Source organism: Perca fluviatilis, chromosome 21, assembly GCF_010015445.1.
Source record: "Perca fluviatilis chromosome 21, GENO_Pfluv_1.0, whole genome shotgun sequence".
Classification (NCBI taxonomy): Eukaryota; Metazoa; Chordata; class Actinopteri; order Perciformes; family Percidae; genus Perca; species Perca fluviatilis.
Window position 1 is genome coordinate 10,167,630 of NC_053132.1, and position 71,717 is coordinate 10,239,346.

At 40.1% G+C, this 71,717-nt stretch overlaps 3 protein-coding genes, 2 long non-coding RNA genes and 2 other non-coding genes across 9 annotated transcripts; 4 read left to right on the plus strand and 3 right to left on the minus strand.

The window, feature by feature from the left end:
- Window positions 1-2,084: 2,084 nt before the first annotated feature.
- On the minus strand, window positions 2,085-4,374 carry LOC120551227. Of its 2 annotated transcripts, none has more exons than XR_005637844.1 (2): window positions 3,347-3,556; window positions 2,085-3,244 (listed from the first exon to the last, which is right to left on the minus strand). XR_005637844.1 is itself a non-coding variant. In XM_039788487.1 (2 exons), exons 1-2 carry the CDS (start codon window positions 4,226-4,228, stop codon window positions 2,496-2,498), a joined length of 798 nt encoding a protein of 265 aa, XP_039644421.1. In that variant the 5' UTR covers window positions 4,229-4,374; the 3' UTR covers window positions 2,085-2,495. The 2 variants fall into 2 exon arrangements, 1 of the variants encoding a protein (XP_039644421.1); XM_039788487.1 differs by lacking the exon at window positions 3,347-3,556 and adding an exon at window positions 4,180-4,374.
- Window positions 4,375-9,340: 4,966 nt separating this feature from the next.
- LOC120551219 (alpha-N-acetylgalactosaminide alpha-2,6-sialyltransferase 1-like) lies at window positions 9,341-42,622 on the minus strand. 2 transcript variants are annotated; one of them, XM_039788470.1, is made up of 9 exons: window positions 42,446-42,622; window positions 41,998-42,217; window positions 41,706-41,868; window positions 40,420-40,582; window positions 11,032-11,170; window positions 10,840-10,943; window positions 10,248-10,331; window positions 10,025-10,124; window positions 9,341-9,721 (listed from the first exon to the last, which is right to left on the minus strand). In XM_039788470.1, the coding sequence occupies exons 1-9, from the start codon at window positions 42,544-42,546 to the stop codon at window positions 9,512-9,514; spliced, it is 1,284 nt and encodes a 427-aa protein (XP_039644404.1). In that variant the 5' UTR covers window positions 42,547-42,622; the 3' UTR covers window positions 9,341-9,511. The 2 variants fall into 2 exon arrangements, with proteins under 2 accessions (XP_039644404.1, XP_039644405.1); XM_039788471.1 differs by lacking the exons at window positions 10,840-10,943; window positions 11,032-11,170 and having other exon boundaries at window positions 42,446-42,619.
- LOC120551242 lies at window positions 19,288-21,344 on the plus strand. The gene is made up of 3 exons (XR_005637849.1): window positions 19,288-19,320; window positions 20,516-20,563; window positions 21,211-21,344. It is a non-coding gene; the product is annotated as an uncharacterized LOC120551242 (long non-coding RNA).
- A 280-nt stretch (window positions 42,623-42,902) lies between the features above and the next one.
- LOC120551240 lies at window positions 42,903-50,075 on the minus strand. Its single transcript, XR_005637848.1, has 2 exons — window positions 49,965-50,075; window positions 42,903-43,251 (listed from the first exon to the last, which is right to left on the minus strand). It is a non-coding gene; the product is annotated as an uncharacterized LOC120551240 (long non-coding RNA).
- On the plus strand, window positions 48,736-48,850 carry LOC120551818. Its single transcript, XR_005637923.1, has one exon. It is a non-coding gene; the product is annotated as a U5 spliceosomal RNA (small nuclear RNA).
- Window positions 49,479-49,592, plus strand: LOC120551816. The gene has a single exon (XR_005637921.1). It is a non-coding gene; the product is annotated as a U5 spliceosomal RNA (small nuclear RNA).
- A 4,618-nt stretch (window positions 50,076-54,693) lies between the features above and the next one.
- Window positions 54,694-65,642, plus strand: trim8b (tripartite motif containing 8b). Its single transcript, XM_039788460.1, has 5 exons — window positions 54,694-57,253; window positions 62,617-62,712; window positions 62,835-63,100; window positions 63,226-63,341; window positions 63,455-65,642. The coding sequence occupies exons 1-5, from the start codon at window positions 56,648-56,650 to the stop codon at window positions 64,153-64,155; spliced, it is 1,785 nt and encodes a 594-aa protein (XP_039644394.1). The 5' UTR covers window positions 54,694-56,647; the 3' UTR covers window positions 64,156-65,642.
- Window positions 65,643-71,717: the final 6,075 nt, after the last annotated feature.

Consider the following 71,717-nt stretch of genomic DNA (forward strand, 5'->3'; position numbering starts at 1 on the left):
ATTTTGGCAACTCCCCGCGACTGATTCATAGATAGATACCCTTTAGGTAAATATTTAGTTTGTTTCACAGGCTGAAATGTAGTTAACAACTACTTTCCTTCGTATGAGAACGGGATGAGCTGATTCTGGTTGCTTAATTCTATTTCGTGATGTCCGTAATAGTTGTGAAAAACGATTGTAGTGGGTGTCGTCAGATATGAGTCATTTTAGAGATATTTATACGCGGAGTAGTGGCACATGATCAATCCCCAATGTCGCTGTAGATAAATATATTGTAGCGCCCCATGAATGTCGGCAGGGTGCGGAGCTATACATTTTAAATGGGGTCTAATGCGTATATCGAACGCGCGTGTCTGGGGCAAATCCAAGAATTTCGGCTAGACGACCTTTAAACACCACTTGCCACCCATCTCCTCCAGTAAATAATATTTTATTAGTGACCTGATTGTAGTTCATAGTTATGTGTGCCGTGGTCGGGTAGATGCACATTTCATATTATATTCTTTAACAACACTGGCTATCATATTATAATACCCTACTGCTAACGGTATCTTATTGATCAGTTTTGTCTTTGTGTCAAAGAATTCGATTTTGGAATCATTCTCCGTAAAAACTATTCCAGACTCTGGGGTATTGAATTTCAATAAGACCCACCTCATAGCCCTGTGATAATATGATCGGCTTTGCCAGTTTTGTTCTGAACTGGCAAATCTCATTATTGGGGTAAACTAGTGGTGATGCGCTACTAGGTAACGTAACAAAAAATCCGTTCTTATTCATCGTTCCGATGTCTTGCACTATCAAGTCAAAGTGACTAGTTTAAGACTGTGTCATCGCTCCTTTATCTCACATCAACTATGTCTTTTCAGAGATCCATGAGTTGAATTTGTCTGGCCAGCCTAACCACTTCACTAGCACTAGATTTTTACGTAACCGGCTTCTTTCTAGCCACAACTTTCTCTATTTTAAACACTTTGTTTTTTTCACAATTTACGGGCTGTAACTCTGCCTCTCGTAAAGGTGCCTGTCAGTGTCTCCCCTCTATTGTCGTTTAGTATATAAACAGGTGGCGTCCTACCTATACGCTTTGCTATTGTAAAAACTCATCTGTAAACGTTTGATGGTATCCTTTACGTAAACACGCCCTATGTTTTGACAATCTGACGGTCCGCCATTCTGAAATTTAAAAGCAATCATTCCGGGGTGTTTTAGTTTGTACAGATTGTTAAGAACTGTTTTCTCGTTGTCCTTATTCAGTGCAGAGGGCGCCATTTTTTATTGACCTATGATATGAATTATTGTAAGCATTCACAAGATCTTGCAATGCATCGATGTATCTACGCCGAAGTTAACAGCTGTTAAATATTTCCACATACAAGTCTTAAAAGATCGATTGAAACGGCTCAACAACACTTGCTTTTGTCTCATTTGATGTAGAGAAGTGATGAATTTTATACTGAGTCATTAATCTTTGAAATCCCTTATTATAGAACTCTCCTCCCTCGTCTGTTTGAAGTTTCACAGGTACACGCCCCGACACAGTATTTCTTTAAAGGCACTTGTAACGCTGGGGTCCGATTTATCTTTAAGACATCTGACCCAGGCATACTTAGAAAACACATCGATACAAGTTAATATATACCGAACATTGTCGTTTTTCTACAGAATATTCAGCCATATCGACCAAATCGGCCTGAAACTGTTTATCGATACTATTAACTAACACACGGTTCCTGGGGAAATGTCTCAAGGCAGGTGCATGTAGAGTATGAGCATCCTGTCGCAATAGAAACTTTTAACCGCAGGGATTGGCGGGGTAACCCCGTACATTCTTTGACTGCATTGCGGAGCTTATGCACCCTACTAACCCTCCCGGGTGTGCTGGGTCATAATATATTTTTCGCATGACCCTCTCCATGATTCATATACTGTACGACACAAGTGACCACATTAGTTTTATGTCAAGCTTATTTATTCTACAACACACGAAAATTATGAGGACAGCGAAACCCCCTCTATTACAGATAGAGTTTTGACTAAAATGGCCACACCAGATACACTGATTATGAAAACGTGTAGTTTTTGCAAAGCCTGTAAGACATCAATACATTGTTTTTCATTCACATACAGACTCAACACATCTATAAGCATCGTGTACGTAACCAGTACATGACATACATTCAACTTCTTGAAATCATGGGTGATATTAGTTATGACTGCACAGAATGTCTCCACAACATTCTCACGAGCTAGTAGCATTGATAACAACATTTGCAACAAATCATCCCAACGTGGTTTGCTATAATGTCTTCTAACAAGACCCATCAGTTTTTCTAGCCTACACACGTCAATGCTATACGCACTGCGCATACTTTGATACTTTTTAACACCATTCACTTTGCCTGCAATGGCTTGTTCTAAAATACAGGATAAACGATCTATCACATATCTCTCAGTGTTATGGTTATACATTACACGTAAACAATTACCCATATTCACACACAGTTTTTTCTCTCATATAAATCTCTCCAGTAGTCTCCAATTTCTCGAATTTCGGCCACTTTGATGACGTCCTCACCAATCATAGCATCATACATTTCTCGTATTTTGACTGTGACATCTTCCACTGTTTTCAACTCGTTCAAAACAGTTTCGGCTACCGCACGGATTCTTGCACCATCAGCACAGAGATGTTTCATTGCCAGAAAGCGTTGAACGACTGGGACAAATTTATCCGTCAACAGTCTTTTCATAAGTTGTTCAAAATGTCTTACATAGAACCCCTCTGGGATACTGCCCAAACACTCGTGCTGCTTCTGACTTGGATGATTGATCTGACAACCCTGGCAGATCTCCCCCCAATATCGGTAAAGTACTACGTTGAGCAGATGTAGAGACGCTGTTTTAACACTGTCTATAAACAATGTTGTCACCAATCCATCCGCTTGATCATCCCCCACAATGTCTGAACAAACATGACCACCTGTCAGTTGTAAAACATCAGACGATTGGGGGAAGAACAGATGACCTGGGGGGTTGGGGGATGGTATAGGTGACCTGATCAAAAGAGAGGGCGGTAAAGGAGGGGACATATGTGGCGGCGCCAGGAAGCTTTCGAGGGACATATGTGATGATGATGATGATGATGAGGACGATTGAGGAGATCCGGTTGCAGTCAGTGGAGCAAATAAGCCATGTTGGATTGGGGGCGTCCCGGGTGCTATACAGTTCCACTCCATGCATTCTAGAGAAAAATACACACATTACAGTCACTGTAAAACATAGTAACAGAGTAAGAAGCATGTTTAACTATTTTGCAATTAAACACCACGTAGAATAGACCCACCATCTTACTAATCTTTGTGTCTGACGATTTTAGGCCTGTACAGCGGTCTTGGCATGGGCAGTGTGTGTTGTCCGTCGTCATCGAAAATCAACTTTTTTCTTATGGTATCATACGAGCTCCTTATCTGATCTCTTCTGATGACATAGTCAACTGTATCAAACTGCTTCTTCAGAAACTCCCAGTCACACCATTGTATAATAAAGCCATTTTTAAACCACTTGTTACATTCCTCGTTAGAAACAGGATATGGTTTTAACAGCCATTCTTCACGACCTCTGGCTGCAATAATCTTCTCCTTTTCTTCACATACACTGAGGAAAATGAAATCCTCAGCAGATCTTGTGAAGCGGTCTGCTTCCACCCGGTAGATTATGCCGCCTTTGCTGCTATCCCACTGGGACACATACACTATCTCGGGAAATCCAGGGTTGTCCAGGTCCTTACACACATGTCCCTAAAAAGCTTCCAGTCTTTCACAGAGATTGTGCACTCTGTTTTAGCTTTGCTAGATAGCCCCGCTACAACGCTAGTGTACACAGCTACTGTCACATGCCCCTCGCTGTATCGAATGGAATAACAATATCCATTCTTACCCTCACATTCCATATCGACAGTACACGACTCTGCCATGCTTGGCGTAAAGATCTCTGGACGGGATCGCTTTTTCCGGGGGGCACAATTCACAGCAGTGGGGTTATCTGTAATAGCAGTAGCTTCTCCAGTACTAGATGTTCCATTTAGGGGTGCACGGTTCAGTGCAAACGTGCTGGGTCTCAGTTCAAATGTAGTGGGTCTCAATTCAAATGTACTGCGAGAGCGTGTATCAAGCGTACCTTCTTCAGCAGATGATCCATCTTGATATCCAAATAGACGTGTAGACATGGTTGTAAGGAGTTTTCCTCTTGCTGTCGACCAAAGGAGTTAAAAAGTGATATGCACCGCTGGTCTGAAGGCAAAGACAAAGTGACAGGCTAGCTAAAAAAAAAAATGGTGCCTAAGAAACGTCAGGGAGTAGTGGACAGATAGACTGTTACAACGGCTTTTAAGGCAGACAAGCCACCCCCTGTAGGCGACTGATTTTTACAACACAGTCCTGCAACCCCTCTTTTTCTATGATGTGCTCCAGGGGTGCCGCCCACCTACACAAAGTCGAACCGTCACAGACGTAATTACGTGTGTGTGAAAAACAACAGCACCGGTGCAAACGTGAGAAACAACAAACTTGAGTGGCGCACGCAGCGTCGATCGTGATGATGACGTCATCACGTTGCGGAGATGCGGCGCGCGTCTCGACTGTACGCCTAATCTGCCCCGGCAACTTGAAAAAAAAAAAAGAAATTAAAGTTTAAAAAAAAAAAAAGAAATCTTGATTCCAAAGCGGGCCGGCCCGTGGCGTCATGTATCGCGTAACGCACGCAAGGGTGGGGTGGTTATTACTACTGATGTTCATGACCAGGATGTTCCACCCAGGCAGACAGTAAGCATGCTATGACAAGATGGGACAGGAATATCATCAATGTGTTAACTTTGTTTGAGTGGATTATTTGCACAGCCACGTGTTCTTTGGTGTGAACTGCATGGAATTTAAAGAACCAGAGAGGGGAAAGACAATAATCCTTTATCAAATGAAACAAAGGAGATGGGTTCGCCCTAAACAAGTCATGCCACTGTAAAATATCACACTTTATATAAACTAAACATTCCATTTTAAACCATAAATATTAAAGCTCAGACCAGAGTCTATAATAAAGTAATGATTGATAATAAAGTATTGATATATGTACAGTATATCAAAACAGTTTTTTTAATCATATCTCTTTTTTATTTAATGGATTATTTTATATAAATAATTTGTAATTAGGTTTCATCATTTCTGAAAGAAAAAAATGTAAAGAGCGCAAGCATACTAATTCCCAAATTTATAGCAAAACACTGCACACTGTACGTCATCATGAATAGAGTTGTCTCACAAATAATCTTTGTCTGTATTCTCTTCTTATAAAATGCTGTGCAGTTTTAGGTTTTTCACTACACAAATGGAACAGTTTAATAAACAAATATCACACTCGTCAATAGGTCGCGAGGTTCTCATTGCTTCGCTTTTAAGGGTCAAGAAAAAAAGGTTGATCTTGGGCAGTGTGTGTGGAAGAATTTTGTAATCTACATTCAAACGTGTCATTGGTTTCTGCTGCCTCCCATGCACCATCACAGATATCAAATACTAAAGCAGAAGCAGCGGTTTTTCTGTTGTAGGATGTTTAATCCTGTTTAAGCATGTTTTCATTTTGATGGAATGCAGTTGATGTTTATCTGTTTCAAGTTCATAAAACAGCACATCTGTGACTAGCCTACTAAAATAACCTTGTGTAACATTGGATAATCTAGTGAAGTCACTGTAAAAAACATCCATACTGTGTGTGGCTCCATTTCTAAAGTTACTTTATCTTTAGCCAACCACGGTCAACAATTAGTGCCTACCGTATGCAAATAGTTTCAAGATGTATGATGAAATGAGTTACATTTTCATACATGGCATGAGTTTAAATAATTAATCCAATGCTGCGTTCCAGACACAATTTTTAGCCCGTAAATTACGACTTCAAGTCACGACTCACGACTTGGTAGCATTCCAGGCAAAGTCACCACAAACCCTTCTACCTAGCGTTAGCTAACATTAGCTAACTGCTACCTAATGTTGACATTAGCTAGCGCTAGCTGATACTAGCAATTTCTAGTCTATGTTTTGGGTTTCATTTAATAAACATAACCTGTAGTAGTACACAATCGTATGTGTATTGTTTTGATTACAATGTACGGAATTACTTTACGTTGCCTATTTATGTAATTATGCAATTTAATTCTATTTCTCACTGTTAATCACCGGCGTCTGTAAAGCATCAACAGGTGTCGCCATTGTTGTTTATGTCTGTGTGATGTCAAAAACTGTAACGAGTTCACGAGTAGTAAGTTTCACGGGTAGAAAGTTGTGAAAACACGAGTTACTGGTTACCTGGAACGCAGCATTACATTTGAAGCTTCACAGATAAAACACAAAAACACATGGCCACTGTGCGCTACACTCAACAAAAAGCAATAATTAAGAACCAGTTCTGCAGAAAAAGGTCACAAAGCAGGCCACCTTTAACTTTTTTTTATATAGTTGTATCATTTGCTATCTGCTTTATATTTAATAGGGAACCCGTACAACTTCGATGTATGTAGCACTGATAGCAGCATGGCAAAGTTGTTTTGATGGTTCCAGACTGAAATAAATCAACAACTCTAAGAATAACCTAAAATCTTGTACAGACATTCCTGGTTCCCAGAAGATGAAACCTGGTGACTTTGATGATCTCCTGACTTTTCCTCTAACAATATCAGCAGTTTACAACATTTGTGGCTCGAGTGAAATACCTCAACAAGTACTGCATGGATTGCCATGGAATTTAGCACAGACATTATTGTCCCCTTCAGGGTGATTTGTAATAACTGTAATGATCCCTTAACTTGTGTTCAATACAGATGCAAATGCAACTGTGTGTGTTCGGCTCTGTCATTGCCAACCATTAGCATTTACCTTGATTCAGTGAAAGTGAAAATGATTCTGTGAAAATTATGTGCTTACATTTTCTCTGTATCATATGCAGAGGCAGATGGTTCTAGCTATAGCGTATCCGCCTCTAAACAAAAAAAGTCTACACTGTTTTGATCTGGAGATATTATATGACATTAAACGTGGTTGATGCCGTATCCCCCAGGATTAAATCATAATCCATAAGGACAGCGACTAGTCTTATGTTATTATGAATATCTTGCAATTTTTAAATAAATAACACCTGCTGACTTATTAGAGCAGTGACTACAAAGGTAGAATATGCAACATCTGTTCAGATAATAACAACAATGTTGTTGTTGAGATGATGAGATGAGACAGTGCTCTAACAATGCAGAGTAATTTCATTTTATATTTTTAACATCAAAAACAAATATCTTGACAGAAAATGTGTGTGATTATTAACTTATATCAAACAATAATGAATTACTGTAAGCTTACAGGACACACACCACACACAGCTGGAAATCAACAAAGATTTATTTTTAAAAAGTGCGAAGCTATGGCCTCTTGTTAAAATAATATTAGTTCAACATTTTGGGAAATAGGCTTATTCGCTTTCTTACTGAGCGTTAGACATAGACAGTATATAAGCATGGACCAACAGATCCCGTTGCTCTGGACGGAGACCAGTGAAGGATATTAGAAGCACTTTTCCGGTGAGCGCTGAGCGTTACTGAGCAGCATCCAACTGAGAGAGACAACGTAAATGTGATGTGAACAACCTGTCTGAAAGTTGGAAGTCGTCTGGTAGCTGTGCCAAGAGAAATCTCAATCATTCCCAATCTTGAAGAGACGGAGAGCGTAGGTATATGTAAGGAGATAACATGGGCACAGGCTATTATTGCTAACTAAAATGCTAGTTAACATCAGTAATTAAACCTAAACAGCTCATGTAAGTCCAAACTAGCGGCGAGCTTCTCTTGTACTATAGGGTAATTCCTCTACTATGCAACAGTAAGTTGCTTGGTTATGACACAATTGTTAGCCTATTTTTACTAAAGCATCTGCTACGGAGCCATAACGTGAGGTACAAGGTAATTGAGCCTTTTATACATTGTCGTGTTTCTTTAGAAATAAAAAATGGACAAATAGAGTCTTTAAACGCTTCAGATGTAAAGTTATTCGCTGTCAAAGTGACGTCAAAATGAATGGCAGTCAATGGAATGCTAACAGGAGGTGATCGCTTTGTAGCATCAAAATGGTGCCATACGAGGTTCAAGTTCTGAAGCGAAGCTTACCCCCTTGGCGTTAGATGAGAAGATACCACTTCCTGGTAAATATGAAGATACAACCAGCAGGTGGTTAGCTTAGCTTAGCATAAAGACTGGAAGCAGGAGGAAACAGCTAGCCTGGCTTTGTCCAAACAAAATCCGCCCACAAGCTCTACTAAAGCTCACTGGGCCTAAAAATCTGAAAATCAGTCAAAATGTATCAGTACAAATTCAAAGTTCAAACTTTAAAGTGTTCAGTTAAAAAAAGTGTTGTAATTTAGTCATTGTTTGTGTTTTGCCAATATGAAGGTAGGCTTTAAGGTCAAACGGGGCAGAGGAAGATGATGTGTCAGCTTCTGCCGTGCATGTAGAAGACCGATTAAATCTTTTTCTACACATCTGGTGCAACAACAAAATAAATATTTTTTTTACTACAAATCTATTTTAGTTTGATATACCTCTTATTATTTATGTTTTACTTTCTCTATATATCTGTATTTATTTCTGTCTTTGTGCAGCCCAGACCTAATTTCCTAATCATTCATACCTGTGCAGAAAAACGGTGAGGTTAGAGTATTGTGGTTGGTGAACCAGTCCCGGACCAGAGCAGCCCGCTGGAAACTAACTTTATCCCAGATGACAACAAACCTGGGCTGCTGTGGTCCATCCTGTGTTTGTGCGTGTGCGTGTGCGTGTGCGTGTGTGTGTGCGTGTGCGTGTGTGTGTGTGCGTGTGTGTGCGTGTGTGTGTGTGTGTGTGTGTGTGTGTGTGTGTGTGTGTGTGTGCGTGTGTGTGTGTCTTCATATCTTGTTTCATAGTTTAATTTTAAAGGTCCCATGGCATGAAAATTTCACTTTATGAGTTTTTTTAACATTAATATGAGTTCCCCCAGCCTGCCTATGGTCTCCCAGTGGCTAGAAATGGTGATAGGTGTAAACCGAGCCCTGGGTATCCTGCTCTGCCTTTGAGAAAATGAAAGCTCAGATGGGCCGATCTGGAATCTTGCTCCTTACGATCTTAGCAAGGTTACCTCCCCTTTCTCTGCTTTGCCCGCCCAGAGAATTTGGCCCACCCATGAGAGAGAGACATCATGGCTTTCAAACGAGCAAAGTGGCAGTTGGTCAAGGCCACACCCCCTACCCTCCACCTTCCTTCCCCCTCCCCCCCCATGCATGATAAATCACAATAAGTAAGTAAAAAGATAGTGAGGTAAAAGGTGCAATATTTTCTTCTGAACTGCAGTGTAATATAAAGTACCTGGAATTACTGAAGTAAACAATACGAATTTAAAACAAAATGACCTACATTCTTGATGCCATTACTTCCATTCTCAGAGTATCAGTGTTGTTTTGGCTTTTTCGTCCCTGTTTCTGACTCTGTTCTTTGATAAAGCTTAATTATTTTGCTGTCATGCAGTTTTTTCCACATGTTTTTCTCCAGGATATAGTCATGGTTGGCGTAGAGAATGACAGGGGCTTTAATATTTTTCTCAAAGTAGTAAGTTGAGTATTTCTTGTAGTCCTCAGTCATGAATCCATATGCATTCACCTGAGAACAACAACAACAGAGAACAGGGACTAAATGATTTGTTAAAAGAACAGTTTGACATTTTGAGAAATATGCTCATTCATATTCTTGCCAAGAGTTGAATGAGAAGATCGATACTACTCTCTTGTCTGTCTGGAAAATTGGAAGCTACAGCCAGCATATGATTACCTTAGCTTAGCATAAATACTGGAAACAAGGGTATAAAACACTTGTTTGGCTCTGTCCAAATGTAATCTTCCAATCAGCAGATATAACTCACTAACAGTAGCTATAGATGGCATGTGGACATGTTTAATAACTTACAGTGTCGCAGGTATGCAGAGCCAGGAAGAGAGTGAATGCCCCATTGCTTGGTCTGACTATTGCCCAGTATGAAGCATTCAGATTAGGAGACTTTAAGAACCTGTGGGCAATGAATAGTGTCAAGTGAACATACATTACAAATCATTCTACAAATAAAGTTATCATTGTAATTATAAACCATTAAAAGTAAAATATTTTGGTATGACTGTGAGCAGAGGTTGACCTGTTTCGAATGTATCTGAGGAAGTCCTGGTGCAGAACATAGAAGCGGGTCTCATTGTACTGCCCAGCATAGTACGTCCATGGCCTACAGGGTTAAAACACATGACGGAATGATGCAAAGCTAGCGTTCTTGTCTGTACAATGCAGTTAATTATCTCTGCTGGAAATGGAGGCAAAATTGGAGCAGGAAGGCACCACAAGTTACATTTTGGTCTTGGTAATGAGTGTTGCTCCTGGATTGGCAGATTAAATTGCCCTATTTTTGAAAGGGAGTTTGGTGACTTTCTGCCTGAGCCACAATGGAGCGTATAGTGTATATTGTGAGTGTTTAACATGACTTGTTACCTCCATAAAATGTACTAACTGATGTCTGATTACCTTCTTTCACTAATTTAGGAACTTGTGATTAAAATTACTTTCAAAATAAATGTTTACCTGCCTCAGATATGAGACTCTTTCCATAAACATGGTGACCTGGCGACACAACTTCAAGCCCAGTCCAATATGTTCCAGCACTTGATATATTGTGTTTTGTTTTTGTTTGTGTGTATGTTACCCTCTTCTAAGTTGTTGCGATAAGAGTTGATATTCACCTCTTGTTTTTATATGGGCCAGCAGTGATTCTTTCTCCTTTGAGAAGACCCTTGAGCCAATTGAAATCCCTCATCCCCTCAGGAACCATCACGTATTTTATACCCTGTCAAAAAGAAGAGGATGACAGATAAGTGTGTATGCGTGGGGTATAAACCGTTATGATATTACACATAACATACAAGTTTGAGTACTTCATCATGAGGGACAGTAGTATATCCAAACTTCTTGAAGAAATACAGCGCAGATGTGATGGAGTGGGCCGTGTGAATGTACACCGATGTTCTGTTTCCTACGTCTTCCTCGTAACCTTTGGTGATTGCAGCATTCATCCTGCCGCACATACAGATCAAAATGTGAGAGTGGCCTTTGTAAATTAAATTAAACAATTAAACAAAAGCAAATCAATGCCAACAAAGTCTCAGGTCCAGATGGTATCATTGATTTTCTATAAAAAACATCCATCCATCCATCCATCATCAACCACTTATCCCCACAGACAGGGTCGTGGGGGCTGGAGCCAATCCCCGCATACGTACGGGCGAAAAGGCAGGGTACACCCCGGACAGGTCGCCAGTCCATCGCAGGGCCTAAAACATGTGCAGATGAATTGGCACCTGCCTGCTACCCCATTTTCCAGAGGTCCCTATATTCCCACATCATTCCAACCCAATGGAAAAAGGCAATCATCACACCTGTCCCTAAGAAACCCTGTCCACAGGAGAATAATGATTTTAGACCCAGTGCTCTAACCTCTGTTGTGATTAAGTGTATGGAGAAGCTCATGGTGAGCAACTACGGCTGGATGTAGGCCCACAGCTAGATCCCTTCCAGTTCACATACACAAACCAGAGAGGCACTGATGATGCTATTAACAGTATAGTGCACCTATGACAAAACACCTAGAGAATCCTAGGGCCCATGCTAGACACTTGTTTGCAATACTCAAGACCAGTGTTAAGACCAATTTTTAAAGGTCTTGTCTTGGAATTGACTGCATTTTTACTCTTTCTTGTCTCGGTCTCGAATGAAGAGGACTCAGGATTTTATTTTAAAACCGGTCAAGACCACAACTGCAGGTATTTCGCTAAATTGCCTGTGATTACATTCTCAGAACGTTCTTGGAACACAAATATTGTAGCTGAATAAACACTTCAGGGGCCCCTATCCACAAGTTCCCAGTACTGGGAACGCCCAATAAAAACAAAACAATTGAATGAATGAGCGTAGCGGTTAATCTTTACTGTCATATTTGTATTTTTGTTTGGTACAATGCCGCAAAGTTGCTGTGTGGTGTTCTGCGCCTCTAAAAAGTAAAAAAATCCAGATCTTAGGTTTTATATACTGCCAAATAGACAGACGGAGCTGGTGTTAATGCTACTAACATCGCTGCTACAGTCGAAACTGTAACAGTTTTTATTTATTTTATTCAGAATTTATTCATTTAACATGCTAAGACATAGTCTTTAATATCAAAGCTTTAATGAACGTGGGCCAACAATAGACTGTTTGATGACCCTGGGATAAAGTTACTGATAAGATTGAATCATTTAAGATTAGCTAACAGTTAACGTTAGCTGTCTCTTATCTGGAGACTCAATCAGGTAGCCAACGTTAACAAAAAATATCGGGAAACGACACCTCTGGCCATTCCATTGGGTCGTTTGTCCGGTCACTTATAATGTACGGACAATCTGACCCAATACGGCTCAGTTTGTTTAATGTATCTTGCTCTGTCAAGCAGAAGTGCTTTTGAGTAGGTCATCCTGGGCTCCATGTCATTCCCCCTCTCTCTTCCTTTTCATGTCTAAGCTGTCCTGACAAAACTAAAGGCCTAAAATTCCACAAAAATATCTAAAATAAATAAATAAACAATTTTTTAGTTTAAGTTTATTGGCTAAACATTTGCCATTATGTTCTGATATGATTCCTGCTACTGTTGCGAGCAGTGGTGACTGTGATTGCTGTAAGTCTGATGGTGCTGACTCCACTAAAAGGATTTATTAATATTCTACACACCCAATCCAGTGTTGCAACAATACATGTTTGATTATAGGTGTATTACGTCTCCGTATAGCCTGCTGCAATCATATACAAAAACGTTTTAGGGACCGTTCGGTATTTATGGAATGGACCACCGGAGGAAAATAGGGTCATGTCTTTTTATTCTTTGTTGAGGGGAGGGTCATTCAACATTTTTTTGTGCAGAGCGAGGGGGTCACCCAAGTTTTGTATTCATAGAAATAGCTCTCAGTCTCGGCCCTCCTTCGCTACCAGATGGGTCTGACTGATGAGTTTGCTGTGGGGAAGGGGGAGCTGCCCCCCTGGTGGCTGAAACGGATAATTGCATTGTTTAAAAAATGAGTGGAATAATTATGTCTGGCATGACCAGATATTTTATAAATATCTTAAAGGAACACGCCAACTTATTGGGAATTTAGCTTATTCACCCGTAACCCCCAGAGTAAGACAAGTCGATACATACCCTTCTCATCTCCGTGCGTGCTGTAACGCTGTCTGACGGCTCCAGCATTAGCTTAGCCTAGCACAGATCCTGCAGTTAACTGGTTCCAACTAGCCTACTGCTCGGAATTGTGACAAAAGTGACAAAAACGCCAACATGTTCCTATTTCCATGTTGTGATTTGTAGAGTCACAGCGTGTACATAAAACAACGTAACATGAGACACAGCCGTCTTCGATCTGTAAACAAATTCTGAAGCAGTAGGATTACTGGAACCATTCACCTGCATGTTCTGCTGGCCTGATGCCGCTGGAGCCGTCAGACAGCTTTACAGCACACACGGAGATGAGAAGGGTATGTATCGACTTGTCTAACTCTGGGGGTTACAGTGAATAAGCTAAATTCCCAATAAGTCGGCGTGTTCCTTTAAATAACACAAAACAACTAAATGGTGGTAGGTAATACATCTGATTTCATATACTGCTTTAGTAAAAAAAATATTTCCTGGCTGACGATGGGAGCAGCAGGACGCAAAAAACGAAAATTAATGTTGCACTAGTCTCGACATCTTACCTTGCCAAGGTTGCAATAAAGGTTTCCTAAATGCCACATTTGATGTCAGCTTACTAATTGATTGTGGATTTTGTGTAGATTTGGACTTACTTTCCAACGGCGAAGTGGAGGAAGCCTAGTGACGAGTCCATAGCAACCAGTTTGTGTGTTGAATGTTACCCAGAGTGCCTTGCTGAATGGTCTCAATGTTTTATTGTTTTATTTCATGTGAATACTAGTTTACTAGAGGAGTAACTTAGTATTTGAAGTAATGCAGGAAGTGTGCATTTAGATTCCATGCTTATTGTGTTTCCACAACAACGTTAGTGAGTAAATCTACTGAAATGGCCACCACACCATAACAGAGGAGTGTAATGCGTCAGATGAGAATGCAGAGGTTTACTCACATATGTCTCTGCTATAAAAAAAACAATGGGAATTTGTATATCTTTGCAAAGCGCAAACCAGTACAGAAGGTATTGATAAATTGTTGGGGGAGGGTCATTTCCTTTTTTCCAAAACATTTTGGAGGGTCATAGAAAAATTATTACTGGCGAGGGGAGGGTCGTGTCTATTTTTATTAAAGGTCCCAAAACTCCTCCGGTGGCCCCTTAAATAAATAACGAACAGTCCCTTAATACCTTCAAAGGGACAATGATGTCTCTTTTTTACTGGAATTTATCTTTCTTTCCCGGCCATGTGTTTTGCAGGTTGAATTGACTGCAAAGAAATAGTCCTAATCAAATGGTTAGTTATGATGCTAAAGTTATTATTCATATCTTCTGCCAAGGTTAAAGGGATAGTTAAGGGAAACTTAAATAACAATTTAAACGACCAATTCTCAGTTTTTGCACGACCTATAGTGGTAAAAAGGTGTTAGACATTGTAGTCAATGCCTTAATGCTGCTTAAAACCACTCTAAAATGTGTGAAACCTTTATTTTTTACATATAATAGACTGACAAAAGGGCAATTTCTTCAGGAGGAGCCCCCACCCACTCTTCCCCCCATCACCATACTCAACAGCCCTGTGTTTGCTGTGGAATCCTTCAGGTTTCTGGGATCCACTATATCCCAGGACCTAAAGTGGGAGCCCAACACTGAAACCATCATCAAGAAGGCCCAGCAGAGGATGTCCTGCGCCAGTTCAGGAAGCTCAACCTGCCTAAGGAGCTGCTGATCCACTTCTACACAGCCATCATCCAATCTGTCCTCTGCACGTCCATCACTGTCTGGTTTGGATCTGCCACCAAAAAGGACAGGAGCAGACTACAACGGACAGTTAGGACTGCAGAAAAGATCATCGGTGCCAACCTGCACTCCAATCATGACTTATACACTTCCAGAGTCAGGAAACGGGCAGGAAACATCACTGCAGACCCATCTCACCCCGGACACAACCTATTCCAGCTTCTCCCCTCTGGTAGGCGCTGCAGAGCACTGTACACCAAAACCAACAGACTCAGGAACAGTTTCTTTCCACAAGCCATCACTCTGATCAACAGCTGACTTCTGACTCACAGTGTCAGGTACAATTCCTGTGCAATAACCCAGCAACACTGTCTCTAATCAGCACCTGTTTACTGGTTCCACTTATTATTTATTCATCATTCTCTATTTCAGAGCTGTTTATACTGTTCATACAATAATATACTACTTATTTATTCCAGCATACTTTGCACTATGCTCCATAATTAAAATAATAATAATTTATCATAAAAATGATTTACTCCTGCGCACTTTGCACTCTTCATTGCACTACTGCCTCAACCTGTCTAAATTATTTCTGTTTATAGTGTGTATATATATGTGTATATTTGTTTGTTTTTGTTTTTGTTGTTTGTTTTGTATTAGTAAGCACATTGTGAGCAATGTATAATCCAAAGCAAAATTCCTCATATCTGTCCTCATACCTGGCAAATAAAGCTGATTCTGATTCCAATTCTGATTCTGAATTTCACTGCATTTTCTCCATCCAGACCACATTATACAATGGTTTTAAAAACCAAAAACACTCAGCAAAAGCTGTACACATACACGCAGGGGCGGACTCTACCTTAGGCAAAGGTCGGCAATTGCGTTGGGCCCCGAACTATCTAGGGGCCCCCAAAATCCCCATTAACTTATGCTTTTTTTATTTTACTTTTCGCAAATTATATATTTCTAAAACTCCATTTGTGAAAAATGGCATCAAATCATTAGTTTCGCAGACCGGAGGCAGAGGGAGCCCCCCCACCTCACTACATTGGACTATTCCATTATCTCACTTACTGCGCATCTGCGAAAGTGACAAGGCTGTAATGCGCCAAAAAAAATAGAAAGAAAAGTGACAGACAGAGTGCGTGTGCAGAGTGACAGACAGTGTACATTGTAGAGTAAAAATGAAGCGAAACTACCCAAGCGGTGCTGAAAAAAGGAGGAAGCAAAATGTCTTTAAAAAAATTGCCGAAGTTAACAAACTTTTCTGTGGACGCCCCACTGTCAATGACAACAACACTACAACCCATGCTACAACCACCATCAGCACTGCTGCTAGCGAGGAGGAGCACCCGTTGCTGCCGACAAAGACAAAGACCAAAGGGAGAAGAAGAAAAAGACAGGCAAAGACCAAAGGGAGAAGACGAGAAAGACAGATGCAAAAACAGAGACAAGGGAAGACATTTTCCTTGTCTCTGTTTTAAACTGTAAGTTATTTGTATTAAAATGATGTCTCCATAATTGATCACTTATTGTCTTGTGTGTTTCTTCTCACTTTAGTGACAGAAGTCCACAAAAAACAGGAAGCAGCAAGCAGATCCATATAAGAGATACTATCAGAGAGCCAACCAAGGTAAATGACAACCAATGGCAGCTGTTCCCTATAAAAAGACAATACATATTATGTACATATAAAATTTTAAATACAATTTTACAGTGGATGCATCTGTTAAACAGAATGTTCTGTGTTTTTTTTCTTCTTCTTACAGATGCAACTCCAGATGTCTAGACATCATTGCTGTGTGAAGACTGCTGAAGAGAAGTTACAAGTAGGACTTTCTTAGAAAAATAAGGATTGACAAAAGGGGGAAACAAGAGATGTAGAGGCCCTCATGTCTGTGTTTGCCTTGGGCCCCAAAATGACTAAATCCGCCCCCGCATACATGGCTTTAACTTTCTTGCCAGGAATAAGATGAGGAGATTGATACCACTCTCATGACTGTACATTATTTTGAAGCTATAGCAGCCGCTTAGCTTAGCATACAAATGGAACCTCACAGTGACAGAGAGTTAGCGTGTTATTATTGAGTTTCTGTATAGATTAAACAAACAAGATACAATGTTACTTAGTTAGCTTTAGATATGCTTGGATTTTGTAAACTTTGGACCCTGTTTCCAGTCTTTATGCTAAGCTAAGGTAAGCAGCTGCTGGTGGTAGCTTAATTCTTAGCATACAAACATAAGAGTGGCATTAATTACCCCATCTCCCTGCAAGAAAGTGAAAAAGCATAATCCTCAAAATGTCAACTATAGAATTGGGCAATATGGCTTCAAATAATATCCAATTTCCAACAGCTAATTGTTTTTATAAGTTAGATAATAAAGATTGCAGGACTTTGAAAGGTAGAGCGTAAAATAAATAACACATAGTACGGGAAAATCCTAGTGCAGACTAGTAGGATGTTTTTAGCCGCAAATACAGATATTATTTAAAACAATATCCTTGAGTAACTTTTACCTCAATCAACCAAAACATGCTGTTTACTCACATTACCAGCTTGAAAGAAGCTTGAGAAGGATCTATTACTACTCAAGGTTGTAAATGCTGCCAAAGAAGGATACAGTACAGTATTGGCTTGTGGGTAAATCATTTTGTAGATTAAATTGTTTTAATATAATAAATGCATTACATTGTTATAATTTTTATCAATTTAAGCTTGAGGTTAAAGTATTGCTCTGGTGATTAGTTGAGCAGTTTGATTAAGTGTTTAAAACAATTTTAAAAAGTCCAAAGGACTGTAGTAGTGGGAGCTATGTACTTTGTACTGTGACGTGTGTAGAAAGCATAGTGTGGGTAGAACTGGCTTTCATTAAATATGTCTTTGTTCACTTGATGTTATCAGCTCTTATCGTTTATCAGCAGTGAAGGAAAGCAACATCCTGGTTCCTTGTTGACCCCCAAAATAAGCAAACTCAAAGCTGACAACACTGAAAAAAGTCAAACCACTGTGTCATTTATTTAAAGTGCATTTTTATGTCTAGTTGAAAATCATGGTTTCTAGGATAAACCTGTTTATTTCCGTTTGCATAAAAGCAGATAACACTCCCCATAGAAAAAATTAGCAACAATTGTACTTAAATTCTATTTTCACTTTAAACAAGAGGTTTTCATGTCATGTGACGTACGTAACGACGTAACCCCATGACCTTGCATCGTTCTGAATTTTGCTGTCCCGAGAATAAATCTTTATTCTATAAAACTTGGTTTGATAATAACATTATTCTAGTGTCCCAACTACTAAATGATAATGGATCATTGCTGAATTATTCTGAATTCCTTCATACTTTTGGCATTCCAATCACCCCAAGAGAGTTTGCAATTGTTATGTATGCCATCCCATCTGGTATTTTAACTCTCTTAAAAGGGACTGGTAAACCAGTTTGCTTACCAGCTTTGGACCCTAAGTTGACCTCAGTTGGTAATAAATGTTTCGCTACCACAACGAGGAATAATAATCGTAACATTCGCTCTTTATTCCAGAGAGATGTCACCAGCACCCCTAATTTTGTTCCCTATTGGTCTAACTTTGTTGATAACCTGAATTGGGGTAATATTTGGAACCTTCCTTACAAGTATACCTCCTTACGAATAAAGTAAGAGAAGTCTCTTTCAAAATCATACACATAGGTATTATCCTACTAAGCAATATCTCCTTAGGTTTAAGCTTGACATATGTGTTAACTGTTCTTTATGTGGAATATGTCCAGAAACAATGGTGCACCTGTTCTGGCAATGTCCCTACACCATCATTTTCTGGAAAGATCTATCCCAATACATTACTGATCTTATCTCTGATTTTTCCTTGTTGTGGAAAGATGTACTGTTTGGTTTCCATGACAACAAAAGTAAAAAAAAAAAACAGAAAGTAATATACCTAATTCATTTATTGATCATTTTAGGGAAATATCATATACACAAAGCCAAATTTAGTAACTCTACACCTTCTTTTATTGCTTTTGGGAAGGAAACAGAACAGTACATCAAAACCATCTATAACTCAAAGAATAAGAAAGCTGCTAAAACCATTCAGTTATGCTCTATTTTTAATGTATTTATTTGAAAGTCCCCCTGGCTCTGCGCTTCACTAATGTTTTTTTTCTGTATTAATGACTGATTGTTTGTTCATACTGTTTGTATCGTAAAGATTTAATAAAGATTTATTTAAATAAAAAAAAGATGTTTGGTTTTTCAAGGAAACTCGTTTAAACAAGGTAAGAAGTCTTATTGTGTTGTTGTAATGGTAGCGTTTGTTTTCCATGCTCATTTAAAGTTAGTGGAAGGAAGGGCAACTACTTTACAAATGCTTTTGTAATTTGCGCACATGTTAAGCTAACACTAGCTAGCTAGCTAGGTAACGTTAGCTAAACTAAGTTATTTGCATTCCTTTCACATGCACAGGTAGATTCATCTGTTGCCTCTGTGTGAAAAAATAATGTCAGTATAATAATAATCGTATTTAAATCATGCTTAAAAACTAGGAGAGGGCCTGTTCTGCTCTCTAGACGTGTTTTTGACAAGGGCGGGGAGGTTTGCGCCTTTAATTAAGCTGTATGTGGAAGATCGTTCCCCCGTCGATATGTTTCCCTTAACGATACCTGAACTTGAACCACCTTATCGCTAACCACAGTGGGGTCGCTACGCATTTAAACAAGAGGGAAATACTATTCGACGGTGCAACAGACTTCGACACAACAGCGGCTCGCACACGCCGTACACACAGAGCTGGCAGCAGAGCAAAGTAAGGCGAAGAAGGTAAAACTCGTCAACGTCGACATTATTTAAATGCATGTTACTGTAAGTGCCATAAACCTTCAGACGTTTGCCTGCCTGTCTTGTCTTTAATCCACCGCAGATATGTTTTAACATTACAGTCACAGCTCGTGGTCTGTTTGTGCTAATCCGACAGCAATTTAATGTGTCGGCTTCATGTCTGATAAAATGCACCCTGGTCAATTTTCTTTTAAAAGTCAATGGAAAAAAAACGTCCACAATTATAAACGGGAGTATTTCAGTAAAATGAGTTGGAATTCGCAGTTGGAGCTCCACTCAATACTGAACAACTTTTAATTAACTAGTTTTAGTGATTCATGACACTTAAAGAAGTGCTCTGCACATCACCATCTGTTAAGTTTAGCAACAGAGGGATTAATAGGGGACCGTTTTCTGTGCCATAGAGACTTTTTAATCCAGACTTACAGTTTTGCTTTGAGGGATATCATAACTTTGCTCCTCTTACTCTTTCATGAGTACTTATTAAAAAGGAATTTATGTTTAATTCTATAATGTCAGTTTAATACCGCCAATATTTCTGATGCAATTGATAGTTTTTAGTGACAATTATGGATAATGCTATTATCTCCATGTAAAACTAAATGTGAAATCTCACCTTTTTCTTTGTCTTTACAGGTTTGCTGTTTCCTGAAAAGGTCACAATTTTAGCCATTACTGAATTCGGTAAGTCCCGGAATTAAGTGAACATTTGCATGTATGTTTAGTTACGAATTAAAAACCCAAAATACAGATGCAGCCGATAGCCTAATATATTTCAACATACCAATGTAATATCTATTAGTAATAATGTAATTAAAATTGTTTTAGTTACATTTGTAATATAGTGAATGGCAGTAAGTGTCTCCTCACATCTCTAGTCAAAACAAATATCACAAAGTTACCCACCGTTACAGTAAGTTCATTTGACCAGGCAATAAACTATTAAATAAATAGTCATTCCATGCAGTTTAAGTAACCTTACAATTGATTTAAATGATTGCAGTAATTGTAAGAACATCAGTTTATTATGTTTCATACTGTATAAACCTATTCACTTATGACAGCTTTTGAATAACTGCAAAGTAGGGACATATTTCTGGATAATGTGATCAATTGTAGAGGTATATGGAGACAAGTAATGATACCTATACCACTAATGAACTAGTAAAATGAAATATCTGTTGCTTTAAAAAGGCGTTGCTTTCCTGCTGAAGTAAATGACAAAAACATAACTGTTTATATAAACTGCATGCAAACTTACCATTCTGCATCATGTAAACTGTATTAAGTGGCAAATTGGTAAGGTGGGTCTACTTTTCTTTCTTTCCTAGTTTTCTGATGAATGTGGAAATGCAGAGACTGTGGTACATCTGTTTCACGAAGATCTGAGCTACTTAAACATTATAAGCTTGAACACAGACATTATGGACGTCACCAGTCCTATCGCTGCATCTATTTCAACTGTCCATGTACCTGCAAGAATGGAATTGGAATTGGAATGCACTTTTGAGCCACTTGTCAAGATGTCATCAGCAATCCTCACAAATGGAACTTACCACATTTAAATGTCTTTTATGCAGATGCAATCAATGTTCAAATTTAAATGACTATTTTCAACATATAGCGCAGCACTTGGAAAACAGTGAAACAGTAGTTTGTGTGTTCCAGGGGTGTTCCTACAAAACAAATGTTTATGGTTCGTTTCGAACTCACAGAAGCAGAAATCATAAGGATTGTTCTGAAACTGACCTAAAGCCTGAAGTAGTTCAAGCGTAAATCTTTCTGCTGGAAGTCATTGTAGCATTATCCAGATTGATAGTGTTGGTACAGAGCCCTTAGATGAATTAAGTACAGATGACTTGGGTGATTCCAGTTTTGATGTGCAGGATTTAAAGGGATACTTCACCGATTTAGCATTCAGCTTTGTATCAGTAGAAACCCGATAGTATTTCTGAATGACCGTGCCTCCTTCCCTCATGTCCCCCTGAGACGAGAGATTTCTGCATTTAGGCCGTGAAAAATCTTCCGGCTGACGTAAAATGGCGATTTTTGCGTCATTGGAAGATTTTGGGCCAGAGGCAAAAGGACTACAGCCAGTAGTAGGATCTACTCGTATGTTTTCAACACGCCCACAGGGGTTGGACTGCCGAGTCTGGCCGAGGTATTCCGAATGAAAACGACTGTCAGCCATCTTGAATCTTCGCTAAACATGCTTTCGGTTTTCAGCAGAAAACATTTACAACAATTATCTGCATTCAAACTACCGGACGTGGTGTACCACCAGGAGACATCGGTACAGATCGGAGAATATGGAGAAAACGTTATTACAGACGCAATATCGGCACACTACGTGAGCTTCGCCTGCAAGGAGACCAGCGGTGTCGCTCAATGCCGCTAACCGGCTAGGGGACATCCTCCCCGCGCAGGTGGAAAGCTAACGCTAGCTGTCCACCTGTCCCATCCATCCTGCTTGCAAGTGTCTGCTCATTAAACAACAAGCTGGACTACATCCTCCTTCAACGAAACTCCCAACGTGATTTCAGTGACTGCTGTGTTTTTGTTGTTGTGGAAACATGCCTGAACAACAGTGTACCGGAACCGGGACTATCCAGCTACCAGGCTGCTCGCCCGGCCCGTGGAGGTGGACTGGTGTAGAAATAAAATCCAACTAGCTAACTGCTGGTGGAGTTTGTGACTGTTAAATGCCGACCATTCTACATCACACACTAATTCACGGCTGTGTTTATGCTCGGTGTTTACAGCCCACCAAGCGCTAATGCTAGTATCGTTAGCTGAACTTTACGGAGCCTATAAAGTGTGTGTATAAAATGTAGCCTGTTTCGTATGTCGTTTTTATATAATGTCGTTTTTATATATGTTAAATGTGTAACACCACTTGAGTCACGCGATGAAAGGTTGTTTCGTGTATATGGTTGAAATGACAATAAAACACGCTTGAGTTGAGTTGAATGCCTCTGTCGGTCTGTCCGGGTCTGTCAAGCGGTAGGCGTGGCTTGGGAGTGGACTCAAAGCAACGAAGCAGGTGCATTCTGGGATTTGGTGTTTTTCATCCATATAAGACCAAAATCATTTTCTGGCTTTTCGCGGCCTAGAAGGCACAAATAAAAAAAATAAATTCACATTTCTACTACATAGTGACCCAATTTAAAGATATATTCAGCTTTCCAGCGGTGAAATATTCCTTTAAATGACTTGACATGTAATGTTGAGCTCAAAGTTGCCTCCCTTTTACTAAAGCTAGAACATATTTATCTTGTTTTTAGTGTGGCCGTTGATGAACTTTTGCAAGAGTTTGACTATTTAATTGGCACTGCTTCTGTCCCTCTTATCCATCAAACCTTAGCTTAGCACTTGCAGAATGGTAACTGTCAAGTAGATGAAACTATTCTGCAAGACCTAGCATCTACTCTCTGTAAGTCAAATCCAATCACGGCTTCTTGTAGTGGGCGTGGCCCTCTTTCCACTGCCTGGAAGCGAAAGACTTACTACAAAAAAAATGTTACAAAATGTACTGTATTCATTAGCTCAAAGGCACCAATTTTAGGGGCCATCCACACGGAAACGTTTTTTTGTGCAAACGCACATGTTTTGCATCGTTATAGCCGGGCCGCGCCAAACGAATCCTGTAAACGCACTGCCTGAAAAACTTTTTGAAACCTGGTCTCAGGGTGAAAAAATTCGAAAACGGCTCTCATTTGGCTTTGTTTGGACGGTGAATACGAATAAGACCGTATCGATGATGTCATCGCCACACCCCTCGACCTCTTACTACCGCACTAGTGCTAGTGCACGGCCACACACGGCTGCGTGCGAAGCGGAAAGCATATCCCATCTCCATGGTCAAACCAGCTCACTTCATCTAAATACTTTGTCTGTGCTCCCTGACACTTCCCTCTGCCCTGCCAGTCTATGGATTCTACACAAGATATATTGCTAACGTTATGTAGCCAACGTTAAACATCGCTAAAGTAGCTGACCGCTACAGCTGCGACGTAGCTAACATTAGCTGCTATGGTTGTTTATAAAGTGGAAGTGGACAATTTATCAACTAGCTAGCTAATCTGTCTGCTTATTAACTCCTTGAACGGATTATAGTAACTTTTACCACGGCTTATTGTAGAAAGGCTACCGCCGAAAACCATAGATTATCAAAAGACATCATTCATGGATCATTGATGTTTGTTTGACTGCCGATGTTAGCTAGCAGAGCTAACGTTAGCTCTGCTAGCTGCGTGCTGCAATCGGTCCGATGGCAGACAGAATTGCAAAATAAAAGGCAATCCGACAGCACATTATACAATGTAAACAAAGAAACGTTTTCTTGCAGCAGCCTTTATAAAATGAGCAGTGGTGAAAGTTATTATAGTCCACGGATGTATTAAAGGGGTGATAGAATGCAAAACTGATTTTACCTTGTCATAGTTGAATAACGACAGTTTAGTGGGTAACTAGGACATACATAGAACCTCTAAATCCCATTGACACCTCTTTTCTCTGCAAATCTCACTATTTGAAATTGCCTCTGAAAACGGGCGAATCTCCACAAGCCCCATAGTTGACGTCAACTATTGCGGCTCCTCCTCATTGGCTCTAGTCTGTGTTTGTCACGCCCCAACATTTACATAGGCTACACAACTGACCTGAGATCAGTTAGTCTTCTGAATCTAGGTCGTGCAGATCTTAGAAATTGTATACATTGTTCATATGCTATTTTACCATTAAATTCACTTCTGAGACTTTTTTGTGGGAGAACTCAACTATGTAGAGGTCAAATATGGGCCGTTTTACGAAAATTGATGTCTAATTGCAAATTTTGTCCGACTGTGCGTCGGACTTCAGGAGCGGTGCTGCCTGTGTTGCTGCCTCGCCGCCCGGCCTGCCTCACTTCACAGACCCCAGCCTGCTGTGAAGCTCGATTGAGCTCCGTTACGTCTGGCAGCCCACAGCACCTCATACCCGCACAAAGTCACCGTTTTGGGCTAATGAACGAGCAGCTGCTCTGACAGAGCTCCAGGGCCTGCAACTCCCTTTTCCTGCTAGCTAAATGCCCGGTGTATGTGAGTGAGCGGCGGTCAGCGAAGCTTGTTACGCCAGCATTCTCTTACCACAGGTTCCAGTTACTCTTTTAATGTGTGTAATTATAATGTGTTGAGTTATTTAAACAAACGATTGGGGAAATAAACGCCGCTTGTCCGTGAGTCTCATTAATAGAGCCTGCGGCTGAATGTAGCTCTATCAATGAGATGAATTCTTCTCTTAGAATTCCTCTGGAATTCACTATTCATTAACTTGAAATCGGATACCGTTAGCTTAATAAAACATTTAGTTCGATGTTGTATAAGTGGCGTGATGAAATTCAAACTGTAAATATACTCGAATTACGACCAAAAATGAAGCTAACTAGCCGCAATCTGTACATATAGGATTGAAGGGACAGTCGCAGCTAACAAAACCCTTACAGCTCACAAATATTCATTAACTTGAAATCGGACACCGTTGTTAGCTTTATAAGACATTTAGGTATATAACTTGTATAGCTAAGTGGCGTGACATGTGTGTAACATGTGGTAAGAGATTGCTGGTGTAACAAGCTCGCTGACCGCGCTCTCACACACGGGCCATTTAGCTAGCAGGAAGAGAGGCAATGCAGGCCCTGGAGCTCTGTCAGGGCAGCGGCGTTTGGTAGTGTTAGGTTGTAAAAAGTTAAACCATTGGTGATGTCTGATTAAACAATATACTTTTAGGTAGAAAATGTAACTTAAAAACAGTTTGTGTGACTGAGTGAAGGAATGTTTCAATACTGATTAAGCCTAATCAGCATTTGTCTGGCTCACACCTTCTCAAGCTTCTAAAGAATTGATTTGCTCATATCTGTCATTTAGCATACTGTAGGAGACTCATTGTCCCCACAGGAAAGGTAACTGTTGTCTCTTTTTGGGGAGCCACCCCCTGCTAGGCCAGACTAGGTTAGGACAAAGAATGTGTACTCTTGTAGTTTGGAAACAATTGACATCGCCTCGGTAAGATCCTGTGACCGGGTGTGGCCTCAAGACACAGAATTTACACCTTTTCTTTTGAGAGACATCTGACCAATAGGGGAAGATTTAATTTGAGGAAACACCCAGGTGTAGGGAATAAATGTGTGAGCCGGAGAGAGATTCGGGGCTTCAATCTGTGACCCCGCAAGGGAAGCATTTTGAAGACCGCTGTTTACAGTGTATTGTTTTGTCATGACGCATGGCTGCAAACTGTGACCCGACAGGGGAAGCATGTTTTGCAGTCTGCTGCTGGCAGTGTTTTATGTTTTATGTTTTATGTTTGATTGTGTTTTGACTCGTTTTCATCGTGTTGTTTTATTAAACCTTTTGCTTAACTTTCAATTCGACCCCAGCCTCTCCTTCCTCCAGAAATCAAATGATCACGTCTCTTAGAGTATTCTTAACAGTGCCGGAGCTCAATCGAGCTAACAGCAGGCCGGGGTCTGTGGAGGAAGGCAGGCCGGGCGGCAAGGCAGTAACACAGGCAGCTGAACTCCGACACACAGTTTTACCAAAACTTCCAGAGTTCTGGGAAATAGTTCATATGATTGTTCTACAGGATAGACTCATTTTCATTGTCAGAAAATGGGATGCCTGGTACCTGGAACATTACAGAGCTTATGACTTCGTCATATCTACTGCTAGGGAACTAAGTCTTGTTGGGGTGCCTGAACTGACAGATCCATACCCTCTGGCTCACTACATGGTTGATGGACGGCGGCTCATCTCTCTGAAGAGATACATACATGTATAAGGTTGAATATGAATGAGTGTAGGATTGGAAATGTTTGAGAATTCCTTGTTTCGCTTTCTTTTGCTCTCCTCTCATAATGTAAAAAAGACACTGCTTTAAGGCCATAACAGTTTGACTTTAGACACAAATGTATGCAAATTTCAGAAAGTGTAAAACTTCTCTATATCACTAATAGTGATTAGTGGGATTGTTAATCATAAAATTGGTGAGTAGTAATTAGATGAAAGTTATGGACCGTACAACCAATACTAATGTTTTTTTATTCATGTTTTTACTAGATTGTTTTTGATGGGCAGACATGGCAGTGAAAAGGCCAGCCAAGTTGCGACTGGAGAGACCCCAGACAAGTTGGAAAACAAGAGACTGTTATTTCTAAGTGAGGTGATGAAACGAAACAGCTGTGCACTGATAAAGGACAAAATGGCCAAGACTTTTTCACTGCGGAGACATGAAATTGTGGAGAAGGAATTATGAGTGGAGGACTTAAAAGTCAGATGGCCCGCATTGTTCTCAATGGATGAGGTAAGTAACTTTTTTGTAAATCCATTGTAATAGTTCAGTCCTATAATATTCTCCCCTACCATTATAAAACCTGCTAATGAGCCATAACGCATGTTTAGGCCTTGGATTTCAAAAATAAGATCTTACACACCACATCTTGTAATGTGCTATTTTGTTTTTTTGAAGATCAATTCTGAATTCATGAGGATTACAACTGTTCCTCTTCAACCGCAGTTCCTGGCTTCCTTGGACAAGCACCACAGCAAGCTGATTGATATCATCAGAAACAAGGGAGGAGCTGTCAGACAGAAGACCCGGAACATACTGAGAGTTTTGGATCAGGTATGTATGTACTCGCTCAAATGAAATTTGCAGAGATTTATAGAGTTAGAATACACTTTGGAAGACGTGCCATGCTTCTCTTCTGAGTTTGACTGACTTTTTAACTGGTTTACTCAAAGCATTTGTAAATAACAATTACTGTTAACCAAAGAACCCATGTGCATTGTGTGGAAGTTGCATCTTCAATCAAGTTGTAAAACTGAACAGCATAATTTTGTACTGTTTGTGCTCTCACCTAGAGTCTTGAGGTAAATCTAAAGAGAGAGTGCCTGCTGAAGTCCCTTATTGTGTATCTTGGGGAGGATGTGGACAAACTTATCAAGGAGTATCTGGTAAGTAGTTATATGCAATAATCACTTTGGACAAGATAAACAAATATTAAAAGTCGTACATGGTCTCAACACTTGTCGACTGTTTCTAAAAACCTTTTACACGTCTTAAAAGTACAAACAAATATATGCTACAAAGAAAAGAAAATTCGTCATAACTTCTGGCAAAATCTTTGCACCATTATTGACCCTTCGCTAAGTCAAGCCCCTCAAACTAAGACGGGACAATAATAGCGTAGTATTTGCCAGCTGCGAACAGATGCGGCTAGTCGTAGTTAAATGTACCTAGACAGGGGCGGACTTTACCATTAGGCAAAGGTCGGCAATTGCCTTGGGCCCCGAACTACCTAGGGGCCCCCAAAATGCCCCATTAACTTATGCTTTTTTTTTTTTTACTTTTCGCAAATTATATATTTCTAAAACTCCATTTGTGAAAAATGGCATCAAATCATTAGTTTCGCAGACCGGAGGCAGAGGGAGCCCCCCCACCTCACTACATTGGACTATTCCATTATCTCACTTACTGCGCATCTGCGAAAGTGACAAGGCTGTAATGCGCCAAAAAAGAGAAAGAAAAGTGACAGACAGAGTGCGTGTGCAGAGTGACAGACAGTGTACATTGTAGAGTAAAAATGAAGCGAAACTACCCAAGCGGTGCTGAAAAAAGGAGGAAGCAAAACGTCTTTAAAAAAATTGCCGAAGTTAACAAACTTTTCTGTGACGCCCGCCACTGTCAATGACAACAACACTACAACCCATGCTACAACCACCATCAGCACTGCTGCTAGCGAGGAGGAGCTACCCGTTGCTGCCGACAGTGCCAGCCCAGGCTGCTCAAGCGATATTGCTGCTAACGTTACATCCAAGGCAACTTTACAGGATGAGGAGGATCCTTCAACTTCAGGTAACAAAACTTCCGTGTTCACTTTCAGTGACAGTGATAATAATGATGACGACGTCTATGACGAAAAAGACGACAACACACTCCCTCACACAGGCACTCACTCACACACACAGACACTCTCACACAGACACACTCACTCACACACACACTCAAACAGACACTCACACACACACAGAGAGATCAGCCCAAGATTTCCTTCATTTGTTACTCACCCATTAAAGCTGAGTTAATTAGTAAGAGAAAGCCAAAAAAACTCAATGTACATAAATACATTCAAGAGAGAGGAAGAGAATACAAAGACATAGAAGAAAGGTGAGATGAAGAGAAAGACGGACAAATACAAATAGAAAAGGGAGAAGGAGAAAGACAAAGACCAAAGGGACAAGAAGAAAAAGACAGGCAAAGACCAAAGGGAGAAGAAGAAAAGACAGGCAAAGACCAAAGGGAGAAGAAGAAAAAGACAGGCAAAGACCAAAGGGAGAAGACGAGAAAGACAGATGCAAAAACAGAGGCAAGGGGAGACATTTTCCTTGTCTTGTTTAATCTAATAAGTTATTTGTATTAAAATGATGTCTCCATAATTGATCACTTATTGTCTTGTGTGTTTTCTTCTCACTTTAGTGACAGAAGTCCACAAAAACAGGAAGCAGCAAGCAGATCCATATAAGAGATACTATCAGAGAGCCAAGCCCAAGGTAAATGACAACCAATGACAGCTGTTCCCATAAAAAGACAATACATATTATGTACATATAAAATTTTAAATACAATTTTACAGTGGATGCATCTGTTAAACAGAATGTTCTGTGTTTTTTTTCTTCTTCTTACAGATGCAACTCCAGATGTCTAGACATCATTGCTGTGTGAAGACTGCTGAAGAGAAGTTACAAGTAGGACTTTCTTAGAAAAATAAGGATTGACAAAAGGGGGGAAACAAGAGATGTAGAGGGCCTCATGTCTGTGTTTGCCTTGGGCCCCAAAATTACTAAATCCGCCCCTGTACCTAGATCATGTGTGATATTGATACTCGTTACCTGGCGAGGTTTGAAGGACATAATATGTTTATTCCTTTTTCCAAAACCAAAATCAACCCCTGTCTGCTAGGTGGCTACCTAGTTTAGCGTAGCTAGCCTCCCCCACAACAGCAGGTGGTGCTAGGAATCATTTTAAATGTGGTGGGAGGTAGAGCTGACTTTGTAAAGATTTCCATGGTAATGTACTGTTTAAAAATTATAACTACTTTTGAGGGTGTTTATCAATAATGAGAAATTATCCAACGTATAGTTTATGAACGTTAGATGTTAGAGGCAGCATTTTTTTTTATTTTGAAATGTCTTTCGATATTTATGAGTGCAAACTTAATGGGGGTTTTAAATCCCAAAAAATTCCATTAAAGCATGTGCTAATAACTTTTATTCCTATAATTTTATTCCTATTACAGTTTGATTTGAAGTACCCTTACGGAGTGTTAAAGGTCCCATGACATGGTGCTCTTTGGATGCTTTTATAAAGACCTTAGTGGTCCCCTAATACTGTATCTGAAGTCTCTTTTATATAGACCTTAGTGGTCCCCTAATACTGTATCTGAAGTCTCTTTTATATAGACCTTAGTGGTCCCCTAATACTGTATCTGAAGTCTCTTTTATATAGGCCTTAGTGGTCCCCTAATACTGTATCTGAAGTCTCTTTTATATAGACCTTAGTGGTCCCTTAATACTGTATCTGAAGTCTCTTTCCCCGAAATTCAGCTTTGGTGCAGAATTACAGCCACTAGAGCCAGTCCCACGATGAGCTTTCCTTAGTATGTGCCATTTCTGTGTCTATAGCTATTGAGGAGGAGAGAGGTGGGGGCATGGTGGATGTTGGGGGTGTGGCCTTGACCAACTGCCACTTTGCTCGTTTGAAAGCCGTGATGTCTCTCTCTCATGGGTGGGCCAAATTCTCTGGGAGGGCAAAGCAGAGAAAGGGGAGGTAACCTCGCTCCTTATGACCTCATAAGGAGCAAGATTCCAGATCCGCCCATCTGAGCTTTCATTTTCTCAAAGGCAGAGCAGGATACCCAGGGCTCAGTTTACACCTATAGCCATTTCTAGCCACTGGGGGACCATAGACAGGCTGGGGGAATGCATATTAATGTTAAAAAAACTCATAAAGTGACATTTTCATGCCATGGGACCTTTTAAGGGCAGAATCAATTCAGCAGAACTGATTGCATCCCTGTTTTCTCAGCATAGATGAGTGCAAGATAAAAAAAAGAGCTGGTAACAGTTTTCTATTATAGTATTGTATCTTTCTTAAACAGTATTTCTGTAGAAATCATTTTAATGTCTGCTCTGCTCAAACCCGGCATCCTGGTGCATTTAAATTTATTCATATTCACCTGAAAGTGTCGCGAAAGTTTGTGAGAAAATCTACAGCACAATCTGATACTGTATTTGTTCCTTAAGCATGATGTAATGAATTACTATTATGTTGTATATTTGCTTTGATGTTTTATTTGCAAAACAAAATGCATTTGTTTATTAATGGGTTTTCTAATTTCAAATCTAATTCCGCCGGGCATGGCTGTGTGGCGTTCTGGCTGTGCTGGCTTCGCTGAAGCTGGTCTCTAGTAAATGCTTGTCATTCCGCCAGAAGCGCCGTGGAGCGTTTAACAAGTTGCTGGGCACGCTGCTCCGCTGATCTCTTTTTTTTGTGGAAGCCTTGGCCTTGCCGTATCAACAGAGCAGATGAGCCGAGCAGGAAGTCAGACACAGAAGAGAATCCGGTCAAATAAAACAATAAAACAAATAAGATATTGTATAAAATATTTCTCTTCAGAGCAGCAGCAGTTGTGCATACAGAGTAATGAAAGCCTGGACATGCCAAATATTGCATTGTGTAAGGTATCAAGCTGTGGACAGATTCTGAAACTAATGAAAATATGAAAGCACAAGGCAGGTGTGTCTAATGCAACCCTAGAAGTATGTACTGTTTATGTTTTTGTTATAATGTTTTGGAGGACAATAGCAATACTTCTACTAATGCTTTACTTGTGATGAAGTCAAATGTTTGCTATGAGAAAAATATTTGGAGGAGCTGCCATTTACTATCTGCTGGAATTTGCAAGTCCAATGAAAAAGACCCCCCAATGATTGAATGAATTTGTATTTACAAATTTGATTGAAAAAAATGGGTATTTCTTTATATTGGTGCACCAGACAAAGGTTTAAAATAAATCTCTTGTCTTTTATCAGGTTGTTCAGAAGGACCAAGCTGAAACAGAGCTCGAGAGGTGTACAATGCCAGGGTTTGTTATAAGGAAGGAGGAGGATCCTCTCCAGCCACCACAGGACATTGGGTTTATGATAGAAGGTGTGGAAGTCCTTAACAAGCTGCCATCAGTTACACATGCATGTGCCATGTTATTTGGCCTCATCTATGCTCTAAACTTGAGCTATCCAGGTGAGCTCAAATACACTTTTGATGCGCTGCAGAAAATCTTCATGGAGATTGAACCAAAGACAATGAGACGCAGGGTCTCAAGCTCTAAATAATGGATTATTCAAAGAAACCGACATTTGGATACAGCATGTTTCTGTTCTGTGTTCTAGCTTGTATTCAAAAACCTTGCAGGAGAATGAAAGGGGTCATTGTTAAATGTAAATAAGAGACCCATATTTAAATTGAACACAGCCTTACTTTCAGAATTTCTTTTTACATAATTTTTCTAATTTTTTTGTGGAAACCCATGTCTGGTAACACTGTCAGTGTGGTTCTGGTGGAGTTGTGTCAAGTTTAAAAAAACATAACAATTTCAACAAATTGAGAGATTAAGAATTAGTTCTGTAAATGGTGAAGGAAAAAGTAGACTTGCATGGAAAACATCACTTTGTGTGGTGAATGTTAATTTCTAAAATGTCTTCTGGTACAAAAGACAAAAGGATTGCAATCTGTTTTCAAGTGTCAGAAGCCTTGTGGGGTTTTAGAGAATTGGAATGTGGACAGTGGTAATATGCAGCAATTATAACAACATGACTGCTGCTGTTCATAGTTTGCACCCCCAGCAGTTGAACTGTATTTTCTAATTATTTTTTTTGGTCTCTAGTTACATCTGTAAAAGTTCAAAATAATGTGACATTCATACATTATAGTCCTTTTATCGATGGATTGCCACGTTTTAGCACGGTTAGAAAGTATTTTTACTAGGGTTGGGCATTGTTTGGATATTAACGATTCTGATTTTGATTCCGGTTCTTATCGATTCTCGATTCCGATTCTTTGAGCGGTGGAGTTGAAAGGGGTCACATGCCTATTTTCACAAATAAGAGGAAAGTTTTATTTTGATTCAAAGGTGGGTTGCAGTTTGACGGGGCTTTTTCAACGTAAAATAAAGCCACACTAGAGCACCGCTTACCGTGCTCTACGGCAACACAACAAGCACCTGGCCGCTACGGAAACCAAAACTTGTGCATGTTAAATTTGGAAACCATGATCAGATTTATAACCAATTCAATTTTTGAAACTATTCCAAGTAGGAATCTGTTCTCGATGCCCAACCCTAATTTTTACACAATACATCTCAAGTTTAAAATGAGATAAACAAACCAGTTTTAAATGTTTACATTACAAGATTTTGTAAAGGTTAAGATGTGATTACATATGGTTTTAAAAAAAAACTCTCAAAGACCATATTTCACTTAACCCTTGTGTTGTCCTCGGGTCAAATTTGACCCGTTCTCAAAACTTCTATATCAGAAATATGGGTTTCTTTTTTTAACCAAATTACCCAAAACTATTTTATAGCATTTGAAAAAAAATTGAAATGGATTTAAAACTTGACTAAACTTTGAGATACACGTCTGTGATTATCCATCAACATAGGTTCCTCTAATATTAGTCAAAATAATTCATAATTTCAAAGTTAGGTATAATTTCCTGTAAATGACATGTATTGACCATGTATTCCAAAAATAAGTGTAAAACTAGTGGTAATAAGTTGGTGTTAGTGAAAAATGGCATCGAAAATGTCAGTGACACAAACAAAGTGCTTTAAAAAAGGGACAAAAACGTGTTTTAAAAAAAGTGTTAATTTTGACCCAGAAGGACAACAAGTGCATGGTCAACCAGAAGACAACACAAGGGTTAATTGTATACATGTTTCTTTTTTTTTTAATACTTGTTTTTTTTTCTTAAGTGATTGTGTGAAACAGCTAGCTGCTGAAATATGCATTGCAGGTTTATTTTTTATTTTACAAAAGGTGATGCACATTTAAAAAAGACATCCCATTAAACAAAGGTCTTTTCATAAGAATATTCTTGTCTTTATTTAAAGTCATTTAAGCATTGAGTGTAACATGTTTTAGTTTTACCTGAAGTGAAAATTCTAATTTTATATTATAGCAAAGTTAGTTTTGTTCATGGTAAAATTTAAGTTGTAAAAATGCATAAGATGTTACTATATTGATCTACACTAAGTAATGTTTTGGCTTGTGACTAAAGAAATTATATTAAGGTATATGTAAAAGTTATAGTTTGAACTGAATCAAAAATGTAACTTGAGAAGAGCTAAAAAAAATTACCTGTAACAAAATTAGTGTTTTAATTAGTTGAATAAACTAAAAACTATACTTGGATGTAATAGTAATATTTTTTTCCTAATTTAAAAGTTAATTTTGAACAACGTAAAATAATAGTTTATGGACTTCAAACAAATAATATTTTTACTTTGTGTGAATGTAAATCTTTAAATTCGGATGAATAAATATTTTTAATTTATAATAAATCAAAATTAATATTTAGACTAAATCAGAAATATAATTTGAGCAACACAAAAAAAAATTAGCTGTAAGAATTTTTTTTTAAGTTGATCCAAAGTACCATTTTTTTTCAGTGAACCATAATCTTGAAATCCACACTTGACATTCCTGACTAATCACCTATACTCTTTGCAGTTTGAGAGTGGTTCGTTTTGGTCAGCCAAAGTGTGTAAACAAACTACTGCTCAGTGTCGCGGCTCAGTGCACTCCCGTAATTAGTACATTGACCAATAAAGCAAAGGGTTTTAAATATTTGCTCACCAGTGTTTTACATACCTGGTAAATATTTGACAGTAGAACATGTGAGGCTTTGTGACAGACTGCTGTAAATCGCCAGGATGGTTTTTATTGGCTTCTCAGAAGAGACTAAGGGGCCATCCACACGGAAACATTCCACGTCCACACATACCAAAACGATCTTTTTTTACCCATCTTCCCTGGATTCGTTTCAAGAATAGTTGCGTCCAAACAAATCCATTTGTAAATGACTCAACACGCTACTTCATATTCCAGGCCTATGGGCGGTGCTGTTTCTGCTACCGAAATTCACCAAAAACAGAGAAGAAGAGCATTTTCACTTCCACTTCCCATCATAACCAAAGGTAACCGCTTCAGAACTCGAACCTCCTATGGGCCATTTTGATGCTACAAAGAGATCACCTTCCGTTAGCATTTCACTGACTAGCATTCATTTTGATGTCACTTGACAGTGAATAACTTTACATCTGAAGCGTTTAAAGACTCTATTTGTCCATTGTTTATTTCTAAAGAAACACGACAATATATAAAATGCTCCATTACCTTGTATCTCACGTTATGGCTCAGTTTTTGTAAAATAGGCTGACAAAAAACACGATTGTGTCACATAGAGAAAAAACGTATAGTACAGGAGAAGCTCGCAGGCAGTTTTGACTTACATGAGCTGTTTAGGTTAATTACTAATGTTAACTAGCATTTTAGTTAGCAATAATTAGCCTGTGCCAATGTTATCTCCTTACATATACCTACACTCTCCGTCTCTGCAAGATTGGGAATGATTGAGAATTTCTCTTGGCACAGCTACCAGAAGACTTCCAACTTTCGAACCACGTTGCTCACGTCACATTTACGTTGTCTCTCTCAGTTGGAGGCTGCGCAGTAACGCTCAGCGCTCACCGGAAAAGTGCTTCTAATATCCTTCACTGGTCTCCGTCCAGAACGGGGTCTGTTGGTCCATTCTTATATACTGTATAAGATCATAACATGACTAGATTATAAAGTTCTCTTAATACATCCATGGACTATAATAACTTTCACCACTGCTCATTTTATAAAGGCCGCCACAAGAAAACGTTTCTTTGTTTACATTGTATAATGTGCTGTTGGATTGCTTTTTATTTTGCAATTCTGTCTGCCATCAGACATGAGTGCAGCACGCTAGCATCTAGCTAACATCGGCAGTCAAACAAACATCAATGATCCAATGTCTTTTTGATAATTATAAGTTTTTCTTGCAGTAGCCTTTCTACATAAGCCGTGGTAAAAGTTACTATAATCCGTTCAAGGAGTTGATAAGCAGACAGATTATTGTTAGGTTGTAAAAAGTTAAACCATTGGTGATGTCTGATAAAAATGTACTTTTAGTTGAATGAACACTGTAGCTGGAGGAAGCACTGAATCAACCGATTGCATCACACCATACCTAATCAGCGTTGGTCTGGCTCACACCTACTCAAGTTTCTAAAGAATTAATTAGGTCATGGCTGTTATTTAGCATGAATGTAAAAGCTCTAGAAGACTTATTGTTTAAACAACTTTGAGAGCCATCCCCTGTTGAGCCAGACTTTATTAGAACAAAGGAAATGCAAACTCTGTAAACTTGAATACAATCGGCACTACCATAATAAACGACCTGTCTGTGACCTGTAGTAAACTTGAAATTCAGAGGTGTGTCCTTAACCTGAGAGAGAGGAATATAATTCGGATCCTGAGAAAGATTTGGGGCTTCAACTGTGACCCCGCAAGGGGAAGCATGTTGAAGTCCGCTGTTTACAGTGTATTTGTTTTGTCATGTCGCATGGCTGCAGACTGTGACCCCACAAGAGGAAGCATGTCTGCAGTCTGCTGCTGGCAGTGTTTCATGTTTTATGTTTGATTGTGTTTTGATTGTCGTTTTCATTGTGTTGTTCATTAAACCTTTTGCTTAACTTTTAATTCGACCCAGCCTCTCCTTCCTCCTCAGAAATCAAACGAGCACGTCTTTTTAGAATTTCCTTTCTTTAGCTAGCTAGTTGATAAGTTGTCTATTTCCACTTTATAAACAGATAGCCATAGCAGCTAACATTAACGTTACGTCCTAGCGCTCAAGCTACTTTAGCGATGTTTAACATTAGCTACATAACGTTAGCAATATATCTTGTGTAGAATCCAGGGGCCTCATTTATAAAACCTGTTACGCAAGAAAAAGTTGCGTGAAGCAGGGTGAAATTTGTCGTCACAACATTCCTCTCAATAGTCGGGATTTATAAAGAATTTCCATGCGTAAAAATGTTCCCAGTTTTCTGCAAACTTTTGACCACACGTGTGATCGTGCGTAATGCTCCCAAGCTTTTTTAGACTGCATTTTAGTGAACTCCGATGGTATGCCCGTTTTCCGAACCTAACCCAGTTTTTGTTTTCCTGAACAAAACAATCCTGTTCTTGCTAAACCGACCCAGAGCCGGTCGCGGTGCCCGGCGAGGGGCTGCCAGCAACGGGAAGAGGCAGGGGATCCTCCCACACCGTGCAGCGGAGGAAATGCGCTTTTCCTCCGCTGCTCTCCCCTGCCTCTCCCCGTGAAGTGTGTGTGTGTGTGTGCGTGTGTGTGTGTGTGTGTGGGTGTGTGTGTGTGTGCGCACGCACACGTGCGGAAATGTTGTCTTTATGCACCTGCTATTCCCACACAGTTACCAAATTGTTACATTTCAAGGGGTGATAGAATGATTATATAGGGTATTTTACACTGTTCCTCCTAATGGGGTATGTAACATTGGTTGGGCTGAAAATTGCCCGAATGCTATTTTATTAGGCCCTTAACTACCCTGTGAATATGGCTCTATTTGGAACAAGAGCTTTTCTTCCAAATATGGTATGCTAATGAATATTCAGAATGAGCTGCGCGCTGATTGGTTTGAGCAAACCACATAGAAACACATGGGCCACTCTGCAGCAGGCCTCATATTTCAGACACTGCAAAGTTATACATTGTTTGTCGGGCTATTTCGCTAATGGACTACCAAATGCCGCTGCCCTGACAGAGCTCCAGGGCCTGCAACTCCCCTCTTACTGCTAGCTAAATGGCCCGTTGTGTGAGAGTGAGAGTGCGGTCAGTGAGCTTGTTACACCAGCAATCTCTTACCACATGTTACACACATGTCACAACACTTATACAACATTTACCTAAATGTCTTATAAAGCTAACAACAGTGTCCGATTTCCAATTAATAAATATTTGTGAAGACTAGGTGTTTCTGCGGCTGTCCCTTCAATCCTAGCTAGCTATGTGTAGCTAGCTATAAATCACGGATAGTTAGCTTCATTTTTGGCATAATTCGAGTATATTTACAGTTTGAATTTCGTCACGCCACATATACAACATCTACCTAAGGGTCTTATAAAGCTAACAACGGTGTCCGATTTCAAGTTAATGAATATTTGTGAAGACTAGGTGTTTCGTTAGCTGCGGCTGTCCCTTCAATCCTAGCTATCTATGTGTAGCTACAAATCACGGATAGTTAGCTTCATTTTCGGCGTAATTCGAGTATATTTACAGTTTGAATTTTGTCACGCCACTTATACAACATCAACCTAAATGTTTTGTTTTCAAGTTAATGAATATTTGTGAATTTCAGAGGAATTCTAACAGGAGGCTAGCTAGCTCTCATTGATAGAGCTACATCCAGCTGCAGGCTCTATCAATGAGACTTGCGGACAAGCAGCGTTTATTTCCCCAATTGTTTGTTTAAATAACTCAACACATTACAATTACACACATTAAAAGATTAACTGAAACCTGTGGTAAGAGATTGCTGGCGTAACAAGCTTGATGACCGCGCTCTCACTCACATACACTGGGCATTTAGCTAGCAGGAAGAGGGGAGTTGGAGGCCCTGGAGCTCTGTCAGGGCAGGGGCGTTTGGTAGTCCATTAGCCTAAAAACGGTGACTCTGCCAGCCTAACGGAGCTCAATCGCGGTCACAGCAGGCCGGGGTCTGTAAAGGAAGGCAGGCCAGGCGGCGAGGCAACAACCCAGGCAGCACCGGCGCTGAACTCCGACACACAGTCGGACAAAATTTGCAATTAGCCATCCATTTTCGTAAAGCGGCCCATATTTGAGCATAAAAAAGTTTCAGAAGTGAATTTTGTAATGGAATAGCAGAGATCTGCATGACCTAGATTCAGAAGACTACCTGATCTCAGGTCAGTTGTGTAGCCCATGTAAATGTTGGGGCATGACTGTTCTCTTAATACACCCATGGGCGTGACAAAGTTACAGGTCTTGGGAGGTTGACGTCAACTTCCAGCTTTGTTGAGATTCGCCCGTTTTCAGAAGCAGTTTCAAAATATGAGATTTTCTTAGTAAAGGGGTGTCAATGGGATTTTGAGCTTCTATGTATGTCCTATTTACCCACTGAACTGTTGTTATTCAACTATGACAGAGTAAAATCGTTTTTTCATTCTATCACCCCTTTCAAGCACTTTCACCTGTTTTGATTAAGTTCTAAGAAATAAGCACCAATAATGATCAAAAATCTTGTTTCTATTTTTTACCTTTTTAATAATTGAATTTCCTTGTTTTCTCACAAAAACCGAAAATGATCATATGATCATAAATGTGATCTCACAGGGGTAAATGGCAAATATGTACCATAAATGATGTATGTATCATTGGTAATTGAGCTAAATCTGTTACATTACATTATTAAGTTTGTGTAACAAAAATATGAACACCACACAAGGGTTAAGGCTTCCAAACAGGATTTTGTTTTGATATTCTAACTCTGTTAGGAGCACATCGATCTCACAATCACTGACTCGTGTTTTTTCCCCATTTTTCCGTTTCGTGATTGGTGATCAAGGGCTCCTTTCAAGGCTGGAATATTCATTGATTGATTAACATGGACCTTATTAGGACAAATATGGGATGACCTTGGGAGGAGCGTGAGGCTCGTGCAGGACCGGATAAGGTAACGCACGTCCATATTTATAACGAGAAGAGTGCGTACCGGTGTGCGCCGAAGGTGTTATAAATCAGAATATTGTTTTTGCGTACGAAAAATTCTGACTTTTTTTGCGCACAAAATCTTTCAGAATAGAATCTACACGCCGTTTTATAAATGAGGCCCCAGGACCGGCAGGGCAGAGGGAAGTGTCAGGGAGCACAGACAAAGTATTTAGATGAAGTGAGCTGGTTTGACCATGGAGATGGGATATGCTCGCGCCTTCACCGCAGTTGTGTGTGTCAGTGGCCACGGGTAAGAGAGGGGTAGGTCAGGGGTGTGAAGGGGTCATTGACATGTGCATTGACACCGTGTATTGCCCACCGTATTGGCCATGGCAAGCGAGACTAATGTGCCATGCAGCGTAGCCGGTGAGTTTTAATTTCTTGACCCATTTTGTTTCAAAAGAGTACGTTTTCAGGCAGTGCATTTTACAGGATTCGTTTGGACGGTCGGCCCAAACGATGCAAAACATGCGCGTTTGCACAAAAGAAACGTTTCCGTGTGGATGGCCCCTAAACTGATACAGGGATGTAGGCCTATGAGCTTCCATAAAATTGCTTTGAAACCCTGTTGCCCACCATTTGGATCCAAACAATATTAATGTTTGTCTTACCGAAAAACGTAATCGTGAGTATCAATCTCTTGTCCCATTTTAGAGCCATTGAGGATCCCTGCATTGCCCACCACAGCACAGCGCACACACCCATCATCGCCTGGTTTTGGAAGGAGCAGTGGCTCTTTTGGCTTTGGGATCAACTTTACTGAAGCCATCACTTCTGCAAAAACAAGTAAAAAGAAATAATACATAATGTGTTTTAAAATGAAAAACAGTTGACAACCAGAACACTTTCTGCAGTCAAATCTCACAAGCATAGTGCTAATGTCTAGGTGGTTGTAATTGTGTTAAACTTAGCTTTAATTCATATTTTTATAGTAACAATGTATTAAATGACGATATGAAAGCGGTCGCTTATGAACCCACAGAGAATTATCAACTGAATCTGCAGCTCATCACGGCTTTACAGAGCTTTATAGTGAGTATCAGCTCATAGTTTAGATTTCCGGCTCCCAACTTTACTGTTTCGGTTCACTCTCACCGTGTTGCTTTCAGTAGGCAGCTGTTTTCAGCAAATTAGCTCTAAAACCTCTCTGTACCTACCTGCTCAGCAGCAAACCATAGAGAGACAAAGTTGGCAATTAGCTGGTGACCATAGTGGAGATTTTATCTGCTAAAGGACCAGAAAAAACAGAGCTAAAAGAGAGTGAATATTGGACTGAAATTCTTCAGGTGGCTACAAACATGACTCCAGACTACTAATGTTCCTCTGTAGTCCTGTCTCCTAAAGATTACGTTCCCATACTACTTAACGGATTTATCGTTTTAAGGGGAAACATATTTTGTCATGTATTATGTTTGTTTTCAACATGTCACAAATACTATCTAACTACTACTAACTGCTTTTTTAATCCAAATCCACATGGGATGGGTCAAAGAAACACAGGATTTCTCCCAGGAGAATGAAAACATGAAAACCATGAAAACAAAGTAGCTTTAACAACATTATGAGGGGATAATGTCAGATGTTGTTTTCAGCTTGTTCAGCTGCCCCTAAAAAGCCAAAAAATACATGTGTTTGTGTGAATGTGTTTAACAGAAGCAGAAGTGTGGCAATACCCAGGAGAAGGAAGTACCATAAGTCCACTATAAGTGCCATAAATGTTCATAGCAAACACACCACACACAGCGATTATGAAATACATTCTTGGCACACATCTGTCTCACACAGACACAGAGTGAGCATTGTTGGGGGAAGCTGAGACTTAAGATTTTCATTTTCAACTTTCTTGTAATTGTTGTGCACATGATAATGAATAATTTGAAACTTGAGAAACACCTACCATCATACTTGTACTCCATAAAACCAAAAGGATTGTTAAAATGTGAAAGCCGATTCCACTCGCTCATGTTGATACTGTCTTTGTGCAGAAACAAACGTATGTTGGGGAGGAAAGCCTTCTTGAAGCTCTCAACCTCAGAGTTTCGCAGAGACTGGGCACATGTCTGAGGATGTAGGATAAATTATGAAATAAAAAAGAACATCCAGTGATTTAATAAAGGATCTCTTACAGCTGAAGAAACAGCAGGCAATAAGATTGGCAAGAAGCCAAAGTAAAAAGGTAAATTGCTTACTGTCTGCCTGGGTGGAACATCCTGGTTATATACATCGTCAAAATCCCAGTGAGGAAGCTTCGTGAAGGAGGTTTTAGAGAGGACGGGCATGGGAGTCTCAACCATAGCACCAAGTGTAGAGCGTCTCATCTGATCAGTTTTTAGATTTGTTTTTGTGGAATCAGCTTTTTTTGCTGTATGTGTAAACACAACAGGGGGCGGAGTCGAGAAAGTAATCCAGCTGATGTGGAAATTTGACAAAGAGCAATAGATGCAAAATACAAGAATTAGCAGGATACACTTCAAAATGACTTCAATGGAAAAACCATACCTGGAAATGTGCTGACACACATTTCTTTGAAGACAATTTAACAGGATAAGGAACTTATTAATGAAAAGAATATAATATCTAATAATAGATAAGTTCCCTTCTTTCCCCTAAAGTCTTTCTAGACTAAATGCAACTTACCTGATGCTGCTTGATGATTGGCCCCATGATAAAAGAAAAAGTACAATACAAACTGAGATCACAAGCAGCAAAGAAAAACAGCTGGAGGTTTGGACTGCCATCCCTGAGACTGAGAACTGGAGGCTTTGCTGCTCAGTTTAACACTGAGTAATACTGAGTGTTTGCTTTTGCTTTTTGAGCCCAGGAGGAAAACTTTACCTGACACCTTGTCATCAAACAGTATTGGTGGGCAGGGTTATAGCAGAGTTTACCGATAAGGATTAGAGACACACACACACACACACACATTATCTGTTTTTATACTCAACAGAGGGGAACTTGTGCAAAAACAACTTTACAACTTTACAGGATTTGTACCTGTTACAGTTTACTTACAGTATGAATTTAAAAAAGTAATGTAAGAAATTAATGAATATTTTTTTCATTTGATTATGACATTAAACAAAAGAAAACAAAAGTCCTTTATCCCTTTTATTTACTTATGGGTAGCTTTAAAATGCTGTATTGGTTTATTCTTCATGTGACTGACAGGTGGATGCTACAGCAATATAACAACATAATAAAACAAAGTACATCATATGAAAAACAAATGAGAGTGGTGTTGAGTGGACTGCACAGCTTGAGTTGAATACTGTGAACAAGTTTATTGTACTGGAGTAGTCCTTTATGATCCTGAAAACACAAAGAGGCGTCTCAGATGGAGTAGTCTGAGCTGCTCCTCCATTTCTCCCTCGGATACCTCCCCAAACGTTTCCTGGTTGTCTTTCAGCAGCTGGCAGATGGCTGCCATCTGCTCACGTTGCACCCTGGGAAGACAAATATCAGAATCAGATTTAATAAAGGGAATTTGACTCCGGTTTGTTGTTGCTCTCAAAGTACTGTACATACACAGAAATAGACATACGGCTAAAAACAAGGACAACAAAGTTAAACAAGGTAAACATAAACATTTAATCACAGATAAGTTTGTATATAAAAAGTGTATTTACATATACACATGTATCCGTATGCATACACATACGTACACATGTAAACAAACAGCTCTATGAGGATTGTAAACAGTAAGAAACAGCATGTAAAAGTGCAAGTGGTGTTGAAATAAATTAAGATTTGAATTATAATTATGATTATTAATATAACTGGTTGTTTATATATATAGTTTATCTAAGGTGAATATGACAGTATATACAGTGTATATTTGACAGATGTTTAAATTATGTGTTGAATTATGTGTTAAATTATGTGTTTAACACTATAAAATATATAAATGTTCCCCCTGTTTTCAGTAAGCTAAGCTAAGATAGCCAACTGCTGGTTGTACCTTCATATTACATATTAAATTACATGTCATTTAGCTGACGCTTTTATCCAAAGCGACTTCCAATTAAGTGCTTTCAACCTTGAAGGTACGAACTCCGGACAGCAAGAAGTAAGTGCAAGTACGTTAGCTTTAAATAAACCAAACTACAAAGAGCCACATAAGTTTTTCATATATATATATATATATATATATATATATAGATATCAATATAGATATCAATTAATATCTGATGCGCAGATGGAGTGGTATCAATCTTCTCACCTAATTCTCCAGAAAGCAAATAAGTGTATTTGTTTATACCTGATGAAAAAAAAAGTCATTTACAAAGTGAGACAAAATGTGATCGAGAGTTTGAAGGATTTTTTTTCTTTCATGCTTTCACTAAGACTTTTTTTGTGAGCAAGCACTTTGTAGTCATGTTTAGAGTTGTAAGAGCAAGGAAGCACTGTGAGAGTCATGTTCTTAGACTTCTTACACTGTGTCCTGAGCCCCATTTTGACCTGGGGCCTGATTCACAAAACCAAGATAAGGGATTAAGCCTGCTCCTGACCAGGCTAACAGCCAGGATTTATTTAATCCTGGAGCCTTTTCTGATCACCCAGCAGTGGTTCTACCCTGTTGTTATCAGCCTGGAATAAAATACAACAGGTGCATATTGCTGTTCATTTAATTATTTAAAGTTGTAACCATTATTTTTTTATATAATTATTCATGTGACAGTCATTGTTACTGTTAGATTGCTGTATGAAATAAAAAAAAATTAAAATGTGTTTTAAATGAAGTCTATTACTAAGGGCAATACATACAATGTTGTACATTTCTATAGTTGACCAATACACCTTGAATTATTTTAGTTGATTAATTTTTTTTAAATTCTTTAACAATAAGGATCATGTTTGTTCCTCTTCCATTTGCATTGTATTTGGCATTCTTAGCACACAATTTGTGTTGTCCAGTAAACTGGGACTATAATTTGGGAGGATTGTACAATTTTAAGAATCCTCCCAAATTATAGACTTAGTTCACTGGACCAGTAACTATCTAGAGATGTAGGCTACTGTACATTCATGAAACAACAGGGAGAGGACACCCCAATGGTTTTTGACCTTATATTTTGCCAAATAATGTGTTTCACGTCATCATACTTCCACAAGAAGCTGCTGCTCACTCTGTATAAAGTATGTACAATGCGTATTCTCCATTTTGGCATCAGTAAATCTGTGATCGACCTTGCGATCTTTTGAGGAAAGCCGTGGATGTGCATCTATCTGAATTACTTGAGGCTGGCTCAACCTAGTCGCTCCTCCTCAGCCTGGCTTGGCCTTCGTGAAACACACCAAGCCAGACTGCACAGATTAGACTAGGTCAAGCCTCGCTTTATCAGTTATCCTGGATTTATATATTCTGCTTTTGTGAAACAGGCCCCTGGTAGCAACATCTAATCTGAGTGATCAGATCACAAGTGGACAACTCTAAGTACAGGTGAAAACACTCAGCGTAAACATTTAGAAGAGTAAGATTTCCCTGAAAGTTATGGAAACAAATAGCACCACCTGTTGACATATTAGCGTTATGACTACCACGTGAGAGTAAAAAAAAAAGCCTATTCAGAGAGTGACAGCAATGTATATGCAGTACATAGAAAATGCATTAAACTAAAAGAAAATGGATTAAAATAAAACGTGAATTTGCACCATATGCAAATCCACAAATTGTCAACACGTGCAAACAAATGTGGAACTCCCTATCTGATGATCTCTGCTCAGTTTGTGCCTTCATTTAAATCCTTATCAAAATATACAGTAGCCTATTGTTGTGCAAAATAATGTCTATGTAACCTGAGACTTCTGATAATAAAAACAATGAAGGAAGTTAAACGAAATGGCAATTCAGTCCGATTGTCAGACTTTTTTTATTTCAATTATTTGACTTTTTAAAATATGTTTATGCTCTGTACTGACAAACTATTGTATAATAAAATACCGTGCATTGGTTTACCTTTTTTTCTTTAATTCTTTGTGAGTATTATACCACTGTTTTGTTTGTTTTCCTTATTTATTTATTTATTTATTTCATCAAGACATATTAGCTAATATCTTAACATAAATTGTGTGGGATAATTAACGTAAATCAAACAATAATTAATTTGGCTTACAGGACACACACCACACACAGCTGGAAATCAACAAAGATTTATTTTTTTTAAAGTGGGAACCTATGGCCTCTTGTTAAAATAATAGTTCCACATTTTGGGAAATAGGCTTATTCGCTTTCTTAATGAGCGTTAGATGAGAAGATACCACTTCCCGGTAAATATAAGCTACCGCCAGCAGCTGGTTAGCTTAGCTTAGCACAAAGGCTGGAAGCATGGGGAAACAGCTAGCCTGTCTTTGTCCAAACAATATGGTCTAAACTAAATCTGCCGACCAGCACCCCTAACGCCCAGTGGTTGCCTGGCAACTGCTCCCAGACAAGAAAGAGTCTGGCACATAAACGGTGTAAAATGGTGAATTGTTGTTTTTATACTTTTGTTTTTGTCAACAAAGGAGATACAACACATTAATTGGTGAGTTTTAGGGGTGCAAGTAGACAGACTTGGTAACTTTTGTTTCCAGTCTTCATGCTAAGCTAAGTCAGTGCCAAGTTAGGGCCCCACAGACTGATATAGCTATACACTTAAATATGTGACTCTTTCTGCATCTAATATCTGAATATAAACAGTTATCAAAAGTGTGAGCCTGCCCCATTTTTGTCAATATCTATTGAAATTGAGTGATAAACGATACGGCTGAAATCTTTCGGAGGCCCGGAAAGGTAACAATTCCTGTTCAGGACACAGAATCTGACGGGTTACAGAATGGTGTTACATGTGGACTTTAACATCCGGGCCACTGCTGAGATGGAGCCCACGGAATGGGGTGCTGCATGGCTGCATACAAAGTGTGTAAAAATCAGTCAAAATGCATCAATTTAATTACTTATTGTTGATTGATTAGCCTATGTTTAGCCAATTTGAAGGTAGGCTAAGGTCAAACACGGGGCAGAGGTGAGCCAATCTAGCTAGTTCTGCCATCATGGCGGATAATTGTACGTTTTTTTTTATCGTGGAGCCAAACAAGAAACATGAAAAAGTAAAGGAATATGATGCATCAGCTGCTGCCATGCTAGTAGAAGATGAACCTGTTTCAGTCATGATTCCCTCTGATTTTTCACCCGAGTCTTTAAATTTACTAATGAGTCGCGAGTCTCTAGTAGGCTATCATTAACTCGGATCAATTGAGTCCTACTACACAAACCTCTTGTAACATTAGCTACTAGCCATCTTAACTGCAAAAAGCTTTAGAACTTACAATTTCGTACACCACAAGTTAACGCAAGCGACTGAGTAAGCAGAGAGACAGTCCGAGCGGGTTATAGGAACTTCCCGACCCGCAGACTGGAGCCAGAAACATTGCAAGCTCACAGACCATGGGACTCACTCAAGAACTCATGAGTCCTCGATGACTCATGATTTTTCGCGTGAGTCAGTCAATCGCGCGAATCAGCCAGCTATGAGTGGATCTGTAGCAGACGAGCGAGTGAGCTCAGAGTAAAGCAAATCCACAAAAAAAGTAATTATTTCACTTCTGAAATACATACAATGTTCTGCACGTAGCCTAGCTAGGCCTACTGTAGATTTGATGTATAAATGTAGTATGTTAAAGTGCAATTAGGTCGAGCAGAGAGTCCGAAACATTGCAAGCTCGCCTCAGTTCGGCTTGAAGACAACTCACGAGCCCTCGATGACTCGTGAGTTGTCGATGTTCACACGAGTCAGTCAATTGCGCGAATCAGCCGGGCCGAGCCGGCTATGAGTGGATCTGTAGCAAACGAGCGAGTGAAGCTTCTCCTCGAGCTCAGGGTAAAGCAAATCAACAACAAAAGCCATTTTTTCACTTCTGAATCAATCAATCAATACTGACTCAAGTGACTAACACAACCCGGATCAGTTTAGTGAGTGACTCAGAATAACCCGAATCCTTACAAGGCATCAAGTTTACCAGGTCTATAAGATTTTCGTTGGGACTGTCAGATTTTCATTTCGGCATTGGCTGCCGATCTTTAGTCATGGTGAGTGGGCTACTTTAGTTGTGTGAGTGAATCGAGTAGTAACCCTTATTTCTATTTAAAAATACACAACAGAAAATACAGGTTAAAATGCTTAAAACAAGACAGTAACCTTGCATCCAAACCATTCAACCAAACCTCCAAAACAAACCTGCTGAACTTTCAATTATGTTTTTATGACTGCCTGCATTGTATTTTTATGCAATTTCCCTTGCTGGATTAATAAAGTATAAATTATTATTATTATAAATCTTAAACATTGAAATTAAGCACAGCCTTTCTGTTTGGAGCAGATAGCTTATACAGTACATTCATGGGGGTCATATGTTCCCTACCTGCAATACTGTTATTATTTCTGGTTTGATTTTACTCAGTGATGCAAAAAGGAGAAATTCAGTTTTTTGTGGTCACCACAGGGAGGCGTTGTTCTGCATGAAATCTGCAGACTTTCTGAAGTCAGTGGTTCACGCTTTATAGCCTAAAGTGCGACAAATTTAATACAAACAGTATGCAGATCACCCGTCAGTGGATTCTAGTCAGTATGTTAATTATTGTATTTAAAGTTAATTAAATGTATAGACTTCAAACAAAATGGTAAATGAAAATGAAAATCAAACGTCATTCACTCCCGTCATGCCTTGCGTTTGCAACGTGAAAACAGGATAAAAGTTTCGTTTGAAGTACCCATAGACAGTATAGAACAGTTAACCACTTACAAAGTACAAGTACGTTCATGAACGCTACTGTATGTCCACAACGACTCTGTCTATTACTCCGTTATTTAGTTGTATCAAGTGTACACCACTGGTGAGGTACGTGTCCCAGCTCATGTGACCGGCGTCTTCATCAGACTGGTGTTAGATTACTCTGATTTCTCTTCAGAACGTATAAATCTTTCGCCTTTTACTAAAGATTTCCGTGGAGTGGATCAATAAGAGTTATACTCAATTTTTTGATGCCTTGCGTCATGCGGGGCTTCCTGATTTGTAAAATATGAAAATGTTTGGTTTTCTGTCCGCTAGTTTTAGCTAAATGCCAGAATTATTAATTGATGTTTACGTTGATTTACGTAATATGCCTAACCTCCATCAGAAACATGTCGTCTGCCTTGAGATGTGATTAATTTATATTTTTGAATTATTAGGTCATATTTCAGTAGTGTGTGTGTGTTTGTGTGTGTGTGTGGGGGGGCGGGTCTTTTCGAAACTAGTTCTATAAGATTTATTTAAAAGTAGGATCATTTACCACAGCAGTAAATAATTAATTTTGCAGCGTGGTTGTGTTTTTGATTGTAAGGGTAAACATTTTGTGGTACATTTTCGAAAAGAGACGGATAGGTAAGATTTTTCATTCTACCTAGCCCGGAAGCTTAAACGCAATCCCATCATGCATTGCGCCATATAATAGCGTATACGACTAAACAATGCGAAAAAACGTATGCTTTTATTTTTTACATTAAGAGTCAACAGTAATTCATTTCCCAGTGTTTCTTTATGTGCTCATTATGTGGCTCAGATTGAGGAATAAGTGGATTTCACACTGAACCAGCACTGAAAGTTGTCTTGTGGCGAAGCTGGTCGGTCTCGGTGACTGTAGGAAACCAGATCACTCTTGTTTCTCTTCAGATCGTATAAATCTTTCGCCTTTTACTAAAGATTTCCGTGGAGAGGAACAATAAGAGTTTTAACTAATTTTTTGATGCCCTACTTCTGTGGGGCTTTCTAGAACTGTTTAATATCAAATATTAAATCACCTAAGCAGATATGTACTGATTGTACATTCCCGGTGGAAAAGTTATTAGTAAATTACACGGGATTGATTTCTGTGGTTAAACGTAAAACTCTTTGTGCCATGGCTGGACTGTTTTAAATAAACATGACAGAATTGGATAATTGTCACTGGATGGTTAGATTCAATATTCAGTACTTTATTGGCATGCAACTAAGTTGCTAAGAATTTGATGCAGTGTGCTCATTACAAAAAACAGAAAGAATTCAGTTAATACCCATTAAAAACACATATAGACACAACCCCCCCACCCCCTCTACCCACGCAGGCCACAATTATACCCATAATAAAAGAGATACATACGTTTTAAAAGTAGAGCGCCAGTGCTGAAGGGCAACATACAAGCCAGTGCAGTCTGAGGAGTTATACAGTGTCAGTGCACTGTTTCCATAAGGTGCTGTTGTAGAGTTGAGGATTGAGTAACTGGATGGTCCTGCAGTAGGTGCTGTTGAGAAAGCAGTATGTTTTGGATTTAATGGATTTTAGTCTTTACCCTGACGGGAGAGTCACCAGTAAGGGGCTAGCAGGGTGTGTGGGGTCTTGAAATATTGTCATTCCTGTGCTCTGAATGTGGGTTACATACATTTCTGATATGAAAGTGCATACAATTTTGTGCAGCTGCTTCCTCTGCTGAGCTGTGGAGTTGCCGAACTACAGATATGGAAACAGTCTCCACACTTTCTATGGCCACTCTGTAAAATTGCAGCAGAAACTCTAAACGTTTTGAGTTGGTGTAAGAAAATAGTCTCTGATGGGCTTTTTTATGATAGTACTGCAGGTTGTCATCCCATTTCAGAATGGAGGACATTGTTGTACCCAGAAACTTGAAGCTGTCCACTCTTTCCAGCTCTACTCCATTTATGGTCAGTGGCGGGAGAGCCTTTCTGTTCCTACGAAAGTCCAACACTAGCTCCTTAATTTGAGAGATGTTTAGTTCAAGATTATGTCGGATGAGATCAGCCCAACCACTGTTGTGTCGTCAGCAAACTTGTACAGTTTGACATTTGAGTTAAAGTCATTTGTATACAGTCTAGTATACTGTAGCAGGCATATCGTGTCAATAAAGTAATGTAAATGCACATTTATCCAAAGCATATTTCTAACTGCTTATTTGCTGCTAATTTCAATCCAGTTTAGGAGGCACAGCAGAATGTAACTTTGGTCTCAGAGGGAATATTAGAGGATTATTATTTTACATATGCAGTTATATTTTCCTTCCTGACGCAAACATGCTCTATAAACATACACAGAGAGATACTCACAATGCTTACTAGTTGTCGTGATGCATTTACATGTATTGTATGTTCAATATTTTTTTTTAGTACATTCATTTATTAGAATTGTATCTGTGATGTGTGTGCGTCTGTGCCATCTGGCACTATTTTTGCTCTAATTCTGTAAAATACATACCTTTTCTGTCTATACTTAAAGTCAGTGGTGGAAGAAGTACTCAGATCTTATACAAAAGTAGAAATACCACAGTGTAGAAATACTGTTACAAGTAAAAGTCCTGCATTCAACATTAGCACAAGTATTAGCATCAAAATAATATATTTTATATAATTTTAGCTTCCAAGTAGTGTTCCTTATGTATTCAAATCCAAACATATACATTTTGTTCGCACCAAGTATGTTTTTGCGTCAAAATGCTAATATCAGTTTACGTTTACGCTATATTTAGAATATTTTCACTGCTTTATTATATTATTTCAGAATAATAATGCATATTATTGGATTTATATAATATCATTAGTGATGCATTAATTGGTATATACCTTATATACTGCTGGGTAGCTTGTCAATGTATCCCTGTGGATCCATAAGATTGTATGATAATACATCAAATGTATTTGTTGACTATATTTTGTATTATTAATCTGAATCTGCAAAGTATTAAAGTTTTCAAATAAATGTACTGGAGTTAAAAGTACAATAATTCTCTCTGGAGTGTAGTGAAGTAGAAGTAAAAAAGTAGCAGAAAATGGAAATACTCAAGTAGATAAGTACCTTAAAAATGTTACTGAAGTACAGTACTTAAGTAAATGAACTAAGTTACATTCCCCCACAGCTTAAAGTAGCCTACATTTTGCTAATGAGACTTATACTGATTAGTAGGAGTATTTTTACGATGTGGACTTTTAAAATGTGAGTATGAAATGTTGTAGGCTATTGTTGAAGTGTGTCATATTTCAGGATTTTATGTTGCAAGAGTGTTATACACCTTTTGTCTCTGAGAGAATTGCAGTTATAATTTCTTGCAACGCCAACATGCAGAAAAACACAGAGTGAGACAGAGAGGCAGTGTTGCCCCAGAGGAACACCATGAGCGTCCAGGTCATTAACGAATGCAGTAAGCCCTTTAAGTATGATTCTCTGCCCTTCCTCCCCGATTTGTCCCACAGCTCCTCCCAGTTAAAACGTGACACACATCAGTTGTGTGACAGGTCACGTGACGGCCGTAGCATTGATCCGGAAGGAGGGAGGGAGGGGAGGGGAGGGGAGGGAGGGGAGAGGAGAGGGAGGGGAGGGGAGGAGGAGGGGAGGGAAGGAGCGAGGAGGGAGGGGGAAGGCTGGAGGGGGTGGCTGATGCCGAGAAACTGCGTCAGGTCAGCCAGAGACAGCCTGATTCATACAGGAAGCCTAGTGATTTAGCTTCAAAATAAAGCAAAAATAGCTTGTAGCTTTAATGCCGCCACTGTTTTTACATGTGAGACTTTTGTTTTGTTACAAATTAGCCACTGTTTTGTTAAGAAAATAACATAACAACTGTGAGGTTGCTCATGACAAACCCACAGAGAATTGCCACCCAAATCTTCAGCTCTATAAAGCTTTTTAAGCTTGATTTATTGTTCTGCATTAAAGCTTTAGTGCGTAACTTTTTTATATTAATGAACTGTCTGTTACATTCAAGCCATTGCCAAATGAGTTGCTACAAAGCTAATTAAGACTATCAGCTCCACCCAACTCTCTCTGTATGTCTCAGTAAGGCTATGTTCAGAAGATTGGTGTTGTCCTGCGACTTCCACGTGCATTAAATCGAGTGAAGCTAATGACCTCTTCTGAAGAGTCCATCATATATTTTTTAATCCTCCATGTCCTCCTTGGCTACAAGCAACTGCATGGAGGAGGTGTGTGATCACGGAAGGCTTTTATCATGTGGATTCGCCGACATGTGTTGTTGTCATTACTTAGAATTCCTCATGGGGGGAGACAGCAACTTCTCACTTTAGCTTTAAATTGACGCCGTGGGTACGAACATAGAGATATGGACCCTACGCCGTAGCATGACGTGTACCTCTCGTAAAATGTAACTACACGTCGCAGCGACACAGGCCGCAACAACTATGATTGGTCCGCTCAGCCGCGGCTTTATAGTGTTGCGAATTGCTCGGGTGAAATGCCAATAAAATAGAGCATGTTTTTCTCCCGTCCAGGAATGCGGTGTGGACTAGCCAGACCTTCAGAAGTAGAAGCATAAATCAGCCTTTAGCCTCTTTACCTCCACGTTTTGATGCATGTCACATTATGGTTCATTCTCAGTACTCACTCTCAATGCTCTCATCAACCTTGTTTTCAGCAGCAGCAGCAGGCAGCTGTTTTTAGAAGAAGCTCATTGTACGCTACCTGCTCAGCACCAAACAGCAAACAAACAAAGTTAGCAACTATCTGGTGAAGAAAGTGGAACATCAAGCAACTAAAAAAGTTTTCAGGGGTTGCTGCTAAAGACTCAAACAGAGCCAAAATTAGAGTGACTGACTAATATGTCCCCTGCATTAAATCCTACACCATTTATATCAATTAGGGTAAATGTAATATTAAAAAAAAAACTCTTAGTATACCATAATACAACTACAGCCTTTAAAATTACCATAAAATTCAATTAGCTCCCTCTAAAACAGTACATAGTACTATGCGGTTACATAGCGTCTGTCCTAGACCCCTATGTCACTGTGAAGCCTGGTTAAGTTTTATTCTGAATGAATTTGACCTCATAAGGAGCAAGATTCCAGATTGGCCCATCTGAGCTTTCATTTTCTCAAAGGCAGAGCAGGATACCCAGGGCTCGGTTTACATCTATCGCCATTTCTAGCCACAGGAGGACTATAGGCAGGCTGGGGGAACTCATACTAATGTTAAAAAAAAAACATAAAGTGACATGTTCATGCCATGGGACATTTAAAATATACATATGCATTTGCTTTTCTAAAGCTTCATTTTGGTTTTTAAAAAAAACAGTGGTGCAGGTGAAGTGGATGGACTCGTAATTAACCATACGCGTAAGAGGGAGTGATAGGCTATTTATATATGGTATGCATGTAAAACCCTGTGATGCAAATAAATGAAGTGCTGGCACCCTGCTAGTGGGCCAGCTTTTTTACTACTACATGTGAAAGCCAGACAGCTGGAGAGGGTTGTTGAAAGGCCTACAAGTAATTTTATGTAATTACAAAACTGGAAGCCCAAAATGTCTAGCTGTAACCACTGTGCTTATTTCAAAAGATGGTGCATTTATTTATTTACTTATTTGCACATAAAAAAATACAACTATAATGAAAGAAAGGATAACAACACAAAAACATGCACATACATGCATACACTTACATGTACTCGCATTTACATGAAGTAAGAGTAAACATTATAATGCTATATTCTATCTCTGTTCTATTTCTATAATGTATTCATGTTCTTGACTGTTGCAGTACTTTGCTGTATTGTTTATTTCCTTTTGATATTTTATGCACCAATCACCAAGGCAAATGCCTTGTGTCAACGTTAGCTACTTGGCAATAATAATCTGAGTAGTTAGATTTCACCACTGAAAAACTGTGTATTAAAATTATAAATTATTTAATTCGGTACATTGGATGTTTTAGTGTTAATAAATGCCTCTGAATCATTAGGTGGTTTATTATATACAAACAATCCCCTTGAAGATAATGTGGCCTCAGGTTTTGCACTTAAACGTGGTTTTATTTTGAAGCATCACCGGAAGTGGTGCGTTATACTGGTTTTCTTGACGCTGGTTTGGAGACCAGTCCAGCTCGCCTGCATTCCTCCTCTCTCTAAACCTGACCGACAGAGACAGAGAAAGAAAGGGGGGAGAAAACGCCGATTATTATTCTCAACCGTGTTGGATTTTTAAGAACCGCGGAGTCGACTCACACCGACTAGATACGGCCACGACAAAATAACCACGTCAAGCCGGCTTCTTTTGGACCTACAATAACGACAAAAAGGCGTGTTTTTCTTTAATAATGACGGGACTTTGTCGTTAATGTGCCTGTGTAGGTCAGCTATCGAAAAGCAGCTTTGGTGAAACAGCCTCACGGCGGATATCTCCTTTTTTTTTTTTTTTAAATGAGGATTTGCAAGATGGCTGATGACAGCTACCCCTAACAAGGACAGAAAAGCGACGTCCCCTTTAAGATTAGGAGGGTATATTTTTGTATTTCTATTAGTTTAATATATAGAATATGTCCGCTTTAAAAAAATAATGACTATATATTATAACCGTGCTTGTCGGTTAATCTAGTGTTTGTCTGTAACGTTACCTGTGGTAGAAAATGGTGAGGTGACGTCTGAGGTAATTTACACGATTTAATCGAGATAAGGAAGTAGAAAAATATGTTGTTGGCTAAAGGCTGAGGCGATGAAAGGTGAATAAGGTGGAGACCAAAGTAAAAGAAGATAAAAGCTGGATACAATAATAACATTAATCTTTGGGTGAGGAGATATTTGATAGATGTGTCGGAGGGGGGAAACCAAAAGGCTCTGCAACAGCAGCCAACATTCCTGCGGATCCTAAAACCCTTTGTTTTGTGCGCAGGAGCTGGACTCGACTATTAAAACGATTAACTATGCAGTAAACAGGCTCGAAATGATGGCCCGGGTGTGATTTTGTGTTTAATGAGATTATAAGGCCTTTGTTGTCGACAGAAACCTGGTAGGAAAAAGCCGAGGCCTAGTGTACAGAAATGCGAGCTGTGCCACATAGCAGGCGTTATTCATCAAATACAAATGTCGCTTTTATGTTAAATTGAAGGGCTGGATGTAGCTGTGTTGTTAATCTGACTTGTGAAACAGTATTTCTTGTCTACTGCCAAACCGTCGCTGGTTGTATGTATAATTAAACTGCAGGTGGAGGCTTCTCGGATACTTATTTATGATTCAGCGGACAAAAGCATTGCGCTGCGCTGTGATTATTGACGGAATCAAGCGTCCTTGACGTCCAGATAAAACAGATTCAGGTTTTTCCAAAAAGCTCTCTTTGTGTGAATAGTAATCAGGGTGTGGACTGGAGCAGTCCTTTCTCGTGGTTTTCATGTTTCGTTTGTTGGTCTGAATTGGTCCACAGTCAATCATAATCTGACGTTGAAGTGAAGGAAGCTTTCAAGGTAAGGCCCTGAGCAGGCGTCAGTAAAAGGTTACAGTGTCTTTTCATGTGCTACACAGAGATTTATTCACCTCATGATCATATCAGTAATTGTGTAGATATTACGTTCTCTGTGCCTTGTTTGCATTTCATGGTTTACCTGTAGCTGAAAGGCTTTTAGCTTCCTGTAGGCCTAAAAACACACTGTAAAGGCAGGCCCAGTGTATGTATGTATGTATGTATGTATATGTGTGTGTGTGTGTGTGTGTGTGTGTGATTTAGAGGAAAGGAAGGCACAGTTTACTGTAATCTGTATAACGTCAGCCCCTGCTGTGTATGTTGAAATCACCAAGGTGTTGTCATCCTTGCCCGAAGCCTTCTCTAGTAAATTTTCTGGAATTTGCCTTCATGCTGCAGCAATAAGCAATACTTGTCATCTGTCAGGGAGTCTCCTTTTAATTTGGTCACAAGGGTTGAAATACACAGACTGAGCTTTCAAGACGGCATCGGGCCTCTTTTTATCCTTTTCTCAAGACTTTTCTTGAAAGTGTCAGGTTTCCTGCGAGGACAGAGAGGCCTAAAGGTCTGGTAGAAGTGGGGAAACAGTTAGTGTATGCCTGCCCGCACCATGATGGCCTCTGACATGGCTGAGACGTGGAGGAACTGTTTTGAGGAAGAGCTCATCTGCCCCATCTGCCTGCACGTGTTCTCAGATCCCATCCAGCTGCCCTGCAAGCACAACTTCTGCCGGGGCTGCATCAGCGAGGCCTGGGCCAAAGACTCCTCGCTGGCCCGCTGCCCTGAGTGCAATCATGCTTACACGCAGAAGCCCAGCCTGGAGAAGAACCACAAACTGTCCAACATAGTCGAGAAGTACAACGCCCTGAGTGTGGAGAAGGCCACCACGCCGGCGCTGCAGTGCATCCTGTGCCGCCGAGGCCCGCCACTCCCCGCAGTGAAGGTGTGCCTGCGCTGCAACGCCCCGTGCTGCCAGTCCCACGTCCAGACACACCTGCAGCAGCCATGCTCAGCCCTCGGGCACCTGTTGGTGGAGGCGGAGGCGGTGAAGGCCTGGACCTGCCTGCAGCATGACGAGTACCGGCTGTACCACTGCGAGGCCGAGCACACAGCGGTGTGCCAGTACTGCTGCTTCGCCCGCTGCCACCCCAGCCACGGCCATGCAGTCACTGACGTGGAGCTGAGACGCAACGACATCAGAGTAAGAATCCTATCATACTGTACATTACACATACATTAAACAAACACGTCCTTGTTCATTCCCTTCAGGGTGTAGTCACACTCTGACATTGTGACAGAAACAAAATTACAGCCAGTGGGTTGACTTAATCACTGGCTCTTCGTGGAAGCACACGTCAGACACCTTGCAAGAAAAGCTGAAATGATTGGTCACTTAATTGATTAGTCGATTGATAGAAAATGAACCGGCAACTATTTTGATTATCCAAAAAATCGTTTGGCAAAAATTGGCTGAAAGTTCCAGCTTCTCAAATGTAAATGTAAATAATATCTTCTCTGATAGTAAATTTAGTATCTTCTGTTGGTCAAACATTTTAAGACCTCACACTAAGCTCTGGGAAACTCTGATGAGACATTTTATATACACAATTAATCGAGAAAGTAATCAATTCATTTTTTCACATCCTGCTCCATGGGCAAGAAAATAACCGTTAGTTGTGGCGCTACTTGCAAGAATTTGTCAATTCATCGGTGATCACTAAGTGGTGGCTAAGTGTCCACTCAAGTACCAAAATGTAGCTTCACACAAGCCAGTGAGGTCATTTTTCGTCCACTTTGTAGCCCTCAAGCAAATACCACCATAACAAAGGGCAAATTTTACTGTCATTTTTAGCCAAATAAAAGACATTAAGTGGAGATTTTTGTGGACAAAGTTCTCAATTGTTTATGTATTTTGCAAATCACTTGACTCAATCAAAAACAGAATTTCCCCTTTTAAGACACAATAGCATTTTGAGTGTTTTTTAGCACCCGTGATAGTCTTGTGCATTTTTCTGATCCATTCCAACCTCCATTCTCATCTGTTGGAATGACAAACAATGCAGTCGAGGGTGGAACAATGAGGGGCCCTCAGAGGGCCTTATCTCCCCAGCACAGGTGCATCCTAGCTCAGGGATCGCCAGTTGTGAGGGGGGAGTGGAGTGGAGACAAGGGGAAGGGGGATTAAAGTGATTCGTCAGTTGATTCTGCGGTCGTCTTGGGTTTTTTATTAACCGCTTCCCTTCCTGGGGGTTTGGTGCTTGCTGTCGTCGGTTTGGGCAGAGGTCGGATTGGTTTTCCTCCCCCTTTCTTTCTTTTTAAAGGGCTGTGTGACGGCGCAGCTTAGTCAGAGGGAGAACCATGAAGGCCTCCATGCTGACTGACTCATTTTGTTCACCTAACACCCTGTTTAGGTGTCAACCGTGTCATGCTCGGGTGTATTTCCTGTTGGTAATGCTATGACTCAGCTATTTGTATAGCTAATTGGTCACCTGGGGCACAGGAAGTGTCATAGGGTGCGCCCTTGTCTGAATTTACAAGCTGTATTAACAAAATCCTTCACATTTACAGCTTTTTCCTAAATCATCTATAATCAGGCTGGGCAATAAGTAGAGCCCCAATTTAATTACGGCTGCATGCTAACATGCTCACAATAGACCTTTTAAAAAATAAATAAATAAAAAATGTCATAGGAAAAGCACAGGTGAATTTAAAGTGATGGTTCGGAGTAATTCACCTTTTTTCACCTGGGTCTAACATTGGGAGAGTTAGCGTAGAGTAGCATTATCAGCTGAATAGCTTAGCGCAGGGGCTAACGGACCCACGTTTGTATCTCGTAAGTTACCCCACTAATAATGCCGAAATGATACCAAACCTCTACAAGTAGTACAAATAGGTTATGCTCTCATAAAGCGATGGATTGGAAAGTTTGTAAGTACACCAGAAGTTTATGTAAATAACACTTGCCTGCTGGCTTCTGCTCTCTGCTGCGTTGTTGCTGCTGTAAGATGAGTGCTTAGGTTGCGTCTACAAATTACAACACGAAAGAGAGTACAACAAATATATTTATTAATTTAACTTTTTTTTTTAAGTAAGTGCTGTAGTATAACTAGCAGGAGACAAGTAATAATTGAGGTAAGTTTGGAGACATTACCTTATTTAATCATTGAATTAATAAATATTTTTTGTTGTAACTCTGTTGTAATTTGTAGCGACCCTAAGCACCTCGTCTAACTGCAGGTAGCAGCAGCAGCAACAAAGAGCAGAAGAGAGCAGGCAAGTGTTCATAAACTTCTGGTTATATTCTAATCAATCTTTAGAAACTTTCTATACTATTACGTAATATTGAATGGTAACTCAAGATAAAACGTGTCATTATCGCTAAGCTAGCAGTGATAACGCTACTCGTAACTCTAAAAAAAGCTTTGGGGGTGTTTGGCTCGAGGTCATGGTGCAAAGGACCCTAGGGTGAATTACTCCGAACCATCACTTTAATGATGGCTCCGCTTCATTACGAGTCCTGGTAAGCAATTCCAGTGAACCAGCATGCACAGGACATCCCCTAAGCTATTATTATTATTATTATTATTATTAATAATAATAATAATAATAATAATAATAATAATAATACACCTATAATTTTCCTACTCTGACAAGTTAAAATGTCTGCTGTGAATAAGACTATGCTAACCTGCTGAACTGGTGTAATGTTTACCATGTTCACCATCTTGTGTTAGCATGCTAGGGACAGAAGTGCTTTGGGCTTACATGCTCAAAATGACAGTGCTTATGTGCTTTTACGCAGATATAATGTTTACTATGTTCACCATCTTAGTGTGTTAGCAGCATGCTGATGTTTGCTAATTAGCACTATGGGATCATGGTAATGTGATCAGTTTTGCAGGTATTTAGTCATAAACCAAAAGTAGGGCAGTAGCTAACAAATGATTTCATTTTCTATTAATCTGATTAGTGTTAGGTCAATAAATTGTATTAGAAGATATTCATTTACTATCATATAAGACAAAGAAAAGCATCAGATCCTGACATTAAAGAAGCAAATGTTTGGCAACACGGTCAGGTTATAACCTTCACTAACATTAAAGGTAAATACAATTTGATTTGATAGAAAAGAGCAGCAAATACCATATTTTTAATCCTACTAAATAATGATTCCCCACCTCTTCTAAATGATTTCCTGGGAGGAGCCACATATGTAGATATCAGAAAAATATGTTATTATATTGTGACATTGATTTTAGCCATATTAACCCTCATGGTAGTCACTACTTAAACATCCTCCATGTTGAATGCAATCAATGAATGCAGAGTGGACCCCTCTCCACACACACACACACACATACTGCCCTACAGCAACAATCCCCCTGTCCCCCCAAATTCACCTCTCACACCAGCCACCAGCCACTCCAGGCGAGGACCGACCTTCCCTCTGGCCCTGCTCTCCTGCTCTGGTCGCTCTGATGGAAAAGACGCTGTGGGGAAATGACAGCTAAAAAGCACCCTGCCCTCTTAATACCCTCCCCCCCTCTCACCCCGTCCCTCCCCCAAAGGTATCCCATACATTTATTTGCTAACCCTCCCTGGGAAGCTTCGGCTCCTTCGACCCTGTTTTTCCTCTGGCTTCTGCTCAGAGCCTAAATCAATCAGCACAACCAGGTCACAGTCGTGTGCGTGTGTGTGTGTGTGTGTGTGTGTGTGTGTGTGTGTGTGTGTTCATCTAGGGCAGTGGTTCCAAACCATGTGCCACTGAGGCCCAAGACTATGCAGGTTTTCATTCCTATCGAGCTCTACAGCTGATCACTTATGATAAAAGCAGCTGCTGTGTAGTTGGAATGATTGGGGGGGTGGTATGTGAACAGACAATTGACCAATTAATGACCTGACAGATTTGCTCACCGAGTGAAACATCTTAATAGCTATTGGCACATTTTTCAAGCAAAAATTCCAAACATTTGCTGGTATCACATTCTCAAATGTGAGGATTTGCTGCTTTTTATTTGTCTTATACGATTGTAAATTCAATATGTTTCTCCGGCGTTTCCGGGCCCCTAAAAGGGAGACATTTGGATACACTGATGACCTCGTTTTTGTTTGATAGCTCCAGGGTTGAGTTGTAGGCAAACAGAAAGAAACTGAGATGTGTAGAAACAATTTCGCTGACACCCATTTTCGCTTCCTGATTGGGTCTTATCAGTTCTGATGTGTCCTTCTCTGATTCCTCACGTCACGGCCCTATCACGTGATTTCACCTTTTCCGGAAGAAAACAAACATCAGCTTTGACTACTGGTGGTTAATTCAACATGGATAACAAACTACAGCCGTTTCTGACCTTGTTGTCGTTGCTAGCAGCTGTCGAGCGGAGTTACAGGTGTTGTGCCTAGTTTTGCATCCCTGGCGAGAACTACGTCCAACTGATTATTTTCAAGGCAAAGTACTGTTTACAAATAATCTAATCTTCTTTGTCATGTTCATCAATGATGATAAATGATCTGAAGTCTATCATTTTGGAACATTTAGAGTCATCAATGTTTTATTACACTCGGTATTAGTCTGCCAGGGAGTTGGATGCAATTCTTAGCAGGGATGCAAAACTCGGCACAACACCGACACACGCATGGATGGTCTGCAGTATGCTTTTACAGGCGTGTTGGTTTGGATGGAGATTTGTTCTGAAATGGTGCTAAAGTGCTCGTGAGGATGGAGAGCCTTTAAATTTTAATAAAGGATGTAGCCTAAATTGGTGAACATCTTACCTGTTTAACGTAAGCACATTAGCATTGTCCTTCTGAGCATAAAGTATCACAAAGACTGTGGACTCTTAGTCTTGTTTATTTGAATCTGGATCATATTGGCAGTAACCACATTATGTTGCTGTGTACCAGCTTATCGGCATGCTTCTCTTTCATTAAATGTTGATTGAGGATTATTCATATCTCAACATTAAATATTAATAGCATGAAGGATTAGCAAATCTGTGTCAATGACATTCCTACTCCACGACTTATGTAGGGAGCGACATAAAGCACTGTTACTCTTATATGGAGACATTAGTTATGTTTTCAACGTTTTTTGGCCTCAAGCTGAGCCGCATTGGGATCTCAGTTTTGCCCAATCAGGCGTCTGCTGTTGTTCACATGCCATCGTTGTCTTAGAAATAACAAGTGTTGTTCCCACAACATTGCCATAGCTCACAGAGCAGCCTCTACTTCGTGAATGCAACTTTTTAAAGATTAAATACAAAGAGGAGGCGCACTGAGAGGAGAGCTGCTGGAGTTTTTTCTGCCTCTGTATGCCCAGTTATCTATCTCTGCCCGCTGCCCCCAGCTCCCCCAACATTAGTCCTCACTCACTAATGCAAACACAAAATAGCTGTTGGTTGCTATGACAGCACACCCTCCCTCCCCCACAGGGATTGTGTGTTGGTTGGAGACTAAATTAGCCGGCTCCCGGATTCTAATATCTCAGGCATGGGGAGGGGATGCTAGTGGCTAGCTGAGATCACAACTTCCCAAAGCTCAAGACTTGCTTTCTTTCTCTCCTCACAGCAAAGCCTGTTAAGACAGCAGGAGCGCGTAGAGGAACGAGTGCAGGAGATTGAAGAACAGCTCTGCAAACTCGACTCTGACAAGTGTGTGGTGGAGGTATGTTTGCACACCCTGAATTTGTCGGCATAAACGCAAACTTCACACATTTTCAGAGATTGTACATGGCGCTACGTAACACAAAGGGACTTTTAAGTAGATTGGTGTTTGTTTCTCTACAGGACAGGGTGTGTGAGCTGAAAGAGGAGGTGCGTCTGCAGTACCAGCGGATGCATCAGCTCCTGGAGGAGGATCTCGGTCGGACACTGGAGGCTCTGGACCGGGCTCAGGCTCGGTTCTGTCAGGAGAACGCTGCCCAGGTGTTAGCTCTGGGTGAGCAGCGCCACGAGGCCCAGAAGCTGCTGAGCTCCATCCACACAGCCTTCAGTAAGGCGGAGGAGCTGAGTTTCATGAAAAACACAAAGCCTGTTAAAATACTCACAGACAGGTGAGCGCAAAGTTGGATTTTTAAAATGGCCGTTTTACTGTTCTGCCTGTGGGTCTCTAATACGCAGGTGATGTTTCCAAGCTGTCTAATCTTGAATTTTGCATGTCTCTTGGCACTTACTGCAGGTCTCAGGCATGTGTGGGCAGCAGTCTCCCTCCTTACAAAGTGGGAAATCTAAACTCTAAATTATTCCTCTCTGAAATCTCAAAAAGAGAGAAGAGCTTGAAGAGAACGCTGGAAGGTAGGATCTCAAACACGTCTGTTCAGGCATATCTAGGACGTTACGGTCATGAATGTGTTTTTTATTTTATCTATGAAATATCTCCTTATTCCACACCTTCTCTCTTCTCTCAGCTCCCCTCACCCCTCCCTCGACCTTCCTGCAGTCTGTTCCTGCGTACCCCAGCGGTCAGAGCTCTAGCTCTGGAGCAGAGAAACGGAAACATTCCACTGCCTTCCCTGAGGGGAGCGGGAACGTTGGAAAAAACGCTGCTCCGGGTTTTAAGGAGTCCTCCTCCTCTTCCTCTTCTTCTTCCTCATCGTTAGCCAAACAGCCCTACCTGGGCTCCGGCTCTGCCTCTGGAGAAGGTCAGTCTACCAATCAGCAGCCTCTCGGCCCCTGCGGCCCGCCTCACATCAGCGAGAGTGGCGGGACAGGAAGTGGAAGCGGTTCTCTGACCAACCACCATTCAGGCTCCGTGTTCAGCTCCTCGCACTTTCCTCCTGGAGGCAGCAGCTCCTCGCACTCCTCCCAGCAGGCCGTGCTGCCTCAGTATGGCGGCCGTAAGATCCTGGTGTGTACAATGGATAACTGCTACTGCTCTGGAGTGCCCTCGGTGTCGGGCCACCGCAGCCATCCCCCGTACCCGCGCTCTGGCTCTTTCCCCTGGGTCAGCGCCCAAGACTACCCCCCTCCTCCCGGCCTGGCCTCTGGAGGGCCGTCCATGCAGGGCTTGGCAGTGAGGGACTGGATAGACGCCTCGCAGACACATAGACATGCAGATTTTTACGGGCTGTATGGGCAGCCCTCTACAAAGCACTATGTCACCAGTTAACAGAGTAGATACACACACACACACACACACACACACACACACACACTAGGATATAGAGACAGGCACCATAATAGCACACCTTTACCGTCTTATTAACCGGAAAAACAGTTATACTATACACACATTCAAATATTAAGATTTATATCCACACACAGATCTAGAAAAAGTACACACATTCGGGGGCAGGGTTGATCTCTTTGTGCTTTTATTTTCTTCTTTTTCTTTATTTTCAGTCAGTGTTTCATGTATTGTATTATACGTAAAATGCATAAACAAGCCAACACGCTCACTCTGGCACCACATAGCTCAGCATTTAACACATAAACAAGAAACGAGAGGCCTAAGAGGAGAGTGAGACATGCATTTTTTTTTTTTTTTATTTATAGAGCAAGAGATGGATTGAAAAACTGATGGAAATAAACTTGTATTAGAAAATGCCTCTTTATGGCTTCTCATTGACGCTTAGGGGAAAATAAATAAAAACGTGCAGTGTTCGGCTTTCCAGTTTAGCGCCTCATGTTTCTCTGATATAATCTCCCCTCTAGTTGTACTGAGGTGAATTGCCTTATGTTATTAGCATCCGATTTTTCTCTGCCCAGTTCATTTTGTTTGGTAGATCCTTTTTAAAAGAGGGACTGCGATCCCTTTGTCTCCTTGATTTCCATCGTCATGGCACCTCTTCCTTTCTTTGCTGAGTTCAGGGATGGATCGTACGGCTTGAACACAAAACGCTCTTCCATGGAAACACCCACAATGCACTTGTGGACGCCTTGTTATGCCTGGACTACAGATGGTGACCCACAGAGCTGCATCTGAAGGGCCGGTTGACCCTGGCCCAAATAGTTTGGGGAATTTGGTCCTTATTACTAGCACTCCCTTCCTGCTATCAGGCTTCCCACAGGACAGAAAATCTTCTGACTGAGACTGTTTCCATTTAGTAATTACTATGACTTTGTGTTATTTGGTACATCTGTAGGTTTCATGCTTGTCTAGAGAGACTCTGATTTAAGAGAAAAAGGCAAGACCGGACAAACCAAACCAATCAAGCATCTGGAGGATCTGATGATGCTGTTAATTGTACTTCCTGCAGGGCAAAGATGTCACTTCCTCTCAATAAGCACACAAGCTCTTGGCTTCCTGTTTGCAGCTGAAAGCATGCAAGGAAGAGTTTTTTATTTTATTTTATTTTTTTTTTTAAGCACTCAAAAGAAGAACAATGGGGGAAATGTATGCAGTTTTAAAATGAGTGTATGGAAGATAAGAAGGGTGGGATGAATTTTTTCATGAACTTTTTTCTAAAAGATCAAGACTGGACTGCGAGATGTAAGCAATTGTCATCATCCTAAAAAGGAGCTGTTACAACAGTCACCATAAAGAGAAAAAAAACGGCAACATAAAAGTATCTTTTTTTTGTAAATATTTTGGGAAATGGAAAAATGACAGACGTGATTTGGAGGATTCCAAATAAACAAACAAATTTAAACCGGTCTCTGCTGTCAAGTCTGTATGTGCACATCCTGTTTTCTCATGTTCGTTTAAGGATAAGGATGGCGATACTACTTTTTGTTGCATTTCCTGTTTCGCTACGAGGTTCAGCTTCATACAGATATGCTCGATCGGCTAATAGAAACACTGCTGCACTGTGTTTGGGAAAGGAGAAATTGTTATTCTAGTTTCCTCGTCATTTCTTGTACTTTATCACACTACCGCACTATAAACTGTAGCGTCGCGCTCACGCACTGTTTACAGTTTATTACCCGCATCAGACACATGACATGACCTCCTTTTTCAGGGGTAGAGTGCAGGGCCATTTCATAAGCCAAAAATGTTGTATAATCGTACGTTAATGTTGCATCCATGTCATATTTGGGTTATTGTGTTTTCCCACTTGTAAATAGTGTTCATGTTTAAATCAAAATCGTAATTACAACTGGGAAACTGACTTAGCTCTGTTCCTGACATGACAGCTGACTTGGAAACCAACAAACATGGATACCTCATGTCAACCAGAGCTCATTGTTTAATGTAAATAAGCTAAATGTATGTAGTGTTGTCAGTACATCGATTAATACGGCTTCAGAGAGTCTTGTTGAACGACAGTAGATTGCTATAGTACAGAGGAATAGGATTTGTTGAAAATTAAGAAACGTATAAAATATCACCAGCCTTATTTTATATATACTGTAGCTCACATTTGTACAAATGCAGAATCTCAGCATTTGTTTCGTGCTCAGCGTTTTTTCCAGTTCATTAAATCATCCCTACCCAGTCATCTGCTTACTCTTCATATGACTTTTAAAAGAAAACGTCATCCTCCCACTTGTACCCGAACAACCGCACATCCTCTGCTGTTTCTTCTTAAACATTCAAATCATCTGCCTGACTATTTGTGTATCGGTTGAACTTAAAAGACACGTTAACAGAGGGCTACTTTAAACAAAACTTTAAATATCTCTGTGTTCACCCAGTACAAACGGGGCTCATGGGTATGTGTGGGTTGAGGCCTGCAGAGACAAAACAGGATGGAGAGAACAAGTCTTCAGATGAGTAGTCAATCAGAGTGTTTGTTCCCCTCAGCCTGCTTTAGCTGTTGCATTAATGCTTCCCCCTACCCAGCACTTTGAGCCTCAATCCCATTCAGACAGCAGGAATCATCCGCTTGTGATGTACAGTATGTGTTTTGAGTCCGTGAACAGGGAATTGAAATAAAAACAGATTTTAGGAGAAAAAGAGAATGCTTGTGGATGAACACTTATGCTTATTCACTTTCTTTGCTGATGGTTTGATGAGAAGATTGATACCAGTCTTCTCATCTAACTCAGCAAGAAGAAAATAAGAGCATTTCCTAGAAAGTCAAACTATTCCGTTCAATGGGGCTTGTGCTTAAATTGTTTTGTTAATTACTGTTTCCCAGGGGCGTCGGACTGGGGGAAAAAAGGGGTCTGAGTACCCAGGGCCTTCATGTGAGGAGGGCCCAAAAAGATGCTAGAATGAATAGCTGTGGATGCGGGGAGGGGCCCATAGAAAATGCCTTTCTACAGGGCCCAGAATTTTGTGCTACGCCCCTGCTGTTTCCAAAGTCAAGAATGAACTTTCAAGAGAGGAACATTCATTCAAAATGTCACTTTGCATTTCTGCACGCCACTGCTTTTCTTCTAACGCCAATCAGTGGTTAAAGTACACGTAAAAACATAAATTTTAATCATATTGCTTCTTCACGCTCCACCCTCGTCTTCCTCCCACCTCTTTCCCGTCTCGAGGTCTGATGTGCTGCCTTTTTTTTTCTCATGTCAGCAAACCTCACCAGAGACACAGGCAGCCAAGAACTGTGGGGTCGGAGGTGCAACATAAATTACAGCGCTGCCTTTCTATCTTTCACCCTAAAACACACACACACTCACAAAAACTCTAGCTCTCTCGCTCTCCAGATACACACGTTTTCTCACACTCTCGCACACAGCTGCTGCACAGCTGTCTGATCCATGAGGAGAAAGGCAGTAATCCGGTCGCCTACGTCTTTGATATGTATCTGTGACATACACACATACACACACACACACACAAACACACACACACACACTGTCTGGCTACTTTAAATTACCCACACACTCACACTGAGGGTAAAAAGATTTTATACACTGATAAAACCACCCATAGGCTAGATACAGCACCAAAAAGCCTTTTTTTTTTCTTGTTTTGATTTATTGTACACACTTCTGAAATCTCTGATCTACAACAGGAACAGTTTGACATTTTGGAAAATATGATTATTTGTGTTTTGATGGAGAGTTAGATGAGAAGTTTCATGTCAGTAGGCCTACAGCAGCTGCTTAGTTTAGCTTAGCTTAGCATAAAGACTGGAAACGTGTAAAGCAGCTAGTCTAGGCTCTGTCTAAAATGTAGCCATCCAAAGCTCAGTATGTAACACGTTTTAGAGGTGCTGGTACGAGTTAGATTAGGTAGGAGATGAGAAGATTTATACCACTTTCATGTTTGCTCAGTAAATATGAAGCTACTGTGAGCAGCCGGTTAGCTTAGCATAGCATAAAGACTGGAAACAGCACAGCTAGCCTGGCTCTTCTCAAAGCAAAGCATCTAAACATCACTGATTTTATCTTTTTTATTTAATCCATACCTGTGACCCAGTATCCTCTGACCAGTAGCGCCGATGGAGAGAAAATCCACAGCTACGTCAACCGGCATCCCGCCAGTACCCCCAACGTGCCGGCAAGGGGCGAGGGGAGGGCACATTCATCGCTGCTTGCAGCTTTTATTGGGTTTGGTTTTTTTTATTCAGTTTTTGTATGGATTAACAAACTGTAACATGTTAATTTGTGAGTTTTAGAGGTGCTGGTTGGCAGGCAGGCTAGCTGTTTCCCTATTTCCAGTCTTTAAGCCAAGCTAGCTGGCTGCTAGCTTTAGCTTTATTTACAAGAGGGCCTACTACAGATATGAGGGCAGTATGAGATCTTCTCATCAAACTCTTTGCCAGAAAGCAAATACGCATATTTCCCAAAACCACTAACTATTCCTTTAAATGTCTTTATGTTTCTAAATGTAACTCCTGGGGTAGTTCCCATAATGCTTTGTGAGAATTTTATGTACCAGGGAGTAAAAAGCCAGAAATGAGGAACAATACTGGTGCATTCTGTCTGTGTGAGAAGAGAGAAAGACTGGACAATGAGAATCTTTGTGAGATAAGAAGAAGAAGAAGTAGAAGAGGCTGTTTGCAAGTCTCTGAGGCCCTCTGAATCAGTCACATACAATGTTACACAAAATAAAACACATGGCATACTGTTCCTACAGCAGGGACACACTGTAACACCTCCAAATGTCTTCTTTTAGGCAATTATGTATGACCTATACAGTACAGGCCAAAAGTTTGGACACACTTTCTCATTCAATGCGTTTCCTTTTATTTTTTTATGACTATTTACATTTTAGATTCTCACTGAAGGCATCAAAACTATGAATGAATACATATGGAATTATTTACTTAACAAAAAAGTGTGAAATAACTGAAAACATGTCTTATATTTTAGATTCTTCAAAGTAGCCACCCTTTGCTTTTTTAATAATAAGGGAAAAAATTCCACTAACTAACCCTGACAAAGCACACCTGTGAAGTGAAAACCATTTCAGGTGACTACCTCATGAAGCTCATTGAGAGAACACCAAGGGTTTGCAGAGTTATCAAAAAAAGCAAAGGGTGGCTACTTTGAAGAATCTAAAATATAAGACATGTTTTCAGTTATTTCACACTTTTTTGTTAAGTACATAATTCCATATGTGTTCATTCATAGTTTTGATGCCTTCAGTGAGAATCTACAATGTAAATAGTCATGAAAATAAAGAAACACATTGAATGAGAAGGTGTGTCCAAACTTTTGGCCTGTACTGTATGTTGTTTGGAGTTCAGCAATAAGCCTCTAGGTGACAACTTGCTGTCTAGAAGCTTTTCTTTTCTTTCCGTTTTCAAATGTTGAACACAAATAGGACACAGGGTGGAAAGTAAGTAATTACAGAAGTAGTCCTAAGTTTCTACAATTAGTAACTATGCCTTCTGTGGATGAACTTAATGCTATTTTTAGCCCATTCAAATCACCAAAATCATTAAGATTCAGCCTCTAAAGACCATGAATGTCTGTACACAATTTAACAGCAATCCGTCCAATGTTTGTTGAGATGATTAAATCTTTAGCTACCTAACTAAAAATGGTTAAAACCACCATAAGAGAGCCATAGCATTGCATTCAGGGGACGTATTCCTTCATTACTATAAACATGGCCGGTGTAGTTTATTCTGGTGTACTTCATGTGTCACTTCCAGGCAGTCCTTCCTGAGATACAAACAACTGGATGAGTTACAATCAAATATATATTTATTATATTTTGCTCTCCCTGCTTTCTAACAGACTTTGGTTTGGTTAAAACCAGAGACAAAGGCCGATAGAGATGGGATGTGCTCCCGGCTTTGCCTGAATAACCAATAAATGGATCCAAGCCAGCTCCTGACTGGGCAGGAAGGTGATCAGACCACTGCTCACGAGGGGCTCTCACTGTCCAACCACACAAACCTGTAATTTAAAAAAAAGCCAAAAGCAGCACAAATGTATCAGTATCAAGTATCAGTACCCCAATGTTAAAAGACTCTTGCAAGTTAAAGCCCTGCATTAACTTCTACTTGAGTAAAAGTACACTGTGAGTGTTACATCATGGAGCTCCCAAAGTCATGAAAGATGTTTTTTCTTTTCAGTCTTATCTGCACCCGATAATATTGTGTGTGCAAAGGTTCATTAGCTTGTGCAACAAAATAAATAATATTATTCAGGACCCGGGGCTCTCCTGTTAGTTTTGTTGCAGGACAAGTTATAACTTTATTATTCTTATCGGTGACCTCAGTAGGTCTAATCAGCCACATAACTTGACAACACCTGTGTGGGTATGCAGGGCCTTTCATCTATAATAATGCACAATATTTTATAAGCTGAATCAAAGTAACTATTAGCTGTCAGAGAAAATGTAGTGGAGTAAAAAGTACAATATGTCCCTGTGAAATGTAGTGAAGTAGAAGTATAAAGTAACATTAATTGGAAATACTTAAAGGTCCTATGACATACTGGTTTTTGGATGCTTTTATATAGGCCTTAGTGGTCCCCTAATACTGTATCTGAAGTCTCTTTCCTGAAATTCAGCCTTGGTGCAGAATTACAGCCACTAGAGCCAGTCCCACAATGAGCTTTCCTTAGGATGTGCCATTTCTGTGTCTGTAGCTAAGGAGGAGGAGAGGGGGGGGGGCAAGGTGGAGGTTGGGGGTGTGGCCTTGACCAACTGCCACTCGTTTGAAAGCCATGATGTCTCTCTTTATCATGGGTGGGCCAAATTCTCTGGGCGGGCAAAGCAGAGAAAGAGGAGGTAACCTTGCTCCTTATGACCTCATAAGGAGAAGATTCCAGATCAGCCCATCTGAGCTTTCATTTTCTCAAAGGCAGAGCAGGATACCCAGGACTTGGTTTACACCTATCGCCATTTCTAGCCACTGGGGGACCATAGGCAGGCTGGGGGAACTCATATTAATGTTAAAAAACCTCATAAATTGAAATTTTCATGCCATGGGACCTTTAAGTACAAGTATATACAAATTGTAATTAAATACAGTACTTTAGTTAGGTTACACCACAGGGTGATGTCTTCAACCCTCACTCCCCTCTAACATGCAGGCAACATGCGCAAGTGGACTCTTGTGTACCTGAAGGCTCACGGCCTCACACCTACGTGTATCTCAGACCTCCTGGTACCGTACACGCAGTTATGTACTTTGAGCTCCTCGGGCAGAGGTCTTTTGTCTGTTCCAGAGACCCGGCTAAAAACTAAAGGGGACATAGCGTTTGAAGTCAAGGTCCGAGGCTCTCGAACGACCTACCAGAGGATATTAGGTCAGCTGAGTCAGTGATCTCTTTTAAGTCCCTTCTTAAAACATACTTTTATCGGAGAGCCTTTCCTGATTTTATTTGAGCTTTAACCTCCTTGAACCGTCTTTTATTCTTATAAAACTGTTCTTT

What these genes read in the sequence shown, in the direction of transcription:
- LOC120551227 (XM_039788487.1), bottom strand. Translation starts at nt 4,228, where the DNA reads ATGTCTACACGTCTATTTGGATATCAAGATGGATCATCTGCTGAAGAA. An exon ending in TGGATCATCTGCTGAAGAAG is followed by an intron (nt 3,245 to 4,179) that starts GTACGCTTGATA and finishes ATTTTTCTCTAG; the next exon opens with AATGCATGGAGTGGAACTGT.
- LOC120551219 (XM_039788470.1), bottom strand. Translation starts at nt 42,546, where the DNA reads ATGGCAGTCCAAACCTCCAGCTGTTTTTCTTTGCTGCTTGTGATCTCA. An exon ending in ACTCACGATTACGTTTTTCG is followed by an intron (nt 11,171 to 40,419) that starts GTAAGACAAACA and finishes TATGTGCGGCAG; the next exon opens with GATGAATGCTGCAATCACCA. An exon ending in CTCTGCATACCTGCGACACT is followed by an intron (nt 9,722 to 10,024) that starts GTAAGTTATTAA and finishes TGTTGTTCTCAG; the next exon opens with GTGAATGCATATGGATTCAT.
- trim8b (XM_039788460.1), top strand. Translation starts at nt 56,648, where the DNA reads ATGCCTGCCCGCACCATGATGGCCTCTGACATGGCTGAGACGTGGAGG. An exon ending in TGAGACGCAACGACATCAGA is followed by an intron (nt 57,254 to 62,616) that starts GTAAGAATCCTA and finishes CTCTCCTCACAG; the next exon opens with CAAAGCCTGTTAAGACAGCA. An exon ending in GTTAAAATACTCACAGACAG is followed by an intron (nt 63,101 to 63,225) that starts GTGAGCGCAAAG and finishes CACTTACTGCAG; the next exon opens with GTCTCAGGCATGTGTGGGCA.